Below are 58,831 nucleotides of genomic sequence, written 5' to 3'. Positions count from 1 at the left end.
TGATAGGTGTGAAAGCGGACGCTTGTTTTAATGTTTTAGTGACGGATTCCCTATGAGGGAGGTCCTGCAACTTTTCACTGCCTTCTTAGCCCTGTTAATTTTTCTGCAGAGTATCTGTTCCCATCTGATGCATTCGTTTTGTCTGTTCGGTTGTTTGCATATATCCTAATAATTCGTAAGAGCACTTTGTACATGACAAAAACTTACTTTTAGATAAACAGTGCTCCAATTTTTCCTTCAGATATTTTTGTGGCATTTTTGATGTGCTTAATTTTTTTAAAACATCTTTTTTCCCTATGTTTAAAAATTATTTTAGGGGCGCCTGGGTGGCTCAGTCGGTTGAGCGCCCGACTTCAGCTCAGGTCACAATCTCGCGGTCCGTGAGTTCGAGTCCCGCGTCAGGCTCTGGGCTGATGGCTCAGAGCCTGGAGCCTGCTTCCGATTCTGTGTCTCCCTCTCTCTCTGCCCCTCCCCCGTTCATGCTCTGTCTCTCTCTGTCTCAAAAATAAATGTTAAAAAAAAATTTAATAAAAAATTATTTTATTTTTAGAGACAGAGCGAGAGAGTGGGGGAGAGGGGCAGAGGGGCAGAGGGAGAGACAGACTCTTAAGCAGGCTGCATGCTCTGCGCAGAGCCCAAAGCGGGGCTGGATCCCAAGCCCTGGGATCATGACCAGAGCCAAAATCCAGAGTCCCAAGGTCAACCGACTGAACCATCCAAGCGCCCCTGTGCTTAATTCTTTTTAATGTGGTTACCTCATTGGTCTTTCCTTTGCTGCCTCCTAGGAATACCCACATGTGACTTCACTTGGCACGGAGACATTGATTAGTGTCTCACTTCATCTTGGAACAAACTGAGGCTCAGAGAGGTTAAGTGACTTGCCCCAAATCACACAGCCACTACAGGATGAAGCCGGGTCGGGAACCCGGGAGTCCCTAAGTCCCCAAGTCCCCGTCCAGGGCTTCCTTACAGCCTGGCAGCCCATCACAATCTCCGAAAAGGATTTTCAAGTCGTCTTTTGGTTTACAACCATTTTTCACACCTTTACAAGAAACAACAGGCACAGGGACACACGCACACACAGACCTCAGTGCTGACCTCTTCACACATTTGGTTGGTTCCAGAAGAGGAGAGACCGAGGCTGCCCTTGCCATTCGCACCAGGGGGATGTGGCCCCACTCATTCCCCAAGATCAAGGCCACCCGGATGCGCAGAAGCCTGTACCTCTTACCCGGAGCCTAACTCTGCCCCAGATGCCCCCCACATCCCACGCCTCCTGGGCCCCTCCACTTAGGTCGTTCAGCCCTCCGACCCCACGTGCCCAGAACTGAGGGCACCACGGTTCCCAGGGGCTCAGGCCTCAGGGGCGGCCGCCGTTCTGCAGCCCCCACGTCACTGGCACAGACCTCCAGCCTCCCCCGTCTGGGCACCGGCGGCGGAGCCCTCTCCTCCCCGGCCCCGCCGTCTCCCCTCCGCGGCTGCGGCCCCTACCCCGCGTCCCCGCGCACCCCCCCCTGCGCCCCCGCAGCAGCCACCCCAGAAGCTCATCTCCGACGCGAACTGCACGGTCGCCCGGCCCGGCTGCAGGCCTGCGGGCGCTCCGAGCACCGGTGCGCGCTCCCGGCCCGCCTGGGCCTCCGCGGGGCCGCCCCGAGCTCGGGGTGCAAGGCGGCTCCCGGGACCCGGCGGGCGGGAGGCGGACCCGGCAGGTCTGCGCCGTGATCCCCGGACCCGCCCAGCCGGGTCTGGCGCTCGCGGGCCCTGCCAGTCTCCGGCCGCCGGTCTGCCTGCCTGGGCCAATCCCGAGCGCGGGGCGGGGCCCGTCTGCCGGCCTGGGCCAATCCCGAGCGTGGGGCGGGTCCCGTCTGCCTGCCTGGGCCAATCCCGAGCGCGGGGCGGGGCCGAGGCCCAGGTTCCGCCCGGGCCCGCGAGCTGCGGCCTCCCGGACCCGGCGCCCGCCGCCGCTCAGCCGGGCCGCGACCCCGCAGCCACGCGCGGCCCTTGGCGCTATGGACCCGGCGCTGGCCGCGCAGATGGGCGAGGCGGTGGCGGAGAAGATGCTCCAGTACCGGCGAGACAAGTCAGGATGGAAAATTTGCCGGGAAGCCGTGAGTGAGGAGCTGGGCAGGAAGGGGTCGTGGGGCCTTTGCTCCCTGGGGCCGGGGTCTCCTCCGTAGACCCCAGGCTCCTCCTCTTCCCGCTCCTTTCTGCATTCCAATACCTTGGAGCTGGATTAGGAGGAGATTCCCTTGAGGGTTGTTTCCTTAAAAAAAAAAAAAAATAAAAAAAAAAAATAAAAAAAAAAAATCCTAGGCCTGTTGTGCGCACTATGACCCCGGGAGATAAGTGTCTGTCCCTTTCCTTGTGTGACTTGTCCAAGGCCACCTGGCTAGCACACGGTGGTTTGGAGTCGAGCCAAAACACCAGGTTCCAAAGCCTGCACCTCTCTCTGTGTTCCCGGGAGGGCGGCATGGGAATAGTTTTTGCCTGCGCAGCTCATGACTTTTAACGAGCAGACTGACATTGCTGGAGGAAACAAAATGCGTGGTGATTTGGAGAGGCTGGAAAACCGCCCTGAGCCCTTGGAATCCAGTTAAGAGCCGTTGCTTCATCACGTTCAGCTTGGTCCAGGACCCCCGCCCTGGCACACGAGTGGGGTCACGCACCTTGGAGAATCCCACCTCTCGAGGCTCCAGACTTCCAGACCAGGGGAAGGGGCCAGGTGATCTCCCAGAGCCCTTCTAGCTCTAAATTCTGCGATTCTGTGCCTTTTGACAGAATGGAGTCTCGGTTTCCTGGAGGCCATCTATGGAGTTTCCAGGGAACCTGTAAGTGCCTTGTCCAAGTTCATCAGAAGTGCCACACCGCTCTGGATGTCTCTGTGGGTTTGCTTCCTAAAATAATTCCAGTCTCCCCTAGCACCCTGGAATCAGCTGGCCAGTTGTCGTCCAGAAAACCTTCCTGTTTTTATCTCAACCATTTCCAGCAAACTGTCTCTTGCGAAAGCTCACTGTCCATTCCTGCAGGCCTGAGGGGAGGCGGGCTGGTAAACCTCAGCCCCCAATCCGCGAGGCTGTCTCAAAGAGCGGTGACAGATGTGGCACCGAGTCCTTGTGTACGATCCCAGGATAAAAAGCGTTTGGTTGATGCCTGGCATCACCTTCCTCCTTGTGCTCCAGGTACCGGGGAGAAGGCATCGTGAATGGGACGCCAGAGAAGGTGTGGGGCTGCATTAAGCCACTTGCTGGGACCCTGAGAGACCAGTGGGATGAGAATGTGAGCAGCTTTGAAATTATCGAAAGCATCACGGATGTAAGTCTTTGCGAGCGCTCTTACCCTGGCAGTCACCTCCCTCTGGAGCTGGTCAGCGGCAGCTCTTGGCAAGGGGAGGACCCTGCAAACCCCTGGTACCCAGCAAACACAGGCTGCCCGCTGGCCAGGTCCAGGTAGGAGACGGCGTGACTGGCGAGGCGGAGGAACCGTGAGCAGAGTGCAGAGAACGCAGCAGCTGACGAAAGAGGGGGTGTGAATGTGGGCCCTGCAGCTGCCGTGCCAGTGCCTGGATTTGACCTTGACCTCCCAGCTCTGGTTTGAAATATCGCCCTCTGATGGGGCCGTGATCATGAATCCAGAGTCCTGGCCCCAGCGTCGGGGTTCTCTGCCAGCTGCGGGGCTATGCCAGGTGGCGGCTCTGGATTACAGTTTCTCCATTGGTAAGACGTGCGTTGTCTAAGCTAGCCCCGCCCAGTAGAACTTTCCACCATAATGGAATTGTGCTGTAACCACGCCTACTACAGTAGCCACTAGCCCCGGTTGGCCACAGAGCCCTTGAACGTGTCAAGAAAGTGAAGGAAATGAATTGTTTGAGGATGTGAATTGCTAATTTTGTTTGTCGTTACTCTCGATGTCAGTTTAAACAGCCACGTGGAGATATCAGCCACCTTAGGAACACAATTCTAGATGGTTGTGTCTTCAGAACATTAAGCCTCAGGAGCTTGTAAGCAGGAAGAACCCACCTCATTCTGATTACGGAAGTTAAGGAAACAAAACAAAGTCGTAGACAAAACTAATAAGCCAGTTGCCTTGGGGGGAAATGTTGCCACCGGGTTTGATTTTGCCATCTGTGGACGTGACCGCCTCTCGGCTGTTTACACAGACAACGCTGTGAAACCTTCAAGACATAGTGCTGTGTGTTGGCCAGTCGGTAGGACCCAGGTGTTCTCTGCCTCGGCCAAAAGTCACATTGCAGTCCCTTGTCATAGCGTATGTCCCCGTTTCCTGAGGGGTGGGGCACACACCCCTGGGATACAAAAGACGTCAGGCCAGAGCTGAAATGGAATCCCACGTGGTGAGATCGCCCCATCTCAGTTTACTCTCTGACAGTCTGAAGAGGGGGGTCTCGGGGACTAATGTGCCTTTGACCCCCGTTTGACATCTGCTAGTCCCCTTAGAATTACAATCCAACAATCCTTTGCCTGTATATTTTGCGGTGGCCTTTATGCCAAGTGATATTTCCACCCCCCGCCCCCCATCTTGGGATAGTTAAATAGCTTCATTTTATCTTTTTTTAATTTTTTTTAATGTTTATTTATTTTTGAGAGAGACAGACAGAACGCGTGTGGGGGAGGGGCGGAGAGAGAGGGAGACACAGAATCCGAAGCAGGCCCCGGGCTCCGAGCTGTCAGCACAGAGCCCGATGCGGGGCTCGAACCCACGAACCGCGAGATCATGACCTGAGCCGAAGTCGGACGCTCAACCAACCGAGCCACCCAGGCACCCCTAAATAGCTTCATTTTAAAATAAATTTACCCAGGGTGCCTGGGGGGCCCAGTTGGTTAAGCATCGGCTCAGGTCATGATCTCACAGTCTGTGAGTTCGAGCCCCGTGTTGGGCTCTGTGCGGACAGCTCAGAGCCTGGGGCCTGCTTCAGATTCTGTGTCTCCCGCTCTCTCTGCCCCTCCCCTGCTTCAAAAATAAATGAACGTTAAAAAAAATTAAAAAGTACATTAAAATTTTTTCAAATCTGGACTGAGGATAGGATTAAAATTTAGTAAAATAACATGATTAGATTACCAATGTTGATGAAGGACTATAAGCTATAAAAGTATTTTACATCTCTCATGAGAGGAACAGGGGGTCTTTTCTCCTTGAATTAATTCACGTGTCCGTGAAAAGATAAGACTTTCCACTTAGAAAGTTAGAGGGGACACCTCTCTGGCTCAGTCGATGGCACGTGTGAGTCTTGATCTTGGGGTTGCAGGTTCAAGCCCCACGTTGGGTGTAGAGATTACTTAACAATAAAATCTCCAAAAAAAAAAAAAAACAAACAAGGAAGAAAGAGCCTTTAGTGGACAATAGCTATAAAAGAGGGGAACACACGGGCTGCTGGTGAGCTCAGCGGGGGAAGCGGCTGACCACGGCACCTCCTGACCTCTCCGTGAAGCAGTGAGAATGGGGGGAAGGAGCCCTCCCCTGCAGGGCGGTGTGTATCAGCCAGATTGTGACGAATCTCCGAGTTGATAGGTAGATGATGGATGGACAGACGGATGGATGAGACACAGGGCCACGCCGCAAGCTTGTGGCATTGAGGACACGCGCTGACACCTTCAGGGTCTCTTACCCGTGTCCTCTTTATCTCCGTCCCCAAACACCCTCCTTCAGGAACGAGGCATCCTGCGGCAGGAATCGGGAGTAGAAGCCAGCCGTGTTGTTACTAAGAACAAATCGCTTCTGCTGGTCCTGCTGCACAGTATGAGGACTCAGACAAGGCCGGACTGCCTTGTTTCTAACAGAAGCTTTGGCCTTTAGAAACAATATGCTTTAAAAAAAAAAAAAGAATCTGCTCAAGAGAGGGGAGGGCAGGACATTCTCACTCCTGCGTGCCCTCCTTTGCTGTTGGAATCAGCATCCTGACGTGTCCCTTTGGCGCCCTGGGGAACTTGGGCACGGGGACTCGGGCGCGCGTGACAGGATTCCAGACGGGTCGAGCGTGCTGTGCCCGTGTCTCCAGTGGGGAGGGAGGGCCTGCGTCCAGGTGAGCCCGTTCTCGGGCAGGTGGTTTTAGGAGGCACACGGGGGAGGCCGGGTCATCTGGAAAAGGATTCCCGGTTCCCCCCAGGGATTGCCTGCCTGGCTGCAGACTCAAACCCTGGGGACAGAGGTGGCTGAGAAAACACCTGCCAATCGTGCTGTCCCTCGCCCCCAGGCGGCCCGCCCCGTCCTCCACCTGTTCTCCTTTGTGAGCCTGAGAGGGCGGGGCCCTGCCTCTCCAGGGGAAAGTGGGCTAGAGCCCGGGTGGGTTTAGGGTGACCTTGGCTTACAGGGTGGGAGAGAGGACTGGTGGGGTGCTCTGGGACGGGGTGGGGTTCCTGGGGCACGTCCTCCAGGGCCGGGACGTGGGGAAGCAGAAAGCTGCCTGGCTCAGCCTCTCAGGGTCAGGCAGGTGCAGGGTTAGCCAAAAACCAGCACCCCTCCTGCCTCTCAGGCGGTTCACACCTCCCCGCCTGAGCTTAGCGGTGAGCTGCTTCACCTCTCCCAGCCCCCGTGTCCTCACCTGTCAAATGGGTTCATGACACCCAGGTCTCAGAGCTCAGTGGCGGGGGGAGGTGCCCGAGAGCTTTGCCCAGCCAGGCTCTCCCTGGACTCACAGTCAGTGGCAACTCTGGGGACCCTGAGACGTAAGCTCAGAGTGGCCCTGATCTAGAGCCTGCAGTCCACGGGCAGCGCTGCCCCCTCACCAGTTTCCCAGACCCCGGGGTGTGGGGTGGGAGCAGGGAGACCTCCGGCCGGCAGCTGGACTCCCCTTGGCTTTGACAGACGCTGTGTATCAGCAGAACCGCCACCCCCTCGGCCGCCATGAAGCTCATTTCCCCCAGAGATTTCGTGGACTTGGTGTTGGTCAAGAAGTACGAGGATGGGACTCTCAGCTCCAACGGTGAGTGCCGGCCGGCTGCCCCGGGATCACGTCCTGCGTCCCTTGTGCGTGGGCCTCTCCTCGTCGGCTTGGGTGGGATCGTGTGCCACGGAGGGCCGAGGGGGAGGGCCCACATGCTAGTAATTTCATATATATGTATGTTTTCCTTTAATAAATGTTTATTCAAGAGAGAGAGACAGTGCAAGCAGGGGAGGGGCAGAGAGAGGGGGAGACACAGAATCCGAAGCAGCTCCAGGCTCTGAGCCATCGGCACAGGGCCCGACGCGGGGCTGGAACCCACGAACCGCGAGATCACGACCTGAGCCGAAGGCGGACGCTTAACCGGCTGAGCCCCCCAGGCGCCCCGTAATTTTACGTCTAAGTCTCAGATGTGGCCAGCGCCCCGCTGGCCGCCAAGGCTCATCGTCCACACCCGACACGTGTCGCCTGGTTTGACTGCACGGAGCCTCCGTGTGCAACGAGTCGCTGGGTCCGTGGGGGCGCGTCCCCGAGGGGCTGTGGGCCGTCCCCTCCTTCCCAGCGGGGAACAGAGTCCTGCCACGGCGGCGTATTTCACCCGGGGAACCCGCAGCCCCTGCTGTTCCTCCGGATCCCGGCAGGGGGGGCTCCTCTCCTACCGCCGTGCCTCGGCCCGTGCAGTGTTCTTTTCTCTAAGAAGCTGGCAGGCTTGGGGAGGCTGTGCACGTGTGTGGACGCCCATGAGCGTGTGCGCACATGTGTGTGTGTGGGTGTGAGGGACACGGGTGGGGGGGGACGCTCAGGGGCAGGTCACGGGGCGCCCGTGCTGACTCCTCGGGCCCCAGATGGCGGGGTCTGCGGGCAGGAGGGGCCACGGTGCCCCGACTGTCTGAGGTCGCAGCTCACTGGCCACTTTGTGCTGTCTTCCAGCTGTGAACGTGGAACATCGGTCATGCCCCCCGAGGCCGGGGTACGTGAGAGGGTTCAACCACCCTTGTGGTTGCTTCTGCGAACCTCTGCCCGGGTGAGATTGATCTCCTGCATGGAATTACGTGCCCAGACCCACGCGTAGCTTAACTGTGGACCTTTCGTTCATGGGGCACGTTAATTACGATTTGCAGTCATAAAAATGCCTTATGGCTCTGTAGGCTTTGACATTACTCGTCAGTGATGCAATGTCCCAAAGCATCAGGCCCAGGGGAAGGGACCGTGGGAGGCCTTGTTCTTGCTGTTCAATGTGGACTGCTCCCTCCCGCCCCATAAGACAGGCTGGGCAAACGTCATGGTCCCATTTAGCAGATGAGGAAACTGAGGCCGGAGGAGGTCAAGTTATCTATGTCGGGTGAAAGGTTTCAGAGGCTGGCAGTGCAGAGTTGGAGGACCCGGAGTGGCTGAGCGGCTGGCCGTCCCCACCCCGTGTCCCACACAGGGCTTGGGTCCCCCCAACACGGAAGAGGCTGGCAGTGCTAGGGGCTGACGGGCGATTCTGAGAGCACACGTGAGCCAGCCCTGACCCTGCACTCAGGGGCAGTTCTGTCCCATTTTCTCATAGCTCGGGGCAGGTTTTTACTAGAACTTTCTGGGTAAATAATAACCGAAGGTCAGTTGACAGTGAAAGAAATTGCACCCGAGATTGTGACCCAGAGTAACGCTTCCGTCGGGGACGGGCGGCAGGACTGGGGGGGTGGGGGGGGGGGCGCCTTCAACCACACAGTCCTCGAAGGGCCTTGCCACAGGGTTTTGCTAAAACTCCTTCCGGGAGTTTGAAAATCGCTGTCACACGCCCCGCGACACACAGCTGCATGCGGTTTTGGTCCCCCGCATGCACAGGTGCCCTGACCGAGACCATGAACTTCTGCCTTGTTTTCTTGTCCTTGTTTTCTTTTTTTTTTTTTAATTTTTTTTTTTAACGTTTATTTAGTTTTGAGACAGAGAGACAGAGCATGAACGGGGGAGGGGCAGAGAGAGAGGGAGACACAGAACCGGAAGCAGGCTCCAGGCTCTGAGCCATCAGCCCAGAGCCCGACGAGGGGCTCGAACTCACGGACCGCGAGATCGTGACCTGAGCTGAAGTCGGAGGCTTAACCGACTGAGCCACCCAGGCGCCCCCTCTTGTCCTTGTTTTCTTGTCCGTAGCCTCTGGGGGCTGCCTCTTCCCTCCCAGCCTGGCGTGCGTTTACCTCCCTCCACGCTCAGTGCCCCCCCAGAGGTGTCTCCTTTACCTGCTCATGTTTCCAGGCAAAGAGTTCATGCGGAGGGATGCTAGGGCTCAGGCGAGCCCCGGGAGAAGGAGCAGACAGAGGAGGGGGGTGCCACCCGGGCTCAGCCGGCGGGGGGGCGGAGGATGTGAAGCTTTGAGATGGAGGGAGTCGTGGCCCCAGACTGGATGGTCCGCGCAGACCGGAAAAGCCACGGCCCAGAGCAGCACGTGCTGGCCGACATTGCTTGTCTGCTCAGCCCGTCTGTCTCCGGGCCTCACTTCCCTTTCTGTACATCTGGGAGGAGGGCAGGGTTCTAAAGGGTCTCCTCCTCCAGGCCCTTGACCTACATGACGTTGGAGCAAGTCTGATGGGCAGGCGCAGAGCTGCGTGGGGTTCCTGAGGACGAATCTCCACGTCCCGGCTGTTTCTCCGGGGTGGGGGGCGGGCCCTCCTCGCCGGCCCTGCTGTGCGGCCCCAGTGCCCTGCCACGGACACGTGACGTGACCCTGCTCTGGTTTCTCCAGGGAGCCCGGCCGGACCCACCTGGTCACATTCTTCCAGACTGACCTCAGCGGGTACCTCCCACGGAGTGTGGTGGACTCCTTCTTCCCCCGCAGCATGGCTGGCTTCTACGCCAACCTGGAGAAAGCCGTGAAGAAATTCTACAGCTGACGTGCTCGCCCGCTGGCCCAGAACTTGCGTCGCTCGTCACAGAGCTCCAGGTGCTGGGGTACCGCTTTTCCCTCTGTGGAAGCCGCTTGGGGACCGCTCGTCTCCCAAGAGGCCGGCCAGAGAGGCCCCCCTGTCCTGCTCCTTCTCCTCCCACTCGGGGCCCCCTTGGGGGACCCGCCCCGGTGCCCTGGCTGCCGGCTGTCCGCACACCTCCTGCAGCCGGCACACCCAGCCCTCCAGCTGCCGCCGCCCACAGGGTGATACTCCGCGGTCCAAATTTCCGTGCCAGTCACTGTCTGAGACTTCCTGTCCCTGTTGGTCAGAGGGAACCCCTGTCGATACCGGAAACCAGGCTCTCCTGCCCCTTCAGCGTCCGGGACTCTGTCCGACCTGTTGCCGCAGACCTGACATCTGTTTTCCTGACGACACCGCACCAGGGTCTCCCCTTTAAAAAGATGTCCCTGAAAAAAAAGCTTAGAAAATACTGCTTTAACAGATGAGATGAGCGTTCAGGAAAAATACGTCCAATATTTCGTTTGTTGTATCTTCTATTTGAACGGGTTGTTTTGTCTCTTTCCCCTGAGTTAACTTCTCTTACCCTCCGTGCTAGAGGCCCGGGTCGGGCCGTGCCGGGGTCAGCAGGAAGGCTGGGAGAGCAGGTCCCCTCCAGCAGCGCCGGCCAGAGTCCCCGCACGGGCCTGCACGGGCCCTGCCCACCGCGGTGGGCCGTCGGACCCGGGGAGCCCGGCCTTGCCACCTGGGAGGGGCCTCAGCAGCCCCACGAGGTCCCTTGCCTCTCCCCGGTCAGGACCACACAGTCGTGTGGAGTTCTCCGGCACCCCCTCCCCTGCGGTCCCCCGCCTTGCTGGTGCGGAAGATCCCTGCGTGTCTGACCAGAGTCCCCTTGTGTGGCAGCCGGAAGTGCCTGCAGGAAGTTTCCAGAGTCCTGTGCATCGTGTCCTCACATCTGCCTGGCCCGCCCGTCTCCTGAATGTGCCGAAGCCCGAGCAGCCTTTAAAACGGGAGGCTCCGTGTCTGGGGCTGAGAAAGCCCCCTTCTCCCTGGGTGGTGATGCGACCACAGATCCCACGGTCGTGCCGTCGGGATCACCCCGCTAGCTTCTCGGGAAGTCGTCATCAGACTCTTGACTTTGTTTCGATTCCCTTCCTTCGTGAAGAACTGCCCGGCACTGTCCTGTGTCAGCGCCTCCTGAGTCGCCTCCGCAGGTGCAGCCAGGTCTGGGCGCACCGGCTCAGGAGTCCCCGGGAGGCGGTGGTCTTAGCGAGACGGGGCTGCCTGTGCCGGGCCGTCCAGCGACGTGGAGAGCCGTGCTGCCCGGCGCACGTCTCATGGGGCCCCCCGGGCACCCCGCCCACCTGCCGGCGTCGGGGTAAACTGAGCACTGGACTAGGAGTGCGAAAGCATGCGTCTGGTCCCGTGCCCGCCACTCAGACCCCTCGCATCCCTGCGCGTCGACTTCCTGTCTCTAGGACGACACGGGGACACGAATGCCAGCCCCAGCCCGCTGCTCGGGAGTCCGTGCGGATGGAGGGACGGGCGAGGTCACTGCCCAAAGCAGAGGACCGGGGCAGCCGGGAGAGGCCCTCGGGGAGGCTCGTTTCTGTGCCGCGTTGACGAGGTTGGGAACCGTGACGCTGGGGTCCCTGTGGGTGGCTGGAAACACCGTCTGCAGAGGCTGTTCTGGGCCTGGCCTCGTGGCCGTTCCTAACGAGCCGGGGGCCCTTCCGACACCCACAGCCGCGCCCCAGCCCCGAGACCAGCCTGCCCCTGTCGCTCACTTGGCTTGTCCGGCCCGGCGGGAGGCTTTCTGTGTGTCCCTGGCCCCGGCCGGCACCGTGCTCATGCGTGTCCCCTCCTCCCAGTCCCGACGGAAGGCCGCGTCCTCCTTCCCTGCGCTGGTCCACGTGCCTGACCTGGCCGCTTGCCTGACAACGGCCCGATGATCGGAATCGTCTCTGCGCAAGGTGGTGGGGGCGGGGGTGTGCCTCCGGGTCCCCGTGGCCTCGTCACGCAGGTGGGACCCCGCGGATGGCTGCAGGACTGAGTCACGCCTTCCGGGGCTGCGTCTTCAGGGTTTCTATGAAACCTGAAGAACTGGTCCACGTGGCGGCTCAGCTCCTGCCTCCGCCCGGGGCTTCACGGGATTCACAAGGGGACGCAGGGAGGCAGCAGGCAGGACACGACCACGCCGAGCCCAACGGCTTCCCGGGGTGAACGGGACGGCGAGGGGACGGCCACTGCCGTGAGGTCACTGCGGCACTCGTGTAAAGAGGAGGCCCCGGGGGCCTTTTCTAAGAGTTCACTGCCCCGGAGAAGCCACCAGGTCCCGCCGGCATGGCCCGGTGCTCCTGGCCCCGGGAATAACTCGTGTTCCTGTTGTCTGTGGTTTTCGTGATAGACGTGGGGCTGGAACGGGGCTGGAATGCCGCCCGGGGTCGCGTCAAAGAGCGCGCTGGCTGCTTCTAGGCATTTCTTTGTCCTGAGCTTGGCAATCGGGCGTGAAGAGGTGACTGAACCACATATCCCTCTGGTTATTGACCTCATCGTTTACCAGCGTGGACAAGTTACCTGCCGTCTCCGCGTCCTGGTGCCCCCCCCCCCCCCCCTCCCCCCCCGTGAATACGATGGCACAAACCATGCTCTGGAGACATTACTGTCATTAGGAAGACAGGGTCCATTGAACACCAACCCAGTGCTGGGCGCGTGCTAGGTAAGTGGTAGCAGTTTCTTTCACTCTCTCTTGCTCGCGCTGGCCCGTGCTCTTGGTACACCTGCCCGTGCCCGGAGTTTCACCTGTCCTCTGCTACCTTGCCCCCCCCACCAGGCAGCACCCTTGCGAGGATGAGTCTCCAGCCCAACCCAAACCAGTTTTGCAAATGCTGCGAGTGGTAGATTGTGTTTTCCCAAAAGAGCCCAGAAGCATCTCCCCTCCCCTCGCACCCGGGCCGGCCCCCACGGGTCAGGGACTGAGGAAGACACCTGTGTGGCTCCACAGCCAGCGGAGCGTGTCACAGGAAGGACACGACTGCCACCTGCCCCTCACTCTCCGGGGACGCTCACCCTGGCACCCGGCCGCCATGTTGCGAGGAGGTCCGGGCCACGGGGCGAGGCCGCCCGTGAGCGTCCGGGCTCACGGCCCCCACTCGGTGCCCAGCCACCAGCCAGCACCAACGGCCAGGTGTGTGAGACAGCGACCCTTGGAGGGGGGGGTTGTGGCCCCCAGCCTTTGAGTTGCCCTGGCTCGTGCCCAGTAGGACAGGATGGCCTGTCCTCTCCCAGCGTGCCCTCGAGGCAGGCTCACAAGAAACCCAAATGCTATTTGGGGAGTCGGCCATTCTGCCGTTCTAGGACGTGGGAAATCTGCGAAGCGGGACACGGGTTTCATATCAAACTGTAACGTGTCCATTTTATTTACTGCACCATAGTATTACCGTTACGCTCTCTGGACATAGTCTGTAGGCACTGGCGGCCTCCCCGGCGTGACCGGGCCCTTCCCCTGGCTGGGCGTGTCCCAGAAGGTCTGGACCAGGGCAGCAGCGACCAGGAAGCGCGACTCTGCTGCCTCCCCCCTCCAGGCAGGGGTGAGCAGTGACCCTGAGAATTAGCAGTTGTGAGGGGCTGTCTGTCCCCGGGTTTGGTGTCGGCGCGGGCCTGCCTAGGGCTCCCCAGCCGCTGTGGTCCCCGAGGACTGGACGCTTCTCCTCCTGATGACGATCGTGACGGGGCCGTCAGGCAACGTCTTGATAACGTTCCAGGCTTCAAACCGCGTGAGCCCCTGCATGGCAGTGCCGGCCAAGTGTAAGATTTCATCTCCCGGCTGGATCGTCTCGCTCTGTTCCGACGCTGCCCCTGAGAGGAAGAAAAATAGATAACAGGTTGCTCGAGTGACAGGGGGACAAGGAAGGTTACCTCCTAGCCTCGGTCTCTGGGGAGCCAGGACGGCTCAGAAGGGAACAGGGGGGCCCATCCCTCAGGGGCTCGGTGCTGGATCTGGAATGGGGCAGCTCATCAAATGGTGGCTTTGAGGTTGGCATGCCAGGCTCCTGCTCTGTGGCCCTTGGGAAAGGTGTGGCCCGTTGTATCCCCAGAGGAGGGCGGCCGCGGGCAGCTCCGAGCCCAGAGCCCGGCCGAGGAGACTTCCGTGAGTCACGGAGCCCTCTGGGGGGCCGATCCCCTCCAACCTCCACGCACACCAGCCCGGCAACCTCCGTCCGCATGTGGTCTCTCCCTTCCGACGAGCTCGCCAGGCATTGGGTGGCGTGGGGAGGGGGCCGGTGAACCCCCCAGGCACGCTGCCCCTGAACGGCCTGGAGAAGACCCCTGCGTCCGCGTGAAGAGGGACGTAATCCTATGTGGCTCCCACTCTCAAAGCTGTGTCCGGGAGGAGCGTTATCGTTCATATTGAACGCTATTCTACAGTATTCAGAAATACCGAATAAAAGATAATAGTAATGACAACGATAAGAAGTTGGTGAGATGTGCTGGGCCGTTGTGCACATCAGGTTCTGCGCGGACGCCCCGCGAGCGTGTCAGTAGCCCCGTTGCGCACGCGAGGAAACCAAGAGTTCCGCAGCCCAGCCGAGCGTCAGAGCCGCTAGGTAGCGGGGTCTGGGTTTGAGCCCAGACTTTCTGGCCCCAGCGTCCGCATCTCCCGGCAGCTGGCCGGCCCGGCCCCGCGGACGCAGACGGGACGAGGGTGGAGAGTGGTCTCCCTCGGAAGCACGGCTCCCATTAGGAGCCAGGTCTCTTGACTTTGAGCCACATGCTCAGCCCAAGTCGACCTCCAAAGGGTCTTTCCCAGAGTTGGAGTAAACACGGGTTCCTGGGGGAGCCCCGCCGCAGTGACCCTCGGTCCCCCCCGGGGCCCAGCCGCCACTGCGGGGCTCCGTCTGACAAGCCCAGACACACCCCACACCTCCGTGCGGACGAGGAGCCTCGGGCCCCGGGGGGCAGCAGTCACTCAGCAGGTGAGAGGCAGAGCCGGGACTAGAACCCAGGTCTCCAGACTCCTGCCCAGGGCCCCACAATGCAGGGACTCCAGCTAGAAAAGCGGTGAAGACCCGGGGGTGGGGGAGGGGGTTCTGTGGTAGCTGCGGGCCATTCACGCTTTTCACAGGGAAACCCGAGCGACCCCCACTCTAGTGCACCTCAACCCCGTGACGAACGAAATGTCAAAATTTTTAATAAAGGCAGAAGCTGACGGGACCAGGACTGAAGGGAGCCCGGGGAGGCCGAGTGTGTGCAAGTAGAAAGTCAAGACTGTGTCCTCATTTTAAGCTCTGGTGCTTTGTTCATTATGGATTTTTAAAAAATTAAAATTAATTTTAATTTTTTAAAACCATCACATTGGGGGCGCCTGGGTGGCTCAGTCAGCTAAGCGTCCGACTTCGGCTCAGGTCACGATCTCACGGTTCGTGAGTTCGAGCCCCGGGTCGGGCTCTGTGCTGACAGCTCGGAGCCCGGAACCTGCTTCGGATTCCGTGTCTCCCTCTCTCTCTGCCCCTCCCCTGCCTGCTCTCTGTCTCTGTCTCTCTCCCCAAAATAAATAAATTTTTAAAAATTGAAAACAACCATCACATCGATTACTGCGGGTTTCGGGGCCTCACCTTGGCCCAGGCCTGCCCAGCTGAGCCAGGCCCAGGGCTCAGTCACTAGCGAGGACCCAGGGAAACAGAAGTAGTAAGGGGACGTCCGAGCCAAGGAGAACAGGCAGCAACCGCAGAATCGAGTCCCTAAATGGCCTGCCTGCCTCCTAGAGGGCGTGGACTTGCAAACAGCCATGGCCCAGAAGGTGCTCAGAGGCCTTTGGGGGCCTGGCCCGCCACTCGCAGCCGGAGGGAACCCCCGAGAGCCAGACGCACAGCTCACCTTTGAAAATCCTGTTCACGGTGAGAGGCTTGTCCCCGAGCAGGGAGCCCTTGCCGCCTTCCAGGCTGAAGCCCAGCCCCGCGGACGTCTTCTCTATCGTCACCGTGTGCACCGTGGCCTCCGCTGCAGGGGAAGCACGGGGACCGTGTTAGGGACGCCCTCCCCTCCAGGCCGCGCACGCCTGGGCGTCACCCGAGCCCCGCAAAGGCTGCCGGCCGCCCTCGCACGTGCACGGGTAGACACAGACGCGTCTCCTGCCGCCCACGCGTTCCTAGGGCCGCGCGTCACTGAGCAGCCACGGCAGGACTGGCCCCACACGGCCAGGGGGCTTCCTCCCCCGAGCTGGGGGGCACTTACTGGAATCCCCAGAAACGTCGCTGGCCACAGAAGCCGAGTTTGTAGAATCTGTGGATGAGTTCAGGTCGGGCGCGGCCTCCAGAGCCGGCTTCCGTGTGACGATCACAGCTTGCCTGGGGTCCCGAGCTTGGCGGAGGATGGCCAGGGCGTCGTTGTGCGTGGCCCCTTTGAGGGACTTGCCGTTGATGGAGAGAACCTCGTTGCCCTTCTGAATAGTTCCTTCCTGGGAGGCCAGCCCGTTGGGGAACACCCTGTGCACCTGAAAAGCCACAGGAAGTCAAGACCCAGAGGTCACTGGCGTCAGATCCAGACCCTTCCGGCAGGAAGGTCCCAACCAGTCAGTCAAGGCCTAGAGGCTGCTTAGGGGAAAGAAAATTAAAATAACCGTGTCTCAAACCAGGGCTGCCGGCTCAGGACCTCCTTCGGCGGCCACCCCGAGCAGAGATCACTCAGTGATGGCCAGCCTGGTCCTCAGAACCCCTCCTAACACCGCGTCCTAGACCACATCACCACAATCCTATTTCCACCTCTCCTTCCCTGCAGCATCGCCCCGAGTCGTTTCCCTGAAGCCCCGATTCTGTGCCACGTTCATAGGCATTGTATCCGAAGAAACAAAAAAGGTTTCCAAGGTCTGACAAAGTGAAGAACCCTGGAGAAAACAAAAGTTCTGAAAAATGTCTACACAGCTTAAGAAGGTATTGGAGACCGTGACACCTCCGTAAGAACGGGCAGCGGGAGGCAGCGACCCCCGACAGTGTTCCGGTACAGAATCCTTTTCTTCCGGGCAGAAATCCTCGGGCCTCCACCTTCCGCAGAATACGCTTTTTGGAGAAACGCTCACCTGGGAGGTCTGGACATTCTCAGAGCTCCTCCCGCAGAAATGCTGATCCAGTTAAAAGGGACAAGCCAGTGAGCGCCCAGCATGGCCTTGGCCGTGGACGGTGCTCAGGGTTAGTTCTTTCAATGACTCGGGAAAGGTACAGAAGTGTCCACGCCTGGCCCGCGTGCACCGCTTCCTCCTGGGGTTTGAGTGGCCGCAGCGTCTCAGGCTCGCCGGCCAAACGGGGCGGGGAGACGTCGCGACTCGGCAGACAAAGATCCCCAGTGCCATTCCCGCGGGCCGGCTCTCTCGTCCCTTCCAACAGAAAGTGGACTGCACAACCAGGGATTACGGTTCTCTGCTGTGTGCTCAGTGACAGAAATCGGGCCTCGGTGGTCCCGTGTGCTTTTGTGTGCAGTAGAGGGCCTGCTGGCCAAGAAGGAAGTCACCGTTCGCACCCGGGCGACTCCGAGACGACCAGCAGGAACCGGCCGAGTCACCCGCCGGGAGGCGTGCCGTGTTTAATGCTGGCTGATGCTGAGCTGGGGGGGTCGTTTCCAGCCGGGTGAGGAAGTGCGTGCGAGTCCGCATAAAGACCACGCTGAGACGACACGGCCATCGGGCAGGAGGGCGCTCGGCTTTGGGGCCACGGAGCAGCCAGAATAACGGGGTCGGCGGGAAGGGGCGCAGGTGATACCGGCTGCCGTCTCTGGCTCTCCCCGAACAGGGGCGAGCCCCCAGGACCCGAAGCCTCGGGATGCAGCCGGGGCTGTGCTCTGCGGATCTTGCACAGGAACCGCTCCTTCTTCTGTCCAGCATGGCCCCAATGCCCCAGCCAACCATCATCGGCCTCTCTGGTGTCCAAGCCAACAGCCCCCAACTCTCCAAGTGGGCACAACCGGGGAAGCAGCGTCCTCGACAGAACGCGCCTTCTTCCCAAGGCGCCTTTCCATCTGGGTGAGGCCCCCCTGCCTCGTGGCCTGGGCTAGTATCACGGCCAGGTCGTCAACCTCGAGCCCTGGCGGTGCGGCCTTCCAAAAAGGCCCGGGGTCATAAATCATTCTCGTCTCGACGTTTAGTAGTTGGCACCTTGCTGGTCTACTCGCCCCACACCAGAGACGTCGGATAAGACTTGCTTCGAATTTCTGCTGCTGTCGTTGGCCTGAAATTCTCGTAACGGGCAACGAACCATTTTGAAGCGTCCTATCCAGTGACATTTAGCGGGGTTGGAGGGTTTTTTGGGAAACGTTCCTCCAGACAGGACCTGCAACAATGCAGGCGTTAAACCTTGCGAGATTCCGAGCCGGCAGTCCTGGTGGGGCCCGGACCCCTGTGATTTTAAGGTGATTCCGAATCCTTTTGGCATGTTCACGTTGCCTGGGGTAGACGGAGCCCTTCTTCGTTAAATTAAGGATCGAGACAAAGGTAGGCTATGGGGCCACACAGGCGACCGTTACTATGCTTCCTGGGAAGGGTGGGTCCCGACAGCCCCCCTTCGGAACCCCGCACGGTGGCCTGGTGCCAGGCACTCCTCCGGCCCCCTGTGTGGCTGGCACGTGTTCTCGCTCCGGGGGCCACTGCCTCTGGCTCTCACGCACCCCCAGCGTCGGGCCACTCACCGTGATCACCTTGTTTTCTAGATCCGCTCCTCCTGCCAGGCTGAACCCAAGGCCGGCCCCTTCCTCTTTGTGCAACACGGTGACGTGGATGCTGTCCAGTTGCTGTGGGAGGAAACGCATACGTTTAAGACGTCCACCGCGCCAGCCTGAGCAGTTTAACGCGCGTGGGACCTCGGGCTGATTTGATCTCGAGCCCCATGGGGCTTGGCCACGTGCCAAGTGAGGTCACCTCCTCGAACCTGTTCCGTCATCTGGACAGAGAGGACTGTGCTTTCTGGAGTCCTAGGAAGCTTAGAAGAGAAAAAGCGTGTTATGTCAGGTGCGGTTCCCGTCTCCTCCCCTGGCCGCCCCGCCCTCACCCACACCTGTCCCAACCCGGCCGGGCGCCACTGGGTCGGGGAAACCCAGCGTGTGGGGTGACGCAGCTCCACCATTGCAGCGTGGGGCGAGGCCGGCCCCTGGGACACCGGCAACCCCAGGGGTCACGGCTGTTCTGCAGGGAGTGCCTGCTCCTTCTCTCTTCCTGCTCCTCCTGGGGGTAGAGCAGCATGGGAAGGAACCCAGCGGACTCCTGGCTGCAGCACACGCGCACGCGCACACCCACGCACACGCACACACGTGCGCCCACGCACGCCCACGCACACACGCGCGCCCACGCACACGCACGCCCACGCACACGTGTGCCCCCACAAGAGCCCACACACACGCACGCCCACGCACACACGCGCGCCCACACACACGTGTGCCCCCACAAGAGCCCACACACACACGCACGCCCACGCACACACGCGCGCCCACAAGAGCCCATACACAGGCGTGCCCACGCACACATGCGCACCCACAAGAGCCCACGCACGCCCACGCACACACGCGCACCCACAAGAGCCCACACACACGCGCGCCCACACACACGTGCACCCCCACAAGAACCCACGCACACACGCACGCCCACACGCGCGCCCCTAAGAGCCCATGCACACACGCGCGCCCACACACACGTGCGCCCCCACAAGAACCCACACACACACGCGCGCCCACAAGAGCCCATACACACACGCGCCCACGCACACATGCGCGCCCACAAGAACCCACGCACACACGTGCCCACGCACACACGCGTGCCCACAAGAGCCCACACACACGCGCGCCCCCAAGAGCCCATACACACGCGCACACACACGCACACACGCGCGCCCACAAGAATCCACGCACACACGTGCCCACGCACACACGCGTGCCCACAAGAGCCCACACACACACACACGCGCGCCCATGCACACACGCGCACCCACAAGAGCCCACACACACGCGCGCCCACGCACACACGCGCGCCCCTAAGAGCCCACGCACACACGCGCGCCCCCACAAGAACCCACGCACACACGCACGCCCACGCACACACGCGCGCCCACAAGAGCCCATACACACGCGCGCCCACGCACACACGCGCGCCCACAAGAGCCCATACACACACGCACACACGCGCGCCCACACACACGTGTGCCCCCGCAAGAGCCCACGCACACACGCACGCCCACGCACACACGCGCGCCCACAAGAGCCCATACACACGCGCGCCCACGCACACACGCGCACCCACAAGAGCCCACACGCGCGCCCACGCACACACACGCGCGCCCCTAAGAGCCCACGCACACACGCGCGCCCACACACACACACGTGCGCCCCCACAAGAACCCACGCACACACGCACGCCCACGCACACACGCGCGCCCACAAGAACCCACGCACACACGTGCCCACGCACACACGCGTGCCCACAAGAGCCCACACACACACACGCACGCCCATGCACGCACACGCGCCCACAAGAGCCCACGCACACACACGCCCACGCACACACATGCTTCCGGCCTGCACGTGGGCTCACAGGAGCCAAAACAATCCTTCTGCGCTGTCTGGAATCAGAGAAGCTCCTTCTGGTCTTGACCCGAGGCCCCAAGCTGAAACGCATCCGGGGGGCCAGGCAGACGTCTTACAGGAGCGGACTGTGCAGACGTGCGAGATTTAGGGGTGACGGGAACTGCCGGGGACCAGGCAGCACGTCCCCCCGCCCAAAGGAACCTGCTACGTGGCCGCGTAGACCCAGCGCTACCCGACCGTTCCCTTTAAGCAAAGAGAGAAGCCAGACAACCGGGCGTCAGTTCAGGTTTCGGAACATTCAGACTGTGATGATTTATCACATCCCCACGCGGATCCACGAAAATACACCTGCGCTTCCACGTGGCTCTCGGCCCACGAGTTGGCCCTCGCTGGGAGGGAACGACCTCACGTGAACAATTCACTGGCTCTGGCACCACCGGGGCACCTGTCGCGCAGCTGACTCTGCGACCCTTGGGCTTGGAGCCCCCACGGCCCAGAGGGACGAAGGGATCTCACCACCCAGCTCTACCCCAGCACTGGCCCGCATCTCCCCACTTTGACCCAAGTATCCGGTTACTTGCCCTGTGAGGGGCCCTCGTCCGGCAGAAAAGCAAATGGTCTCCCGGTAACACCCTACACGAGATAGCTCTCTGTGTTCTACACACTTTTGCCTGCGCTATTTCATGTGAATGAGGCCCCGGGGGACGATGGTGCCAGGGTGCTACGGGTGATGGGTGAGTCGTAGCCCAGGGCGTCTTGTGCGGCTCAGGCTAAGCCACACCCTTGGCCTGGACAATTCCAACTAGGATGCCTCCCTAATTCTTGCAGAATCTTGGACGATTCTGGTGCGGAAAGCCTTTGCAGATCTGGGGCAACGCAGGAGGCGGCAAGCCCTTGAGCGCCTGAGCTGAGCGGACCTCAGCTCTGCCCGGCCACTTCCTCTCCACACATCTTGCGGTCGTGCTCAGAAGCCTATGGGAAGTGGCACTTTCGCAATGGCTTGAGTGACTTCGGGGGCGGGGCCTCACAAGCCCTGGAAGGAGCCCCCTCTCTCGGTGGGCAGGGGAGGCCTCCGGGGTCAGAGCTCGGAAATTCCCGCGGCTTACAACAGCACGGTGCCCTGAAGCATCTCCCGGACGTGAACGCCAGGCCGGCAGGCCGTGGGATGTGCACGAGGCACAGAACTTGGGGGCAGAAAACCTCTGTGACCTTGAGCTGAGCTCACCTGGCTCCTTTACAAAATGGCTACAAAGATGCAAGGAGCCAGTGATCGCAAGCACTTGAGAAGCCACCAAGCTCCGTTCGAGTGGCGGGTCGAGTCTCGGGGGTCCAGTGAGGCCCTGTCCCGCCCCCGCGGGCTCCGACCCCGCTCCGGCCACGGCTCGGAGTACGGCCTTGGTCACTGCGGGCGCTTGCAAAGGAAGCCTACCTTTAAGGTCGCTTCATCCAGAACCTTCACTTCCTCGATGAGCTTCTTTAACTCCTCGGCGCTCAGCAGGGAGATAACCGATTGGCCAGACTGAGGGGAGCAGTGGTCCCGGCTGTCGGCTTCCGTGGGCTCCCCGAGCCCCTCCGTGTACTCTCTCAGCTCTGAAAGGCTTTCGTACAGACACAGCGTGTGGGACGGATCAGAATATTGATGGGAGCTCACATTTAGCGCATGACCGCTCGGCGGCAGATACGGGGCTGAGCACCGATGTGCACGCTATTATTTGGCGCAAGAAATCCGAGCAGGTGCCGGCACCCCTCCACGACAGCCGTGAGGAAACTGGGGCTCCCCGAGGGTCGACGCCTCGTCTGTGGCCACATGGCTACGGAATGCCCAGATCTGGGACTCATAATCGCAGACCGTGGTGCGTCTGACTCCAGAGTCGGTGTCTCCAAACCTCGGCACCTCCCCCCGGAGCGTAGGGGACGCTTTGGACAATCTGCCCCAACGCTGGCAGCCCCGGGGCCTAGAAACACACTCCCCGCCCTCCGTCACAGCTGGCCCCGGCACCTGCGCGTCCCCCATCGGCACCTGCGTGACCCCCGTCGGCACCGAACGACCACAGACAGCGCCCACGCAGCCAGCGTCTGGCCTTCCGTTTTCTTTGGAACTCGTTTTGATATTTGTAGCCGGGTTTTTCCAGCTACACCTCATATTTTGCAGGAAACCGTGGTTTCACTGACAGGAAACTACGGCTCCCTCTGGCTGGCAGATCTTTACCGCCAGCAGGGGGAGACGTCCCGCGGCAGTTAATTCTAACGGGGAGCCTCGGCGAGAGCTCCCGGCCGGGCACCCTCAACGTTACGGGGTACCTCCACAGCTGCCCGCTCTGGCTAGCGACCCGTGCGTCGGTCTGGCCGTCTAGACCCTGCTCTCAGTGTTTCCAGGGTCACCCCTGCTCCTTCCCAGGCTGTCTGCAGCGGCTGCCACACGAGACGTCAGGGTCAGCGGGTCCCAAGCGCTTGCGGGCAGTATCAGAATAAGAAGTAAAGCCGGGCCAACGCAGACTCGTTCTGATCCGGGACGGGACCGTGGGGAGACCCCCTCCTAATCTCAACTGAAGAGCGAACTGAGGGGGTCAGGGACTCAGCGCCGGAGCCGGACCCCCCGGCACCCGGTGCCGGGGGCCTGAACCCCCGTGCAGGGTGGGCCTGGTTTCCTTCCGGGGCGGGGAAGGGGGCGGCCGTCACCTCCCGGCTCCAGTCTGGCCTTCCCGAGCAGGAGCATTCGCTTTCCAAACCTCCGTGGGCCACCGGCGCCTCCCCCGACCCCATCCCTTCCAGAACAGGTGCCGTGAGACTCCTCCTTCGCAGGGAACGTGTAACGCTCACGCACACGCACAGAAAAGAGCAGGCAGAACGGCCCTTCGGTACCCCCGAGACCAAGTTTCAAGGACACGCGCAGATGCGAGAGAAAGGACGATGGGGAAGCAGAGAAGACGGGAGGGGGAGGCGGGCACCGGCCGTACTCACTTGAGGGAGAACCCCATGTCCGAGGCAGGCGGTTCTGCAGCATTGCTCGCGGCCGGGGCGTCGCTGGCCGACGACGCGGGACAGCCCCCGTCCTTGGGGGTGCAGGCAGCCTGGCCCCAGGAGACAGAGGACGGGAGGCACAGCAAGGACTTCATGACAGCCGACGACACCCGGCTACTGATGGAGTAGAGCTGACCGGTCTTCTCGCCCGGCGGCTTCACCTCGCAGGACTGGGTCCCGGACAGCGGGAAGCTTCGTGCCCGCTGGCCGGGCACCTTGACCACCGGGCCTCGAGGTTCCTCCGCGTGTGTCGACAGCAGCCTCAGGAGAGGGTCGGGGTCAGGGAGGGGGGCTTTCTGGCTGGACTGCCGTCCCGGGAGAGGGGACCCCGACGCACCCGGGTCCCCGGGCTCGGGGTGGGTGGGGGGGCCCTGCGGCACCTGCTCTCGCTCTGGCTGCTGCTGCTGCTCGGAGGTGGGGGCGGCCCCTCGCCCCGAGAGGCCAGAAAGCCGACCTCCCTCTTGCTCCCCCGGGGGCCGTGCCGCCTCCCCGACGGAGGCCTCGAGGCTCGCTCTCTGGGCTCCTCTGCTGGGCAGCTGACAGGAGCCGAAGGTCTCAAAAGAGCTGATTCTCTGCTTGATGGAGGAGAAGGCCCGCGTGGGCGGCCCCGGGGGGCGCTCCCCGGAAGCAGGTGCCGGCTGGGCGGGGGAGGCCGGGTCGGGCGGCCGCCTCGGGTCTGCAGCACGCGTCCTCAGACTTTTCAAGCTGTGGCGGAACCAGGCCGGCTTGGGGGCCACGGGAGGACCCTTCTTCACGGCGCCGCTGTCCACCGACTTGCAGACCTTGGGGGCAGCACCGGTGGCGCCCAGCTCCGGCGGGGTCCCGTCCGGGCGGCCCTGCACCCTGTCTTCTTCGCCCAGACTGGCACCGGGCTGCAGAGGCCTGTGGCCGTGGCCGTCACTCATGATGGGGCTGAACAGGTTCTTGACGCAGTCGGAAATTCTCGCCCAGGGCTCTTCGGCCGCGATGTCGAGGCTATAGTCCATCCGGGCCTGCCTCTTAAGGAGCGGGTGTTTCACCGGGGACGTTGGGACCCCTGCAGCGCAGAAACATTGCCCCTGAGTTCTAGTCTCAGAGCGAGACGCCAAGGAGGCCTCGGGGGCTGGGGGGGCGGTGAGTACCCACGCTGGGCCCTGGGGGATAAGCCCCCACTAGCAACCCCTTCAGAACCACAGTTAGCTTCTCAGCATTTCAGGGCCGGACGCGTTTGCAGGGCGCCTCTGGGCCTCTGTCTGGCATCTCACAACTGAGGAATCCAGCATTCGGGAGGGTAAGGGACCGCCTGCTGGCCCAGCCAGGGCGAGACCCCAACCGCTGGTTCCTTGTGCCCTTTCCGTGGCTCCAAGCAGCCCGCCAGCAAGCCGTCACAAATGGAAAAGCCAAAGCAATTTGCCTACCTTCCCAGCTTTTCAGCCCCAGCTCACAGATTGGTGGCCGTATCCGGTTTGGACCGCCCGCCTTGTAAGAAGCAGCGAGGATGGGCCTTCAGAGGGGGCGCACCCGGCCACCTTGGTTCTCCGCCCCCCCCTCGCCGGTCAGCATCTTACATATTTGCGCATCCCTTCTGGAAGGCTGGGGACGCTCTCTTACCCAGGGACAGAGGGAGGCCGGCCTCCGAGCCCCACACAGCAACAAGGCCAAGTGGACGGGTGACCCTTCTGTGGCCCCCAGGCCCGCCCTTTCCCTGGTTAAGAGGCTGTGACTCTGGATTTGCGCTCTGGGGAGGGGAGGGGTGAGGGGTGACACGGCCCAGGGTGAGGAGGACTGACCCTTGCTCTCCCCTCGTCCCAGTGCCCGGCTTCAACGAAAATAGACCGTGAGAGCCTTCGTTGAGCCCCAAAGATACCAGAGGCGCCCCACACAGTCGGGAAGACGTGCGTGGTTACTGCCGACTCCGGGGCTCTGCCGAGGGGGCCCGGCCCTCCTCGCCCGGTTCTGGTTCTGCATTTAAAAGTCGCTCTGCTGCAAAGGGCTGTCAGAGGCTCCGTGGTCAGAGCATCCGCCCGCAAGCCCTCTGCACGCTGGGGTGAGGCTCTCTTGCAGGCAGAGCACTGAGGCGTTCCCTACCATGTTCCTCTATCGGGGTGACTAAGGGAAGGCAGAGTGCGGGGGGAGCCAGCAGCCGTGGGGCACCTGCTCCGGGCGAGACGGGCCAGATGTTTCCACCCACAACGCCCCCCGACCCTCCAGGAGCCCATTCGTGTACTTTTCATGTAGCGTTTCTCAGAGAAGCCATCTGTGTGGCTTGTAGCCTACAGATTTGTTTCTCTGCCACTAGCGGGGGCTCCTTGGTGGCAGGAGCCGGTCAGCCCCCTCTCTCTGTCCCCCCGCCCCCCCCTCCGTCCAGCACCTGGCACTGAGCCGCACAAAGCCGGCGTGCAATGCACGTCTTGCTGATGAGTGGTTGCAGCTCAGAAAAGCAAAGAGGGCTGTCCGGAGGGGCAGAGTCGGGTGTCCCACAGGGGTCTTCCTGACCCCAGGTCCTGTGCCCGTTCTAGCAGGCCACAGGCTGCCACCACACACGCAGCCCACGTCTCGGCAATGGCAGGGCCGCCACGCGAGCACAGCCACCCCCACGGGCACAGCGCCCTCCAGCACGAGCCAAGCTGCCCGCAGCCGGGACGGGCTGGACGCTGTGTGCGACAGCCGGTCACCATCTGTCCCCCAGCTGACTGCCCACCGCATCGTCAGCCTGACCACGAGCTCCCCAGACCGGCAGTGACCCCCTGTCCTGCCGCCCGGGCGCCCCAGGGCTCCTGCCTGCTCGTCAGCCTGAGTGCAGCTGCTGTGTCCATGCTCGGGGTCAGAACCCTACGTTTCCGGGGTCAGAACCCCCCCTCCCAGGGTCAAAACCACCCTTCCCCGGGGTCAGAACCCCTATCCTCGGGGTCAGAACCGCCCCTCCTCGGGGTCAGAACCCTACATCCCCGGGGTCAGAACCCTCATCCTTGGGGTCGGAAGCCCCTCCCCAGGGTCAGAACCCTCCCTCCCTGGGATCAGAACCCTACATCCCCAGGATCAGAACCCCCCTTCCCAGGATCAGAACCACCCCTCCCCGGGGTCAGAACCCTACATCCCTGGGGTCAAAACCCTCCCTCCCCAGGGTCAGAACCCTACATCCCTGGGGTAAGAACCCCCCCTCCCTGGGGTCAGAACCCTACATCCTCAGGGTCAGAACCCCCCTCCCCGGGGTCAGAACCCTACATCCCCAGAGTCAGAACCCCCCTCCCCAGGGTCAGAACCCCCTGTCCCTGGGGTCAGAACCTCCAACCTCAGGCCAAACCCACAATCTTACCTCATTCCCCGGACCTTTACCCGAGAGGTCCTTCCTTCCAGAAGACCGAAACGAAAGCCTACCTGGGCTGGCTCCTCTCCTCCCCGGCTCGGCCTCCGAGGACGGGCCCGCCGCGGGCCCCGGGCAGCAGGCGAGGGCGCGGGGGGCTCTCCCCGCCGTGTCTTCCTGCCCTGGCGGCCGAGGCGCTGGCGGCAGCCCGCTGGCTTCCTGTAGTGTAAACAGGAAGTGAGGCCACGTGCAGGCGGTGGCCTCCAGCCGTCAGAATGCAAGGTGCACCCGGGCTGGAGAGCCCCCTGAGGTGCTCCCACCACAGGTTCCCCGGCGCCCTGGGCCACCCGCGTCGTCGGAGGCCCACCTCCAGGGCACACCCCTCCTTACGGACCGTGAAGCCCCCCGGCCCCCGGGACAGGGACAAGAAGCAGGGGTGTGGAAGGAGCCTGGCCCCGCCGCATTTGCCCCTGCAGCCAGCTGGGCCACCGCCCCGGGAGGGGAGGGCGCGGGGGGCCGCCAGTCTTAGGACAAAACGGGAGTCGATCGCCTTCTGCACCGTTATGCGCAGTGATATTTCGTAAGCGCGCTGGGAGGACGACGGAGCCTGGGGACCCGAGCCATCGCCTGCCCCTGCAGCACCTGCCCTGGCCCCGCATCCGCCCAGGCAGACGTGTTGTCCCCACTGAGCCCCACGCGGTCCCGGGCTCCCTCATGAAACAGCCTCGGGACGAGGCGGACGGGGCCCCACGTGCCCATCTACCACCTGCCCGGAGTTGGCCCGTCCGCGCGGCACCAACGAGATGCTCCTGGGGCCCGGAGGAAGCAGAGAGCTGAAGGAGGCTTCCCAGAGAACTGCTTTCTGTCTGGTTCTCGAACAAAGAGTGAGAATTTTCCAGGCAGAGAAGCAGAACAAGAGCGCTCCAGAGAGCCGGACACCCGCGGGCAGAGCAGCAGCAAGATGCCAGCCGCGACAAGAAGAAGGACAAGAGAGGGGTCACCAGGGCGACGCCGTGGCCGCCTCTGTGTCCTTTCGGTCCCAAGTCAGGCGGATGGCCAGCTGGCTATTGGACAAGGCCACAGGCTTCCTCCCGGGACGAAGGACGGAAGGGGGAACAAACGCATCGCTTGGGACTAAAACAGAAACGGCAAACGTCCGGGGCCCGAGACTAACACCTACGTTGGCAATGAACGGTCTTCGAGAACGTGAGGGCTACCAGAGTGAGAAGCGTGTTCGCAAAGCATCGCCCCCGCCCAAGGTCCCGGTCGGAGAACGGAGCTCGGGGAGAGACCAAGCAACCCCGGAGTCAGTGCGCTCCTTGAACTAGACCTTTGAAGGAGCAAGGCTTGGCCATGGCGTTCAAAGCTTTACGTACTAGGCGGGGGGCTAGAACTTAGCTTCGCTCCTCTGGGGGCTCCTCAAGGTGACACTTATCCCCGTCCACGAGCTGCTGACAGTGTTACAGGCTGACACTCAGGTACCGAGCCCAGTACTCAGAGCAGACACAGACCTCGTCTGTTGTTTTCATTGTCCCTTCTGTGAGGGAGGTGCTTTTTTATTTATTTTATTTTTTTTTAATTTTTTTTTAACGTTTATTTTTGAGACAGAGAGAGACAGAGCATGAACGGGGGAGGGGCAGAGAGAGAGGGAGACACAGAATCGGAAGCAGGCTCCAGGCTCCGAGCCATCAGCCCAGAGCCCGACGCGGGGCTCGAACTCGCGGACCGCGAGATCGTGACCTGAGCTGAAGTCGGACGCTTAACCGACTGAGCCACCCAGGCGCCCCTATTTATTTTTTCTTAAATGGCCCCTGAATTCAGCTCAGTTTTACTCACGTTTTCCTCCAAGGGGTCTTCCCTAGCACGGTGCTCGGCAGGCGACGGAGAGAGAGGGGAAGGGAGGAGAAAAGCGTGGGCTTACAGGGGAGACGGGGGGGGGGGGGGGGGGGGGGGGGGGAGGGGCGGGGATTTCAGTGATGATTTGAGCTCATTAGATAGGAGAGAACTGGTCTCCCTGAGGTCATTTTGGTTGTGGAAGTTAAGTCCCCGTGAGTTACAGGACGGGTGAGGCTTGGGGGTCGTCCTGGGGAGGAAGGACTGCAGGGGGTCGGGGGGGAGAAAAGGACAGACAGATATTGTACACTGGGGCCACGGAGGGACACATCCAGTGAGAAGTCCCCAGAAACTGTCGAGGGAACTTGAAGAGTGACATCCAGCTTTGCGTCCTGGTTTTGCCATTTCTCTGCGCCCTGCCCCTGTCCTGGCAAAGCCGCCCCCCCTTTTCTCCAGGAACAAAGCAAAGAGCCTGGCTCCTCAGCCTGTCTGTCCCTCATCCGCCCTTCTGGACCCACAGGGAAATGCGACATTTGCCTACGGGGGGCGGGGCAGGGGAGGGACCGGACCCACCTGGACAAGCCCACCAGGTGTGGCTAGGGCAGCCACATCCTGCAGCTCTCCGCGGGACCGTGCTTCCTCCTTCCGTCCCTGTCACCCTCCCTCTCAGAACCTTCTTCCCCCACCTGCCCACCCCACCGCTCCGGGGTGGGGGGGGGGTGGCCTTCCGTTCCCGGAGTCTGTCATCAGCCCCAGTCACAGACGGGTGGAGGAGTGTCCCGGGGCCCCACGCCCACCTGCCCGGCCAAGGCGGGGATGTGACAGGCAGCGTAGCTGGGGGTCGACCCACTGGCAGTGGGAGCTTGCACTCAGTCCACTCTTTTCGTGGTTGAGACAGGGGGCAGGGATTTCAGTGATGGTTTGAGCTCATCAGATAGGAGAGAATTGGTCTCCCGGTGCTCGATGGTGCTCCCGGCCGTCAGTCCGCCTTCCCCTACGGGGCGGCGTGGGGCAGAGGAAGGAAACTGAGGTCCTGAACAGATGTGATGGAGGGACAGTCACAGCGATGACGCTCATGCATCTGAGGTTTGCTAGGTGGCTCTGTTTAATGGGCACCACAGCCCTCGCCGGGAGCCGCTATACAGCCCCAGTGAACAGCTAAGGAAACTGAGGCTCCGAGAGCTTGGGATCCCCCCCAAGCCGCACCTACGAGGAAGTGGGTGGGCAGAGCTGATTGGGAAAGAAGCCCGAAACAGTTTCTCGCCGTCACATGGGTCGACTCGCTAATGACAGACGCCAGCTAGCTCTTGGCGACTTCGAGCCTCACGGTAGGCCAATCTCCCAGCAAAAGCACCACGCCTGAAGAAGCGGTGCGAAACACCCCCTGCCCGCCCGGCACGGAACGGCCTTCTGGGGGCGCTGCTGGACTCCATCGTAAATTCCAGTATATTTTGGAAGGGAGCCCAGAGGCCAGCAGCAGGAACGGGGCTTCCGTTCTGGGCCTGGCAAGCCTCGAGTCCTTGCACAGACAGCCCTAGGCTTGAGCTGAGCCCCTTCTGTCTGACGGAGCAGGAGAAACCTTCCCTCCCCGGGGCCACCACTGCTGCTTGGTGCTCGCTCGGGAACCACCGTGCAAAAAAGCGAAATGAAAACAACCAACGACAACCACAAAACCAACCGCTCCTCCCGGCTCTGGCGCTCGAGAGAACATTCGACCCGTCCGGCCCCTCTCTCACCTGGCCACACGCCGGCAAAGTGGGCCCTGAAGGGCATGGGGAGTTCTCTCTCTCTTCCAGACTCTTCTGAGGGTCGCTGTCACTTTTAAAGTATTTTCTGGGCGGAGGCTTGGGCTTGGAGGTCGTGGGTTTTCTCACCAAAATCTCGAAGGATTTCTTCAGTCTCAGCGGTGGGTGGCTGTGCGGGAACCCAGGGCGGGGCGGGCTCTCCTGGGGCGGCCGGGACGGAGCCACGGGAAGCGTCCCCGGCTCCTGCACTGGGGACAGGCTCGGGCTGGGCGTGTGGACTTCCGGGTCGGAAGGCTGCTGCTCGCTGCCGCTGACGGGGCTTCCCCCGGGGGACCCGGACACGTAGCTGCTGTCGCTGCTGGAACGGATCATGACCTTCTGAGCCCTGCGATTAGGGCCTGCTGAGTTCCTCTCTCTCTCCTTCTCCAAGGTCGGCCGCCCATGCCAGCTGCTCTCCAGCCTCGGGACACCTGCAGGGGAAGCACGAGGAACCCCCCACAGCTGGGCTTGAGAGGCAAACGCACCCTTGGCCGCGCTCCCGACCGCCCCGGGCTGCACGCTGCACCCCGGGCTGTCTGCTTCCCATCTGAGGTCACTGGGGATTTGGAGCCCGGCCGTCTCGGGTTTGTCCCAGAAAAGCCGTATGACTCCAGCTTGGGAAAAATCACTCAACCTGAGTCTCCGTGTGATGGGCATGGAGACGTGTCCCCAACTTGCCCGTCAAAGAAGGGCTCGCTGTCCCACCTGTGGAAGGGCTGGTGGCAGATGCCTGCCACTGTCCGCCCCTCTAGGGACTGCCTACAGGAGCTGTCTCCCCAAGGCGAGCTCGCGTCCGATGACCGACGGAGATGGGCTGTAAAGGGGGGGTGGGCGGGAGCGTCTGCCACCAAACCAGACAATTCTAATGTGTCTTTTAGCTCCACAGTTCCAGGGCTGAAGCTGGCATCTCAGCTCACCTCCTCCCTCTGCCCAGCCCTCTTCTCTCCTCCCCTCCACGGGCTCCGACCCCTTGGACCCCTCCGAGATAGCACCCTGCACGCCAAGCTGGCCTCCTGGGAAACCCAACCAGCAAAATTCCATCTTTTCACCTGTAAAATGGGGATAATAGTTATAGGGTCACCGAGCTTGTTTTGGGGGCTCAGCATCGAAGAGAGAGAGGACACCGGCCAGTGTGCGTTGAGCCTTGTAGCAAGAGGACACCGTTTCCTCCAGCTGAGGACGAATCGACAGCTTCAGGACCACACTTTCTTAGCCATAGTACCCTTTCTCTTCCCTCCCATCCAGCCTTTCTTCCTGGGTCATCCCTGCACACACACCCATTCTCAGCACCGCGTCCGTCCACACAATCCTGAGAGGCCCTTTTCTGTAGCGGCAAACCGCCCCCCGTGTGTTTCTTTTCTACAATCAGAGCTCAAAGGAGTGGGAGCAGACTGAGACCCAGCCTCTTGCTCAGATTCCAGCTCATTCTGGAAGGCCAGGAGAGCGAGGAGAGCCCCGTGGAAGAGAATCCTAGACCTTAGGAGAAAACCAAAGTCAGCCAAGCTCACGGTTTGAATCCCCGATGAAGAACAAGATTTCTTTTGCTTTTTCCTGGTCATAAAATAATGCAGCCTCATTAGAAGGAACTCGGCCCCAAAAAGAAAGAAATGAAAGTGAAGATCCACCTGCCGTCCGATCCACTGGAGAGAACCACTGTCCAAATATGGGTGAGTTTCTCAGTGATATTTTCCCGAGCATGAATGTTGAGTGGGTGGAGAGGGTAGAACCTTTTCTCTGAACGCTTTCAGCCTGTGTAGCCTCCTTGTCAATATTTGCATGTTGTTCTATCACACACTCCACGATGGCTTGGCCGATGCCCCTCAGCCGAGCACAGAGGCCGCTAGCACCCAGGGACTGAAGCCAGTCGACCTGGTTCCCTTCCAGATGCTCTGTGCACCATACAATGTGATTTTGGGTAAGAGAGCCTCTCAGCGGCCCGCTTTTTCCTTAGAAACGTGCATAAAAATTATATGTAAGGATCCAGTAAAATAATGCATGAATTAGTTCCAGTGTCTGACATGACAAGGCCTTAAGAAAGATTAGATATTATGTTATTAGATATTTTTTCTAAAGAGTCTATTATTATGAACTTGTGATTGAAAACTCAACTGTGTATAGGGGCAACTGCCAATGACAGCCTGGTATAAGATGACAGGGGATGGCGGGAACAACAGAGGCCAGAGGAGTGCCGGCCCAGTGAAGAAACATACAAATTCAGATGCTTCGAACATCGTGTGCCTCCCCAACAGAGCAAACACGTGAGCCAAGCTCAGCTGGTAGGCTGCTAGCTTTCAGCCTTTGTCCACGTTGCAGGCTCGTCGGTGATGTGACAGTCACATCGCTGAGGTAGAAGGCAAGTCAATGGCTCAACCCTGAGCTGTCTAAGAAGGCAAAGATGTTCAAGTCAAAGTTCACTGTTTCTCTTACCTTCCAGGCTCCACTGATGCCTCTCCTTTCCAAACTTGACGTTCTCCACAGCCTGGGCCACAGCTTCTTTGAGTTGCATTTCAGACACCTAGAAAATACCGGTCACCTCCTCAAGTAAACGGCAGCAACGTCTGCATCAGGCTCTGAGTCCTATAGCAGCTCCCAAGCGTGGCCCCTGGATGCCAGGATCTGTCCTTCCAACCCACTCTGCAAATAGCTGACAGTGTCCACTTCTAGAAACACCCTGTTGATTCCAGGGCATCAGTGGTTCTCTAGTATATTGTCAGTAAAGTCCAAAGTCTGTCAATAAAGGGGTTCCTGAGGTGGCCACTCTCGACTCTCCAACCTTCTCTCCATGGCTTGCTGAAAACCTCCAGGCAAAGTTACCACTTGACAGTTTACCTTTTGGAGCATTCCACTCTCGGCAATGCTGCCATGACATCATCATCACTATCTTCATCACCATCATCGCCATCATAATCACGATCATCATCACCACCATCACCATCATCATCACCACCACCATCATCATCATCATCTTCATCACCATCATCATCACCATCACCACTACCATCATCACCACCATCATCACCATCATCATCACCACCATCATCATCACCATCATCTTCATCACCATCATCATCATCACCATCACCACCACCATCATCACCACCATCATCACCATCATCATCACCACCACCATCATCATCACCATCATCATCATCATCACCACCACCATCATCACCATCATCATCACCACCACCATCATCATCACCATCATCTTCATCACCATCATCATCATCACCATCACCACCACCATCATCACCACCATCATCACCACCATCATCACCATCATCATCACCACCATCATCACCACCATCATCACCATCATCTTCATCACCATCATCATCACCACCATCATCACCCATCATCATCATCATCATCATCACCACCACCATCATCATCACCACCACCATCATCATCACCATCACCACCATCATCACCCATCATCATCATCATCATCATCACCACCACCATCATCATCACCACCACCATCATCATCACCATCATCATCTTCATCACCATCATCATCATCACCATCACCACCACCATCATCACCATCATCACCATCATCTTCATCACCATCATCATCACCACCATCATCACCCATCATCATCATCATCATCATCACCACCACCATCATCATCACCACCACCATCATCACCATCACCATCATCACCACCACCATCATCACCATCATCATCTTCATCACCATCATCATCATCACCATCATCATCTTCATCACCGTCATCATCACCATCACCACCACCATCATCACCACCATCATCACCATCATCATCTTCATCACCATCATCATCATCACCATCATCATCATCTTCATCACCGTCATCATCACCATCACCACCACCATCATCACCACCATCATCACCATCATCATCATCATCATCATCACCACCATCATCACCACCACCATCATCATCACCATCATCATCTTCATCACCATCATCACCATCATCATCACCATCATCTTCATCACCATCATCATCATCCCCATCATCATCATCATGATCTTCATCACCGTCATCATCACCACCATCATCACCCATCATCATCATCACCACCACCATCATCATCATCTTCATCACCACCATCATCATCACCACCATCATCATCATCACCACCACCATCATCATCACCATCATCATCACCATCATCATCACCATCTTCATCATCACCACCATCATGATCATCATCATCACCACCAGCATCACCATCATCATCATCACCATCACCATCACCATTTTGCTTTAACAGGTCACTAACAGTTAAGAGTATGACTTTTGGAGCCACAGTATATATAAAGAACCCCTACAAATCAACAACCAAAACCAAACAGCCCAACTAAAAAATGGGAAAAGAACTTGAATAGTCTTTTCTCAAAAGAATGTATACAGATGGCCGGCGAGCACCTGAAAAGATACTCAACATCACTAATCACTGGGGAAGTGCAAATCAAAACCACAATGAGATACTGCCTCACACCCATAAGTGCTATCAAAAAAAACAGGAAACAATATGTGTTGATAAGGATGTGAGAAATTGGAAGCCTTGTGTGCTGCTGGTGGGAACGTAAAATGGTTCAGCTGCTGCGGAAACGGTGTGGCGGTCCCTCAAAAAATTACAAATATAATTATCACTTGGCCCAGCAATTTCACTTCTAGATACATGCCCAAGGACAATGGAGAGCGGGGACTCGAGTAGGTACGTGTACACCCCTGTCCAGAACAGCATTATTCACAATAGCCAAAGGTGACGCAACCCAAGTGGCCACTGACACACGAGTGGGTAAACAAAATATGGCACGTACATACAACCGAGTGCCATTCAGCCTTAAGGATATGCCAACGTGCGCTACAACGTGGAAGGACCTTGAAGACATTTTGCTGAGTGAAATAACTCGGTCACAGAAAGACAAGTCCTGTACGATCCCACTTACAGGAAGTACATAGAGGCGTCAACACTGTAGAGACAGAAGGTAGAATGCTGGTTTCCAGGGGCTGGTGAGAGGGCGAATGGTGAGCTGTTTAATGGATACAGAATCCCAGCTTTACAAGAGGAAAAGCGATCTGAAGGCGGCCGGTGGTGCTGGTGTCCACCCCCCTCATGCCATTGAACTATACACTTGCGAATGGGGAAGATGGTCAGTTTCATGTTAGATGTATTTTACCACAAGGACCGGGTAATAACGATACGTGAATCGCCGACAGCGCTGGGCACGTCGCCCGGCAAGCGGCAAACTCTCAGTACAGGAGAGTTAATATCGCCGGCAGTTCTGCAAGGGCAAAGACCGCTCCCCAGTTTCAGAGCTGAGACACCAGGGGTGCTGGGAGATCAGATGAATGTCCAAGAGGTCACTGTGAGTGAGACAGGAGCCCGGCATCCCTCTGTGTGCGCGCTGGTCGTCCCCACCTGCAACACCTTCCAGGCTTCCAGACCCGGCTCCGTTTTCTGGGTCGCTGGCACCCTGACTCCCTCAGCCTCCGTGGCCTGTCTGTGTGCGCCCCGCCCCACCCCGCCCCTCCAGCCGGCACCAAGCTCCTCAAGGCCAGGGCTCCGGCCTTGGCCCCACACCCTGACTCCAACTCCACTGCCCTCTCCACACGGGACCCCAGAGCGGCAAGAGTCGCTGAGCCCGCCTCCTTTCCTTCTGTCGCCCAGAGCTGTAGACGAAGTCCTTGTTCACCTGAGTACGAAGCTTGCTTCTCTCTCGGGTGCTCCTCCTTTGTCTAGTGCCACCACGGAACAGAGCTGGGCTCGAGCCCCACTACACCAGCTGCGTGTAGATCGCCTGTCAATCTACCTCTGTCCTGTTTCCGCGGGGAGTTGGGAGTCTGTTAGCTACAAGCACAGGCTTTGAAGCCTAGCGTCTTCCTGTAGAAGATCCACCACGGGGCGAGTTCCTTTTTCCTTTCTGAGCCTCGGTGCCCTCCTCTGTGAACGAGCAGGGAGCATCATACTGACTTCAGAGGGTTCTTCGACAACTAAACGCTATTGCGCTTGTCACGTCTTTCAGCAAATATGCCTGATACACTCAAGGATTCCATAGATAGTGACGGTGACTATCACCGCGTCCCCAAAGGAACCCCAGCAATGCCACTCCCAAGGGTCCCTCCGACCTGGGCTCCACTTCTCAGCCATTATCAGCCCTGAATCTCACCGCCTACTGGACACCCCATGGGTACCTCAATCTGCTTACGCCCACATGAGACCACTTCCTCCCTCCCAAACCCCCCCCTCCTTCCCTTGTCGCCACTGGGGAGTGCTGTCGCCATCACTCGGTCTTCCGATCCCCAAACACCCCAGTCATCCTAGACCCCTGTGCCCCAGGCTAATCAGCCAACAGTACGACCAATTCTTCCCCAACTGCCTCCATCCCTCTGCCCACATCTACTGTGAAGTTCAGGCCCTCACCATCTGGTTCCTTTCTCTTCCAAACTCCAGGATATACCCACCCCCTACCCCATCCTCCAGGGCACAATCAACAGTTAAAAAAATAAAATCTCGGGGCGCCTGGGTGGCGCAGTCAGTTAAGCGTCCGACTTCAGCCAGGTCACGATCTCGCGGTCTGTGAGTTCGAGCCCCGCGTCAGGCTCTGGGCTGATGGCTCGGAGCCTGGAGCCTGTTTCCGATTCTGTGTCTCCCTCTCTCTGCCCCTCCCCCGTTCATGCTCTGTCTCTCTCTGTCCCAAAAAAAAAAAAAAAAAAAAGTTGGAAAAAAAAAAAAATCTCGCCTGCTTCCGATTCTGTGTCTCCCTCGCTCTCTGCCCCTCCCCGACTCATGCTCTGTCTCTCTCTCTCTCTCTCAAAAATAAATAAACGTTAAGAAATTTAAAAAATAATAAAATAAAATCTGAACATCATTACACGAACAGCCACACACCCTCCCCTCGCTCCTCACCCCCCACAGAATGCCACGCACGCCCCTAAGCATCCCGTGTGACTCCCATGCCATGCCGACCTGTACCCTTAGCCTCTCCACCTGCGCCCGCACCCCAGCCCCACGCTCCTTCCTTCCATGGCAGGTCCCTTCCTGACCCTGTAGCTCCATGGAACGACCTTCCTCAAATCCTCTGCCTGGAGACAACTAACTTTCAGTAATTCTTGCTTCATGAATTACCTACCTGCCTTCATGCAACCTTCCTTTCTGTCTCCCTCTGTTCCCAGAACACTTCCCACCCTGTATTGTAATTATGTGTAGGTCATCGTCTCCAGCCAGACGCTGAGCCCCAGAGGGCAAGACCGTGTACTACGAACTTGTTCATCCCTGTATGCTGGGGTGCACAGCTCCCGACAGTCGCATAGTGAGCGGGTCCCTACTCGATGCACGGATGAATTGGTCCCTGGCCTCCACTTGCAGGGATCCTGGGTCTGTATTTTCCTGCCCGAGAGCTTGTAACCAGCTGTAAGAGCTTCCCTAAGCCAATGCCAGTTGCCTCTGGCGTCTAGGAGTCGGCCAGTGGACCCCCGCTGCGTTCACTCGTTATTACACTTGGAACAGGTTCTCGGGAATTCGGGTCCAAACCCAGAGGGCATCACCCGCGTTCATCCATTTCTTGTCCCAAGTACGGCAAGAGTGAGCCTGGGAGGAAGAAGACGTCCCGGTGGGGTGTTACCTGTGGGTCTGGATGCCGGCTGACGATGATGGGGACGGGCCCAGGACTGCAGTGACTCAGGATCGCGTAGACTTCATTGAGCGTCAGGCAGTGCACAGGGGAGTCATTGATTTCCACGATCTCGTCCCCACACCTGGGAGAGCATACACGGAAGCCGTCAGCGAGCTAACCGTCGTGGCGTTCGGACGCTCCCTTCCCTGACGCCCCACTCAGGGACTTCGCTCTCTGACGGGACCTAAAACTTACACCAATAAATAGAGCTCCTTAGCCACCCAGCTGACATTCAGAGCGGGACGGACCAGGGCAGTGCACGCTCACTCCTCGCTGCGTGACCACAGCGTGGGGGATGTTTCATACCCATTTTGTGGGTCAACGCGAAGAAAAGTTGGTCTGAACTTTCCTCTTCGTCTTCCCCATTAAAGTCTGTCTAACCGAGATGGGGGGTGTAGGTTAACCCGATTTAAGCGATTAACCAACGAACTGTGATATAAGCAATCACATCCGCTCCTCGGGCCTCACTGTTCCCATCTGTAGAATGGTTAGGAGGAAAGACGGATGCTTTGCGCTAACCGGTAAAGAAGATATAACTGGGCTGGGAGCAGTGGAAGCCCTTGGAAAAAGAAGGAAGGAGAGAAAGCATGGAGTTCATTCTCGTTGGAAGATGGGGATAGAGTTATGGAAAATTTAGATGGGTCCTGTTACCTACCCAGAAAAAAAGAAAAAACACAAGGAAGGTAGAAAAGATAGGGACGTATCCGTACTTGGAGGATTTGGGCAATCCAACCCCCTTGTCTCGGAGCTGGGGAAACCGAGGCACAGAGGGTGAAATATTCTCGATAAGACCTAGCTTAGAGTTTAAAAAAAAAAAAAAGGCTTTTTCTAGAAACAGCCATGTAGTAAATGTCTTAGGCTTTGCAGTTCACACTCTGTTGCAATGACTAAACTCTGATGTTGTGGCGTGGAAACAGCAGGTGTAGACGATGTGTCAACAAATGAGCGTGGCTGTGTTCCGATAAACCTTTCTTTAAAAAAACCAAGCAGGTGACGGGCCCCAGGTTGCTGACCACTGGTCTGGCGGGTGATCAGCCCAGCGGGGATCGGAGCGCAGGTCTCCAGGGCTGAGTTCGCCGTCCCTCCCGCTGTGGTCTGCTGTCTCCCGTCACAGTTCCGCTCAGCCGGTCCCCCTTCCCCTTTGCTAAGAAAGCACGCATTTTGGGGGCACCTGGGTGGCTCAGTCGGTTGAGCATCCGACTTCGGCTCCGGTCATGACCTCACGGTTCATGGGTTCGAGCCCCGCGTTGGGCTCTGCGCTGACCTGCTTCGGATTCTGAGTCTCCCTCTCTCTCTGCCCCTCCCCTGCTTGTGCTTCGTCTCTCTCTCAAAAATAAATAAACATTTTAAAAAATTAAAAAAAAAAAAAAAAAGAAAGTGCACATTTTCATTGATGTAACTGAAGACCACCGCAGAAGCTTCCAGAACAATCCCTACCCAGCTGCAGGTCTAGGGGGGAGGACTCTCTGTCTGAAGGGATTAGGGCTAAGGCCGTTGTGGTGACTGTGCAGTCATGTCCCAGGTGACATGGCAGCTCAGCAAACGGCTGTCGCCGTCCTGCGCGTGACAACAGCAAATCCGTCTCGAAGCTAAAGCACCATCGAGACGGCATCCCGAGCAGGCCTTGCCCTTACACGGACTGCAGTGGTGGGAAAACCTTCAAAACTATGACCAAACTCTCCGGAGTTAGCAAGCCCCGAACCCAGTGAGAGGAGGGACGCGCGAAGATGCGTGAACCGGAAATATCGTGACAGGTTAAACGGGGGTCAATGGCACCGAAACCCAACTCGCTTACTGGAAAGGAGATTCAGGCTCGGGCATCTCTTAGAAGTTATCTGCAGGGACGTAGGTCTGGAGCGTCCGCAAGGATCTGGTTTATACCATCAAGAAACTGAGTTAACACTACTGATTTGCTTCGTAAGTGAGCGTCTTTCTCCATACAGGGTGCACAGGCAAACCTCCTCGGGGCTCCTATTTACGTCACCGTAAATCCTGTGCTACTTAGATCTGAATCAAGGTGTGTTCACTTCCTGTTTCCCATTTTGGACCGGCATTCCCTGAGATAATGCCTCTTCTTTTCTTTTTTCTTCTTTCTTTAAGGACAGGGCAAGGAGGAGAGCCAGAGAAAGAGGGAGAGAGGCTCCCAAGCGGGCTCCGTGCCGTCAGCACAGAGCCCCACGTGGGGCTCGATCTCACCAACCGTGACCTGAGCTGAAATCAAGCGTCGCAGGCTTCATCAGCCGAGCCCCCCAGGAGCCCCGACAATGCCTCTTGAACTGCAACGTGCACACAGATCCCTGAGGGTCTTGTGAAAAGGCGGGTTCCGCCGTGGCAGGTCTGGAGAGGGGCCCGAGATGCTACATTGCTAGCAAACTTCCGAGGGATCTCGCTGCCACTGGTCCGGGGACCACAGCTGGAAGAACGAGGCTCTGAGCCACGCTTGGGTCATTCTAAATATCTCGTCTCCAAATTAACCTGCTGCCTTCTAAGGAATTCCTTCCCCCTGATGGAAATCAGGGCTGTTTGTTGTTGTTGTTGTTGTTTTCAAACACAGAAATGAGGACATACCAGAGCCGTCCATCCAAGTGTGCCACAGACCCCGGAGAGAGCGTGTGAACGAAAATGCCGGAGATGCACTGGAAATAGGGCACACTGCACAGGCCGATGCCCAGACCGACGCCAGCCTCTGGAAGGCAGAGCAGGAGGGAGGGCAGGGGGCTCGGAACGGAGCGCGAAGGACCTCGGCTCCCCTGCCACGGTTAAGAACGACGGTGCTCAAGGAGGGGTCCCCGCCCCAGACCTCACGGCGTATTTCGCTGTGCCCGCAGCCCTGGCCCCGGTTCCCATGTGCGGTGTCGCCTTGTTGGGGTATGTTCTGCCCCTCGCCCCACAACCCCAGGCTGAGCGTGGACGGTGCGTCCTGGGCTCCTGCAAACAGAGCCGCAGGCCTCGCTGCTCGGCGGTGGCTGCAGAATCTGCTTGTAGGCGACAGACACCCTGTCCTGTCTCGGAAAGTCTCGGGGGGGGGGGGGGCCCGGTGGCGGGAGACCCAGGCAGGAGGGCAGGGGCGCAATCCCACCTTTCTGCAGAGAGACCTCCACCATGACTCTGTAGTTGGGCTTGGCCGTGCTGGGGGGGGCGGCGGGGCTCCCCAAGCCGAAGGGCCCGCTGTCCTTGGTGGCACAGGTGCTGGAGCTCAGGGAGCGGCACAGCGGGGGCGACAGGTGGCTGCTCGGCGAGTGGGGTGCCGTCAGGCGCGTTCTCACGGTGAGGGTCAGGAGCCCCTTTTTGGCTTGCTGAAAGGAAGGGACCATGTGCCGCAGCGCTCAGCAGCTGTGTGAGCGTGCGTGTGCGTGGCGTGGGAGCGTGTGTGCATACGTGTACGGTCTATATCTACACGTATATACAGATACGAAACATCATATACGGAACCTACACACGTGCGTACGTGCGCCAGATGGGATTGAACTGAACTGATTACCCAGAGACTTAAAGCATCTTTTAGTGACTGCCTTAAAACTTAAAACAGATTTGGGGCGCCTGGGGGGCTCGGTCGGTTGACCGTCTGACCTCGGCTCGGGTCACGATCTCGCGGTCTGTGGGTTCGAGCCCCGCGTCGGGCTCTGTGCCGACAGCTCGGAGCCCGGAGCCTGCTTCAGATTCCGTGTCTCTCTCTCTCTCTGCCCCTCCCCCACTCACACTTTGTCTCACTCTGTTTCTCAAAAATAAATAAATGTAAAAAACAAAATTTTTTTTAAACTCAAAACAGATTTGCAAATATATCGGCATAACTACGCTGAACGTCTTCAAACAGTTCTATAAATCTTCAGCAATTGAGACACGCCCGCAGCAATTCTGATAACACTCTTATTTCCGGAGCTGGGTCTTTTTTCTCAACCCTGTGCCCAGATGAGCACCAGCGGGGCGCCCCATGAGAAAGACCCCACAGTTTGAGTCTGCGGGTTCGAATGGAGGAGGGGGCCCGAAACCCCGGGGTCTGGCCGTGAACCGACAAGGAGCGGTCACCTTGAACTTGCGCAGAGCATCCTGGTGTGTTAGTCCGGCCATCGATTCTCCGTTGAGCTCCAGAATTTCATCCCCTGTTGGGAGAGGGAGAAATCACAGTAGAGACGCGTATGGCCCATGGGGGCGGGCAGAGCCCTGGGGAAGCCTTCCTTGCCCGGGACTCTCCCCCCGAAAGGCAGGCGGGCCCCAGCTCTCTGAGGCCCCTCCAGGGTCCTCGGCTGGCACACAGGCCTGGCCTGACCCGGTCCGGCCTGCCCTCTGGCTTTGCCCGCCTCCCCCCTGCCTCCCTGACCCTCCCGCTAGGTGTTCCCACGGCTCATTTCCTGATGCAACACCGCCTGCCTTTCTCAGGATGTTGTCTGCCTTCAGGGCCCTTCTCCCACCTTGTTCACCTGCCTCGCTCAGTCTTGCGGTCCTGCCGGCTTAATTTCCCATGTGTCCTCACGGCACCTGTGTCCACCACTAACCATCACAGCTCGGCCCCGTGGGTGGGTGGTGACCAGTGACCCGGGGAAGACTCTCCCCTCCGGGCAGGTCGCTCCCTGGCCAGGGGATTTGTCTGATCAGACGGTGTGTCCCCAGGGCCAGTTCTGGGGAGGGGGGACCTGCCCGGTGCTCGGGAAACGTGAGAAGGAGGTGATGCTTCCAGAATGCAACATAGCCCCGTTTTGCAGAAGAGGAAAGTGAACCCAGAGCTGTCCCAAGCCACCCGGTGAAGAGAATTGGGAAGCCGGCCCTTTCACCACGAGCCGCTCCCTCACAAATATGCCTAATAGACCCATTTTTTTCTGTATCCTGAAGTCCATCTTCTGAAACTGACACTGAAAACCAATGTCTCCCCTTCACTGAATGTGCTCAACAAACGGGGAGCGTTTGTTCTGCGTTCAGGGCTGCGCTGGGTGCGTCGGACTCCCTGCTCGTCACGCAGCCGTGCGGTCTGGTCGTTAGTAGGTGCGTCTGTGGTCACCTCACTATGGTGCCCTCGCAGACAATCCAACCCTCTTCCCCGGTTGTTCAAAAGGTGGTTCTGCCTTTGCCTCTGAGAGTCGGAGGCTCCACTGCGATGCCCCCGGGTGCTTCCTCACCCTGAAATGTCGTGCCTTAAAATGATTCCGGAAAATTCTTAGCCACTGTCTCATTGCCCTTTCGCTCCCCTCTTTCACGCTGTTCTTTCTTTCTAGAACGCGTCTCCCCTGTGGGCCTTCTTGCCCACCCTCCGTCTTTCTCTAACACTCCTATTCTCCACGGCTCCGTGCAGCCCGCCGGACCACTTCCAGCTCCCGACTCCCCTTGCGGAGAAATCAGATACAAATCGGAGAAAGACAGATACAGAAGCATATGATTTCGCTCATGTGCGGAATTTAAGAAACAAAACAAAGAAAGAAAGAAAAAAAGAGACAGGCTAAGAAACAGACTCGTAACCGTAGAGAACACACTGCCGGTCACCAGAAGGGAGGGGGGTGGGGGCGGGAGAAACGGGAGACGGGGACCAAGGAGGACACTTGTCGTGACGAGCACAGGGTGATGTACAGAAGTGCTGAATCACGGTATTGCACACCTGAAACTAATATAACACTGTATGTTAAATGCACTGAAATTAAAATGAAAACTTAATTAAAAATTGCATAATACAAAACCATAGTAATTCTACAGTGTCTTTTGGACTGCTCTGTGATCTCAGGGTTTTGAGGGCTAGTACTCGGGTCGGTTATTCCTGCCAACGCTCATCAACAAGGGATATTTCCTAATGTCCTGTGTGCTCTTTGTGTCGAACTCCCTTTTCCGGGGGCCAGTGTTTCTCTGGGGTTTCCCAGAGAACCCCAAGAGGCAGTCCAGAGCTTTCACTGCTTCGGGACAAGTGTTAACATTAGGTTCTCGGCTTGGAGCGTCCTGCACTCAGGAGAGACTATAAATGTGGCCAGAACACTCCCACGCGACACGGGTCCTTCTTTTCCCGTGGGAGACGTCTTTTCCTCACACCCAAGGGCCACAGGCAAAGGTAGGTTTGCTCACTGCTTCGCTGGGGCCCGATGGCCTTCCAAGAGGGCAGCTCGTGAGGCTTCACATGGACCCACGGCCATGTCCCATGTGGGCAACTAAGTCTGGGGTCCCTGGCCCTTCAGCCCTGTGGGCACCAGTTCCACGGGCCATCACACCCTCAACTCCTAAGACTGCCGTAGATTTAAAGTTTACATGTGCCACGTTACCCAGCATGACCACGTGTCAAAAATCAAGGGCAGGAGTGGGCTGGGGACAGGATTCAAATCAGCGTCACCTGTGAGGTTGCCAGAATCAGACCAAAAATGAAAGAATCCGCCCTCGCACTTATGACAGTCCAAGTTGAGTGGAAACAGACAAGTTTTAAAAATAACTAAAATATAACTATTATGTCGGAAGGAAGAATACACAGAGGACGTATTTCAGAAGTGGTCATCCTTCCTCTCCTCCTCATGGGCAAGAGATTGAGTGATTGGTTACGGAGGGTGGAGCCTAAGTGATCGCTGGGTGTGCCATCGGTCACAGGCTAGGTGTGCAACGTAATGATTTGACAATGACATACATTACGAAATGTTCCGCAGGGTGAGTGGACTCACCCTCTGTCATCACCCAAGGTTATTACGATATCATCAACTACATTCCCTAAGCTGTACTTCCATCCCACGACTTCTTTCTTTTGTAACTGGAAGCGTGTCGTCTTCCCCATCACCTGATCCATCCGTCTGACCTAATCCCGCCCCTCTGACGGCCACCACTTTGTTCTCTCTGTGCTTACGAACCAGTTTCTATTTTTGTTGTTATTGTGAATCACGTGGCATTTTGTCTGGCTTCTTTCACTTAGCATAACACCCTCTGGATGCATCCATGCTGTCACGAATGGCCAGATTTCATTCTTTTTGTGGCTGAGTAATAGCCCACTGTAGACGTACACCACACCTTTGTTATCCGTTCGTCTATCGATGGACGCTTGAGTTGCTCCCATAACTTGGCCGTTGTAAGTAATGCTGCAACACACAGGGTGCTTATATCTCTTTGAATCCGTGTTTTCATTTTCTTTGCGTAACTACTCAGAAGTAGAACCGCTGGATCACAGGGCACTTCTATTTTTAGTTTTTTGAGGAACCTCCGCACTGTTTCCCACAGCAGCTGCACCAGGTTGCATCCGCAACCACGGTGCACGAGGGTTCCTTTCTCTCCACATCCTCACCAACGCTTGTTTCTTGAGAAATGACCATTCTCGGTGACATGAAGGGCTGAACTTCCCTCGTGAGCCCCAACAGAACTACTCTTTGGACAGTCCTGGTCCTTGTTGGGCCACATCTGGTGGGAAGTGATTAAACTAAATCTTACACAACCGTTTCTTTCGCAAGCAGAATACAAATAAAACATCATTAGCCTTGATCTGTGCTCCAAACTTTTGTTGCAGCTGGATGTACCCCCCATCCAATGGCAGATTCTAGAACTTTACTTTGAAGGAGTTACAAACGGTGATTTTGTTAATCATGAGAGGCTAGAATCAAGGACTGCGGTAGATGAGCTGAACGTCCTTCCCACCGAATTCTTACGATTGGTATTAACGAAAAGGGGAGGGGAGAAAAAGAAGCTTGACAGGGCAGGTTTGCATTCTGGAAAGAAAACAAGACACAGCACACTGTTTCCTGCCACCTCCACTCAACTCCCTCACTTTTTGTTTAAGTAACGAGAAGTCCAAAACATAACCAAACAAAATATAGTACATTCTCAAGATTCTGATGCCCCGTTTCTCCCTTTGTCTCGTTGATCCCCTTTCTTTCCCCGCCTCTTGACTTAGCTACTCCCCCCTAGAGCCTGCCTCCGCCCTCCTCTCTTCCCTCCCTCCTTCATCGGCCCTATAACTCAAGTGTTTTCCAAGGGTCCACAACCCCCAGTCTACACCCAGCCCTCCTCCCTCCCTGGGCTGGAGACGGTGACACCGCCTGCTGGACGGCGCCACCTGGTGGCCGCCCAGAGCCAAGCCTCTGCCTTGGCCTTTTTCCTCCTCCGTATGTCCTGCCCCAGGTTAAGTTCACTAAGACCACGAACACTTTCTCAGACCCAGAGAGGCTGTCTCATCTGCACCTGCCTCCTCCCAGGAAGACAGGCTCAGGCAAGACCCTTAAGAGCTGGAGTCTGGCCCTTAGGACAGCCTCTCAAAGGGCTTCACAGCCTCTGGGCTCTTGCTGGCCCGTCTCATCCTGCCTTCTGCTTCCCGAATCACCTGAGAACCCTGGTCATAGCTGGTCCCTCCCAAATTATAAAAACCTTCAAAGGTTCCCCACTGCCTCCCCGATAAAATCCGGAAGCGTAAGCGTGCATGAGGTTGGGGTCGGCAAACTTTTTCTATGAAGGGCCAGGTAGTAAATACCGTAAGCTCGGCCGGCCGCGCGCCCTCTGCTCAACTAGGCAACGTCGCACAACTACGCAACACGGCTGTCGTGAACACAAAAGCAGCTTCAGACAACAGAATGAGCCGCGAGCATGGCTGGGTCCTCGTAGAGCTCGTCTCTGGACCCTGAAATTTGCATCTCATTCGGTTCTCTCTCGCCACAAAGACTTGCAAATTCCTCTGACTTTGCTCAGCCACTTAGAAATATGGGATCCATATTTTGTATGCTTTTAGGGATCCACCCAAAAGACACAAAACTACAGAACCGAAGGGGCACACGCACGCCAGTGTTTACAGCAGCGCTATCAACAACAGCCAAATTATGGAGAGACCCCAAGCGTCCACCAATTGATGAACGGATAAAGAAGCTGTGGTCTGTTTACACAACGGAATATTACTCGGCCGTCAAAAAGAATGAAACCTTGCCACTTGCCACGATGTGGATGGAGCCAGAGAGGAGTATTACGCTAAGTGAAATCAATCGCTCAGAGAAAGACCAATGCCAATTGATCTCGCTCACACGTGGAATTTCAGTAACAAAACAGATGAAAATATGGGAAGGGGGGAAGGAGAAGAGAGGGCAACAAACCGTAAGAGACTCCTAAAGACAGAGAACAAACAGGGCTGCCGGAGGGGGGTGAGGGGGGGACGGGACAGACAGGGGATGGGCATCGAGGAGGGCACCCGTTGGGATGAGCACCGGGTGTCGTGTGTAAGCGACGAATCACTGGGGTCTACTGCTGAAGCCAGCATGATACTGCACGTTAACTCAGTAGAATTTAACTTTAAAGAAAGAAAAGACATACGAGAACCAGTCTCTATTTGTGAGCAGGATGAAAATGGGCTGCGGGCCTGACGTCCCCAGAGTTTGCTATCCCTGCCCTAACCAAGGTGGGTCCTTAACCGTGGCTAGGCTCCCAGCGCAACTCACAGAAACTGTCCTGACAGGGAGGGTGGGGACACCGAGGTCACCTCTCTTAAGCATCCCGTGGGGCCCCCCCCCCCAGTGTCTGGCCTCACCCGCCCCTGAATTTTGACCCCTAGTTGAAGTTTGGGAGTGTCCTCAGGCCAAGCCTGTTGGCCAATACTCCCAGCATGATGGAGGGGCCCTCAGGAGGCAGCTCTGACCCCCGGGGATGGCCAGGGGCCTGTCCCAGACAGGAGAGCGGGCGGGCCATGAACTCCTCAGAGGAGGGATCATATCTGATCAGCCTGTTTCTGCAGCTGAGAACACAGCGGGCTTACAGAGGATGTTCATCAGACGCATTAGAAGCACAGGGCCTGTCACTCCATGACTGTGAGTCGGGAGGGCAGGAAAGAAGGGAGAGGGTGGCGGGGACACCAGCAATAGAGGGGGGGGCCTTGGACAGAAAGGGAGGGGAGGCGGACACCTCGGCCTTCTGTCCCAGGCTGGCTACGGGACCTGGGCCGCGGGCAGACACACTCAGCACCGTGCCGGTCACGACGGAGCCATCGGGGACGTGTGCCGCGGACCCCAGAATCCACGCCGGCCGAATTCCGCAGGCTGAAGACACAGGCTGCCCTGCGCTGTCTTCTGTGGGCCAGTGACCCCTCCGACGTCACCCGGCGAGAGACGAGAAACCTACCTTCTTGCAGCCGTCCGTCCGCCGCCGCCGCTCCCCCCGCAAAGATGGTTTTGACGTAAATTCCGATGGGGCCGTAAATGCTGTCCCTTCCCCCGACGATGCTGAAGCCCAGGCCCTGGGGGGAAGAAGAGGAGACTGGCATTAGGGACGCTCCAGGCCGAGCGCCTGCCCCAACCCCCAACCCCCAACCCCCAACCCTCAACGAAGGAGCCGGGGAGGAGAAAGGCGCCCTTGGTGTCAGATGCCTCGGGACCTCACAGGGGAATGGGGAAAGCCATGACCTCCAGGCCGGACCGGACCGTGTGGGGCCTGGGCTCTCACACAGAGTCATGTCCCAACACAGAACTTGTGCCGTAGCCAGAGAATCCCAGACGGGGCCGAGCCCTGGGTCTGCCCGTCTGGCTGGCAGCTCGGGGCACATCACCTCCCGTCTCCGAGCCCTCGCTTAGCCCCTTGTAAGATAATGCTCATAACCTCACTCACAGGATTGTGTTAGAAAATCCAGTGAGGGGCGCCTGGGGGGCCCCGTCGGTTGAGCGTCCGACTCCGGCTCGGGTCACGATCTCGCGGTGCGTGGGTTCGAGCCCCGCGTCGGGCTCTGTGCCGACGGCTCGGAGCCTGGGGCCTGCTTCCCATTCTGTGTCTCCCTCTCTCTCTGCCCCGCCCCCGCTCGCGTTCTGTCTCTCTCTTTCTCAAAAGTAAACAGACACTTTAAAAATCTAAAAAAAAAAAAAAGAAGGAGGAGGAGGAGGCCTGGGGGGTCAAGAAGTGTTGGGTCACTGTCCGAGTTCCACGGCCAAAGAACCAGGCGCCCCCAGGGAAGTCCTGGGGCTTCCCAAGCCCTCGGTGTCCTCAGCCAGAAAACGGAGATGCTAACAGGGCTTTCGTGAGCATCAGAGGAGACATTGCTTGCAAAGCCCTCGGCCCAGGCCTGGCCTTGTGGTAGCTGCCTTCTTGCCTGATTCGATTTTGACTCTTCCCCAAGCACTTAGGGATCCTTCTGGCTCTGCCTCGTCCTCCTCCTGAACTCCCCCACCCTGACCCCACTCCAGGTTGCCACCCGGGACACGAGGCCTTCCTTCCGTGGCTGGGTCGTGCGGGTGGACGGTGGGAGGCCCACCCGGCCTCTGAAAACCCACCGCCCCGCCCTGCACGCGGGCCTCCCGCACCGAGTGGCCCGCCTCGCTCGGTCCCCGGGCCCCCGCAGCCCGGCTCAGTCCGCCCAGAGACACGGAACGTGGATTTAGTGAATGTGCCTCTTACAGACACCGAGATACGTTAAACCGTCTTCGGTGCTCTTTGCGCTCTTCCGGGCAGGGCCGACAATTGAAAAGCCACCGAAATCCGGGCAGGGGTGCAGGGTGGAAAGCACTGTGATTTACTAGCCAGAAAGTCGGGCCGTTAGGAGAGAAGTCAGCACCAGAGAGGATTTCTCCTTTGTAGGGAGAGGACCGGTCGGGTCAGCATCTTGTGCTTCTGTCTGCTGTGCTCCCGGGAGCGGGAGGGGGTGAGAGCCAGGGAGGAAAGACCCAGCGTGAGGAGACCCCCCTCCTCTGACCAGAGCGGAAGTAGCAACAGCCCTTTTCCCCCCAGGTCACGTGCCAAAGTTATGTTAGGTGGGTTTGAAAAAAAAAACAAAAACAAAATAAAAAACGAACCATCTGATTTACTTGGGCTCGTCTGGGAACTCTGCAGCAACTGCCCGCGTCTATTCCGGAATGTTCTGGAAGCAACGCAAAAGACATTCGGGATGCCCCCACCCCCCCCACCTCTGCCTCGTCCTTCCCTTCAGGATTTCTCAGTTGTGGGGCAGAAATCGGCATGAATATATCCACCTGGGGGACACACGTGGCCTGGACGTGTCCTCCCCAAACTTCAAAGACGGCAGCCGTCGGGAGGTGAGCAAGTTGGACTGGTGGTGCCCTCGGGATGGATGAGGGGCCCTTATAAAGGAGACCCAGAGGGCTCCCTCGGCCCCCCCGCCATGTGCCCTGTGCAGACACAGAGAGAAGACCCCGTCCACGAACCAGGAAGCCGGTCCTTCACACACAGCAAATCTGCGGGCACCTGCATCTTGGACTCTCCAGCCTCCGTAACCACGAGAATGTGCTACTTAAGCCACCTCGTCTGGGTTTTTATGACAGAGGCCTGAACCGACAAAGACACAACGTCAATGGTTTGAATTTAACCGTCAGGTACAACGAACTTCTAAATTGTTTTTGGTGTTTACTTATATTTGAGAGAGAGAGAGAGAGAGAGAGATCACAAGTGGGGAGGGGCAGAGACAAGAAGACGCAGAATCGGAAGTAGGCTCCAGGCTCCGAGCTGTCAGCACAGAGCCCGACGCGGGGCTCGAACCCCTGAACAATGGGATCATGACCTGAGCCGAGGTCCGACGCTCGACCGACTGAGCCACCCTAGAACTAACTTCTAAAAACATCACCCCAAAACCAAGTTGGCGAGCAGTTGCCCTGCGGTGGCCCACACGGGGGTCCCCCCCAGCCCCCCACGGGTTCATCTCGACTCTCACACCCGCAGCCAGAACCCCCATCCCTATCTGCCTCCTTCCCTGGACGGGACGGCTCGTCAGGAGCCGGTGTCCATCCGGCAGCTTCTGTTGGCAATGGCCCTCGCTCACCTTGGCCTGGCCCTTCATCAGCACGATGTTGGAGATGACGGAAGCCTGGAGGCCCCCCGAGGGCTGTGCCAGCTGAGCTGTGCTGAGCGACCGGGTGGGTCTCGAGCTGCCCTGTGGGAAGGAAGGGGGTGGGGAGGCGTGAGCCGGGGGAACAGCAGCACCCACCTCAGGGGGCAGGGGGGACCCCAACCCTCTCTCTGGGGGGCCCACGGCACCAGCCCCGAACTTGGTCGACGAGGCACGGTGGGAGTCTGGGGGGGCGGGGGGCTGCCTTCAGTGGTCCGGGGCTTTCAGCCTTCTCCCTGCAGCTGGAAGCTATGGAAGGCTTTGTCCACACAGCAGGTGCAGACCACACAACAGACCACAGCGGCCGAGAACGACGCGTCCTAGAACCAGGGTCTCCAAGAATGCCCTCTCCAGACTGTGTCCAATTCAAGACACATGTACCGAGCACCCCCCTTGGGCCCGGCATGGGGTGGTGGGCAAGGAACCTGAAGATTTTAAAATGCGGGGCATAAATCCCCGGGGAGGCAGACAAGCGACTTGCATAAGAGAAGCTGAGTGTGCCAAGGAGACGTGCACCCCGCGTGCCTCGGGAAGTCTCCCCCGCCCCCCACGGTAGGGAGGATATACAGCCCGGACCATCCATCAGACTCTGGGGCCCCGCCGCCTGGGTTCCTTTCCTGGCTGGTGACCTTGAGGAAGTGACTCAACCACTCTGTGCCTGTTGCCTCTTCTGTAAAATCACCTGAGCCGTCAAGGTGCTGCGGACAGAGGCGCCGGGTGGTCCTGGGGGCAGCCTGAGTCCCTGCCGTGCAGGGCCCGGGGCTCGGGGACACAGCAGGAGGGGACGGACACTGCTGGGCTCCCGGCCCGCACCCCGCGCCCGACGTGGGAAGGACGCGCGGTGTGGGGCCCACAGGGCTTGGCTCGAATTCTGCCTGGTCCCTTAGCTTCTGAGACGTGTGAACTCAGGCAGCCCCTCGCCTTGGCCAGCCGCCAAGTTTCGTCGGCGTAAAACGGGGCCGACGCTACCTTGGTTTCTAAGCCTGTCTTATGAATTAGAGGCACAGGGTGCAAGGCAGGTCCCGACACCACGGGGCTAAGAGCGCGGGTGTTGGCGTCCTGGAGGTCTGACCCTGAGCCCCCGGGCTGCCTGCCCTGGTCGATGCCCCCTGGCACGCGTGCCCTAACCTGTCCCGGGATGGCTCCTCACCCACCCCCTGGAGCCCCGGTGCGGAGGGAGTAAAGGGTCCACAGAAGGCCTCAGCTTCCGCTCACGTGGATCGTCAGCTCCCAGCAGCACAGACTGGCAGTGGCCCCAAGGGCCGGTTCGCGGGGCGCTCCGCGGTCACCGTTCCCGGTGAGGGTCTTTCTGTGCCCGGAGCTGCCCGCTCCCACCAGCCAGCCCCTCTCCTCGGTAGTGCCGGGACAGGGACAGGACCCCACCGGCTGGCCTCCGCAGCCACGGCCAAGCCCGGGCCCCTCCCGCGTCCCCTTCCCCGGCTCCCTCCCCTGGTTCTTACCGAAGACTTTCCCGCAGGGCAGTCCAGCTGCTGAGAGAGGGACTTCCGGCTGCCACACAGGGGATAAGGCTGCCTGTCCGTGCAGGCCGCAGAGCTCTTTATCATGCGAAAGTCGATCTCCCCTGTGCAATAGGGATTAACACCTAAACCCCGGGGAGGAGGAAAGGAAGAAGATGTCTGTGCTCTCGAAGCACAAAGGTCAGCGGAGAACACCCTTGGGTCCACCCCAAAGCCTTGGCCTCCCCAGCCCCACCGGCAGGGCGGCCCCAAGGCCCTTCTCGATCCCCCTGTGAGTTCAGATCAGCATGGACGCAGGCCCCGAGGTCGGGACAGAGCGGGTTCCCGGAAGCACGGGCTGGTCTGAAAATGACGAGTGGGCGTGCTCCAGCCACAAGGACATCGATGAAGGTCAGCATCTCAAGTCGATGGGGAGGTGGGGGGTGCTGAACGCAGTCAGACATACAGCCATCGATTGAGTTCGTTGACAATGCGGTGACGAGAGCCAATGCAAAAGCCAAAATAACTTTTGATAACATGAGTTTGTAATTAACGGTGAAGTTGAAATATGGAATGGAAAAATCAGCGGGGAGGCAGACTAAGGGTAAGTAATTCCACTTTTCCAGGGGAGGTCGGGGAGGGGGGCGACTTGGAAAATGCCGTCTCAAATATTCATCAATTAATGACACCCAAATGATTAGCTAATTGATCTTGTGTTAAGGAAACCAGAAGTGGAGCTGGAAATTGAACACATCTCCCAAATCACTGCAAAACTCGAACACACACCCCCAGCAAGAGGCAGGGAACAAGGAAGTGACGAGTGACCAAATAACAAAGCGTAGAAAGCAGGTGAGCGAACGCAAACGTTATCCGTGAAACCAGCACCGATGGCGGGGCATCTCTCTCTAAAAACGTTGCCCCCGTTTGCTTTCGAGATCTTACCGCGTATTCTTTGCAGGACATAAAACAAACGAACAGTGAAATGAAAGGCAGGCAGAGACTGGTCACCCATAAGCGGTGCTGGAACCAAGCAGCCACTTCAAATAGCATTTGTCTCGGGGCCCCTCGGGGGCTCAGCGGGTTAAGCGTCTGACTCTTGATTTCAGCTCAGGTCACGATCCCAGGGTCTGTGGGATCGAGCCCCATGTCGGGCTCTGCCTGTGCTCACAGCGTGGCACCTGCTTGGGGTTTTCTCTCTCCCTCCCTCTCTCTGTCCCTCCCCCTCTGGCACATGCCCTCTCTCTCAAAAGAAAGAAAAAAGAGAAAAAAGCTTTCATCTAGATTCTTGCTTCACGTCAAACAACAAACATTACTGATGGGTATAGTAGGCTTTAAAAAAAAAAAAAAAGCATATCGTTTAAAAATGAGAAGGAAATACGGCCCAATATTTAGTAGTGATTTTAATAGTTCTCTGGACGTGGAAGAAACTTTTACATGATTAGGAAGGAAAGAAATATATAGATGTGATTATATAAAGGTGTCCTTATCTTTTTAAAAATTTTTTAACATTTATTCATTTTTGAGAGAGAGAGGGAGGGAGCATGAGCAGGGGAGGAACAGAGAGAGAGGGAGACACAGAATCAGAAGCAGGCCCCAGGCTCTGAGCTGTCAGCACAGAGCCCGACGTGGGGGCTCGAACTCACGGACCGCGAGTTCACGACCTGAGCCAAAGTCGGACGCTTAACTGACTGAGCCTCCCAGGGGTCCCCCAGAGGCTCCTTATAAACTAATGATATTACTGATCACACCAATAAAAAAAAAAACCAGGTAGACTCCCCAAAAGCAAATGAATGAACCAAGAGACGCTTAGAGTCGGCTGTGTGGAGGGACTCCTTCCACCTGCTCTCGGGGCCAGAGCACCGGGCAGGTCAGGTGCCAGCTGAGGCGGAGGGAGGGGGAAGAAACACTCGAGAGCGTCTCCTCCGCCTCCAGTCCCCTGGTGGCGCTCCTCGAGGACTGGGCTCCCCCAGCAACCTCAGGGCCAGGGGCAGGGAGCAAGCAGGGCTGGGCTCGTGGGCACGCGGCCTGTGAAGTCAGCCACGCAGACCCCCAAACGTAGAGGGAGCCTTGGCTTGATTTCTAACGCATCCATTTTGAAATTCTTAATATTTGAACAGGGGCCCCACGCTTCCATTTTGCACCGATCCCCACAAATTGGGTGGCCCTTCCTGGGTGAGAAGTGGGCTAGAAAAAAAGCAGAGGAAGCAGGAAAAATCTGCAGAAAAATATACATTTTTAAATTTTAACACAGTGTGGGCCGTGATTGAAGAAACAGGTGCTCGTACACATGACTGGAGTATCGGCTACTTAAAGCTGGCAGCACAGATCAAAATCTAAGGTGTGTTTTCCTTTCGAAACTCCATTTCTAAGAAATTATTCTAGGGGGCGCCTGGGTGGCTCAGTCGGTTAGGTGGCCGACTTCGGCTCAGGTCATGATCTCGCAGTCTCTGAATTCGAGCCCCGCGTTGGGCTCTGTGCTGACAGCTCAGAGCCTGGATCCTGTTTCGGATTCTGTGTCTCCCTCTCTCTGACCCTCCCCTGTTCATGCTCTGTCTCTCCCTCTCAGAAATAAATTTTTAAAAAGTTTTTAAAAAATTTTTAAAAATTAAAAAAAAAAGAAATTATTCTAAAGGAGGCAATAAGCAAAAATGTATGATTAAAAACAGTGTAAGTAGCAGTCCAAAAATAGGAAATGAGCTTGGGGAACAACGTTTTAGATGGTGCATCCTGTGGCAGAATTATATGAGAGAGAGTTTAAGGCACTTGCCCAAGGTCACATAGGTAATGAGCTCTGGGAGCAAGTGTGAGCTCCAAACCCTACGCGCGTCCACTGCCCTCTGTGTTTCCCTCAGAAAATCATCACAGACGCAAACAAAATTTGAAGTACAGACTCAGCGATGCTGATAATCTTGGTGGAAAACTGAGAATAACTTAGCTGTCTAACGGTAGGGAGTCAGTTACCTAGATCGGGTACATCCGTACAATGAAATACGAGGCACCCACTGAACATGGTGCGTAGGAAAGAATTTCCAGGGACTCGAAGTCACGTCGTGCTGTGCGTGAGCACGCGTGTGTGTAGTCTATAGGCATACGCGGGCACAAAAGGGAAATAACGAAAATGTTAACATCGATTATCTCTAATGGCGGCGTTTGGTGTGGCTTTCGTTTCTTCATGCCCTTCTGCGTTCTTCAAACGTCCTCACTTTGGATTACGGCTATTCCATTTATAGCAACCAAGAATCATGGCGGCCACCAGCCTCAACTCCCCTCTTGTGACAGATGAGGTGATGGAGGCCCCGGGAGAGCAAGGAGCCTTCCTGAAATCGAGGAGCCCATCAGAAGACAGAGTGGGAGGAAACCCTTTGTGTTTTATCCCCTATAATGGGTCTCCCCAACACGGCGCTGGAGTCCAACTAGAGGAGGAAGTGTCGAAACCATAGAGAGCTCCCCCCACCCCCGCCCCACCACCACCTCTGGCTGGCCAGGATGTGCACGCGCAGTGACAGGTGGTCGCAGAGAGGCAAGCCGACCGCAGCCGGGTTTACCCCAACCGGACTAGCAGACACCCGCCCTTCTCCAGATCTCCCCGCGTCACTCATATTCCTGGTCCTCAGCGACAGCGAGGCTCCGCTCCTGAGGACAGTTCGATGACGCACTTACTGGTCGAGTTGCTGCGTGTCCTTTGGTGACAGGCTTTGGGAAGCTGGCAGTTACTACTCTGCGGTTCTACTCTCCCAGACTTTTCTCGAGAAGTTGTGGAAGCTTCCTGCAAAACAGTTCCCATTGTTTATTCAGCGAGTTCGCCAGAACAGAAAAAGGTGCACAGAACACCGAGGTTTTGACACTGACCATATGGACGGACTTGTGGGATTGTCTGTCTCCCCTGGTAAATTATAGGGTCTATGATGGCAGACGTACAGAATCATTGCCACCCATTCATCCATAGCTTCACCCATCACTTAATAAAAATTGAATGATAGATATACCGCATAGGTACTGGACAAAGGCAACCGATGTCTAAACACCATGTCAGCCATTACGTGTCCTTTCTTTGTCAAGTGTTGGGGAAACAGGTGTGAACGAGCCAGACAGGACATGGATCCCAGGGCAGTGCTGTCCTCGTGAAGGAAAAACAATGGGAAATAAACAAACGAGAGTGACAGATCGTTACAGAGAAGGGCAAAGGTGGTGGGAGAGAGAACTCAAGAGAGACCCAAATGGGGAGCCTAGAAGGTGGTTTCAGAGAAGAGCTCAGGTCAGATCCTGTCGAATCCCGTCCAATGAATGTTACAGGAATAGGTTTTGAAATATGGAACCATCCATGCATTCTTGAGAGTATTATGATTTTCCTATATTGCTGATTTCCATCTCCGAAGATTTAACTGAGGGCTTTTAAAATCAACATTCTCAAGTTAAATTCGGTTATGGCTCTTGCCATATTGGTCACAGTTTCCATGCTCCTTTCTCATGCTAATAATTTGGAGACCCTGTCAGCGCCTGGCTAATGTCGCGTGTCCGGTGTGTGCGTGGGCTTCCAGCACCTGGCGCACTTCCCAGGGTGGAAGGAACACCTACTGTTGCCTCTCGCTTTGGACCCGGCGACCCAGCCTCCCCTCCGGCCCCTGGCACCGTGAGCTGGCGGGCCCTGGGGATCTGCCTCACTCACTTTCCAGGTGTTTTCCTCCCACGTGGTCAGCGGCAGGCTAATGAGCCCTTCCCCGATCCAGTGCCACCTGCTCTCCGTCATGCAGAAAGTTCTCATGGGTTCCAGAACACGGTGGGCCCCTTTCCGTGGCTTCCTGTTCTGACATGCATCTCTCCCTGTTTGTATGTATATTCTCTGAATTGGGGTACAAATTTCCAAGAGGTGGGGAAGTTAATAAAATGTACCCTGCAGCCCTTTGGAGCCAGAAGTCCACTCCTGGCCTTTTTGATGTTTAAAATTGAATTCGGTTCTCACCCAAGTTGGATCCTGTAAGGGACCGCCTACCAGTTCCCTGTTGTTTCTTGTACCCATCGGTGTTTAATGCCAGACCTCCTCTCCGTAGCTTTCTTTTTCAGCAGCAGGTGGTGCTATACGAACCCAAACAAAACTGCCTTCTGTAATGAGGCTCCCCTGAGAATTTTCCGAAGGAGACAGAGCACCGCTTCTATGGGAGGTGGCTCGTGCATTCGAAGTTTTGAGACGCTATATTTCTAGGACTTAGCATCATGGTCTGTTCTTTGAATCAACTGCTTCATGCGATAGAATGTTCTAAAGAATATTTCTTAATTACAAGAGTCCCTGAGGCTTCATCCTAATTCTAATATCGAGACTCCCTTCCTACATTATCCCCCCTTCTCCATGCTCCCCAGTGAGACTATGGAAGTAAATAATAAAATGTGACTTCAGTAGCTCTCTTGGCTTCACTGAATGTAGAGAAGCCTAGTAAAACAGCCGATATGTCTCCTTGTCCAAAGTGAAGCCGTATTTGCAAAGTACCTTTGAAATGTGGGTTCCCCCCCAAATTTCTAATAAAATGGAGATAAGTAAGTAAGTGAGGTATATACAAACACGAATCCTAATCGTCTTTAAAAATAATGTTTATATAGATTGGAAGAACAAGCATTGTTAAAATGCTTATCCTCCCCAAAGCAATCTACATATTTAATGCATCCTTATCAAAATACCAACAGCATTCTTCACAGATCTAGAACAAACAAACCTAAAATTCGTATAGCACCAGAAAAAACCCTGAATAGCCAAAGCAATCCTGAAAAAGAAAACTGAAGCTGGAGACCTCACAATCCCGGACTTCAGGCTGTATTACAAAGCTGTAATCATCAAGACAGTGTGGTCTTGGCACGAAAACAGACATAGAGATCAATGAAACAGAACAGAAAACCCAGAACGGGGTCCACAACCAAATGGTCAATTAATCTTTGACAAAGCGGGAAAGAGTATCCAACGGAAAAAAGAGTTTTCTCAACAAATGGCGTTGGGGAAACTGGACGGCGGCATGCAGAAAAATGAGCCTGGACCGTTTTCTTACACCAGACACAAAAATCACCTGAAAATGGATGAAAGACCTAAACGTAAGGAAGCCATCAAAATCCTAGAGTCCTAGAGGAGAAGCTCTGCCTCCCCCGACCAGAGCTGTCTCAGACGTAGGTGGCAGGCGGTCGATCCCTTGCCGTGGCTCTGCCACGGAGCCAGGCTCTGAACTAGCTGGAGGTTCTCACAACTTGCATCTACCCAGGCACCTGCCAAGCTCCCCGAAGTTGTGTGAACTTGACGTGTTTCTCTCTGACGCGGCTGTGGGAGTAGCTGACTCGCTGGACGGCTACTGCGGGGAAGAATGGAAATGTGCTTCCACGAACAGAAGGTGACGCCCAAGAGACAACTTTCTATCAGACGTGTCAACAAACCACCAACAACCAAAAACAGAAACGACACGGCCCCTAAAATTCCCCCAAGCAGAGGCAGTGCATAAGTCCTGCGGACTTTCTATCTCCTGGATACCAACAGGGATCCAGCACTCATCCACACTCTGGGATTATTCCAAGGTTTCATTCATTTTTTTTCATCTGTACAACTGTGAGCTTAGTGGTTTCTTGAACAGAAATGCACTGTGGGAGAGAGTGGGTAGAGCGTATTACTCTGGGCTTGTCGTCTAATTGTTTGGACTCAGTTTCCCCCTTTGTAAGCCAAGGAGGTCAAGTCAACAG

The 58,831-nt window shown here is 57.6% G+C and overlaps 3 protein-coding genes across 7 annotated transcripts; 2 read left to right on the top strand and 1 right to left on the bottom strand.

Annotated features, from left to right (window-relative positions):
* The first annotated feature begins 1,895 nt into the window (after positions 1 to 1,895).
* Positions 1,896 to 10,314, top strand: STARD5 (StAR related lipid transfer domain containing 5). Of its 2 annotated transcripts, none has more exons than XM_060617513.2 (6): positions 1,896 to 2,108; positions 2,779 to 2,828; positions 3,180 to 3,312; positions 6,834 to 6,934; positions 7,823 to 7,916; positions 9,618 to 10,314. In XM_060617513.2, exons 1-6 carry the CDS (start codon positions 2,010 to 2,012, stop codon positions 9,657 to 9,659), a joined length of 519 nt encoding a protein of 172 aa, XP_060473496.1. In that variant the 5' UTR covers positions 1,896 to 2,009; the 3' UTR covers positions 9,660 to 10,314. The 2 variants fall into 2 exon arrangements, with proteins under 2 accessions (XP_060473496.1, XP_060473495.1); XM_060617512.3 differs by having other exon boundaries at positions 1,900 to 2,108; positions 6,817 to 6,934.
* A 2,851-nt stretch (positions 10,315 to 13,165) lies between these two features.
* Positions 13,166 to 55,922, bottom strand: IL16 (interleukin 16). 4 transcript variants are annotated; one of them, XM_078449082.2, is made up of 17 exons: positions 55,784 to 55,922; positions 52,127 to 52,269; positions 50,601 to 50,711; positions 47,963 to 48,077; positions 41,954 to 42,027; positions 41,007 to 41,223; positions 40,496 to 40,613; positions 37,877 to 38,009; positions 32,683 to 32,770; positions 30,208 to 30,686; positions 26,713 to 26,857; positions 23,296 to 24,391; positions 21,764 to 21,932; positions 18,451 to 18,552; positions 16,012 to 16,270; positions 15,655 to 15,777; positions 13,166 to 13,635 (listed from the first exon to the last, which is right to left on the bottom strand). In XM_078449082.2, the coding sequence occupies exons 1-17, from the start codon at positions 55,905 to 55,907 to the stop codon at positions 13,442 to 13,444; spliced, it is 3,690 nt and encodes a 1,229-aa protein (XP_078305208.2). In that variant the 5' UTR covers positions 55,908 to 55,922; the 3' UTR covers positions 13,166 to 13,441. The 4 variants fall into 4 exon arrangements, with proteins under 4 accessions (XP_078305208.2, XP_078305209.2, XP_060473486.2 ...); XM_078449083.2 differs by having other exon boundaries at positions 13,166 to 13,629; positions 55,784 to 55,883; XM_060617503.3 differs by lacking the exons at positions 30,208 to 30,686; positions 32,683 to 32,770; positions 37,877 to 38,009; ... (5 more) ...; positions 52,127 to 52,269; positions 55,784 to 55,922 and having other exon boundaries at positions 26,651 to 26,758.
* On the top strand, positions 26,854 to 32,989 carry LOC145715550 (uncharacterized). Its single transcript, XM_081795825.1, has 3 exons — positions 26,854 to 28,116; positions 30,647 to 31,922; positions 32,690 to 32,989. Exon 2 carries the CDS (start codon positions 30,658 to 30,660, stop codon positions 31,648 to 31,650), a length of 993 nt encoding a protein of 330 aa, XP_081651951.1. The 5' UTR covers positions 26,854 to 28,116; positions 30,647 to 30,657; the 3' UTR covers positions 31,651 to 31,922; positions 32,690 to 32,989.
* Positions 55,923 to 58,831: the final 2,909 nt, after the last annotated feature.

Source organism: Panthera onca, chromosome B3 (assembly GCF_046562875.1).
Source record: "Panthera onca isolate mPanOnc1 chromosome B3, mPanOnc1 haplotype 2, whole genome shotgun sequence".
NCBI lineage: Eukaryota > Metazoa > Chordata > Mammalia > Carnivora > Felidae > Panthera > Panthera onca.
This window is presented reverse-complemented; position numbering and strand designations above follow the sequence as displayed.

What these genes read in the sequence shown, in the direction of transcription:
- LOC145715550 (XM_081795825.1), top strand. Translation starts at nt 30,658, where the DNA reads ATGCCAGCTGCTCTCCAGCCTCGGGACACCTGCAGGGGAAGCACGAGG.
- STARD5 (XM_060617512.3), top strand. Translation starts at nt 2,010, where the DNA reads ATGGACCCGGCGCTGGCCGCGCAGATGGGCGAGGCGGTGGCGGAGAAG. An exon ending in GGAAAATTTGCCGGGAAGCC is followed by an intron (nt 2,109 to 2,778) that starts GTGAGTGAGGAG and finishes GCCTTTTGACAG; the next exon opens with AATGGAGTCTCGGTTTCCTG. An exon ending in TTCTGCGAACCTCTGCCCGG is followed by an intron (nt 7,917 to 9,617) that starts GTGAGATTGATC and finishes TGGTTTCTCCAG; the next exon opens with GGAGCCCGGCCGGACCCACC.
- IL16 (XM_078449082.2), bottom strand. Translation starts at nt 55,907, where the DNA reads ATGGGAACTGTTTTGCAGGAAGCTTCCACAACTTCTCGAGAAAAGTCT. An exon ending in ATGCTCTGCGCAAGTTCAAG is followed by an intron (nt 41,224 to 41,953) that starts GTGACCGCTCCT and finishes CCTTCCTTTCAG; the next exon opens with CAAGCCAAAAAGGGGCTCCT. An exon ending in GAGGAGAGGAGCCAGCCCAG is followed by an intron (nt 24,392 to 26,712) that starts GTAGGCTTTCGT and finishes TCTGCGCTGCAG; the next exon opens with GGGTCCCAACGTCCCCGGTG.